This window comes from Mastigoproctus giganteus, chromosome 3, assembly GCF_048544385.1.
Source record: "Mastigoproctus giganteus isolate SK-2022 chromosome 3, ASM4854438v1, whole genome shotgun sequence".
Lineage (NCBI taxonomy): Eukaryota > Metazoa > Arthropoda > Arachnida > Uropygi > Thelyphonidae > Mastigoproctus > Mastigoproctus giganteus.
In genome coordinates, this window is record NC_143577.1 from 128,493,813 (window position 1) to 128,565,901 (window position 72,089).

The following is a 72,089-nucleotide window of genomic DNA, read 5'->3' on the forward strand; positions in this document are numbered from 1 at the left end:
CGATGTCGTGGCAATCTCCGTTCAAGAAGTATGTGAGAAAAAAATATATATATTTAAACATCTTAAATAAAAATCATTAATTTCAGCTTTCAGAATGACACGCTAGATGGCGACACAGTTTTCTAGGTCTTACTTTGTCGTGGTAATCTCAGTGCACAAACTGTTGTGGTCCCCAAGTATGTGGGGAAAAAATATATATTTATTTAAACATCTTAAATAAAATCATTAATTTCAGCTTTCAGAATGACACGCTAGATGGCGACACAGTTTCCTGGTAGTTACGATGTCGTGGCAATCTCCGTGTGTGTGTGTGTGTGTGTGTGTGCGCTAGCGGGAGAGCTCGGGCTTGTGTGTGTGTGTGTGTGCGCGAACCCACAATTCATTGCGAACACGGTAGCTTGAAAACCAACGCGGTAAAACAGACGACTTCTACGGCATCAAGCGGCCAGAAATCACAGGCAAAGTCACAGACGTAGTCGGTTTATACCCCCCAGACCAATCAGAACATCGGTTCGTATCCCCCTCCAATCAGAACAAGGCGAAATACAACTTCCTACGTCACACTCACACCACTCTTAACTATAACAGCTACATTTACACATATTCTTATAACTGAAAGGGTAGCCGTGGGGATAAGCACCGGACCATCAGGAGCAATGACTTGGGTTCGAGCCTGGGTAAAGTAAAAAAATAATTTTAATTTAATGTCGAAAATAAGTGGCGCCATCTAGCGGGCGAAATAAGAACTAAAATATATTTTTCCTCCGAATCGGCAACTAAGCCTCGGCGCAACAGCTAAACCTAAACCTCGGCTCGCCTCACCGGAGCACGCTCAAAACCGAAACGGCAAAACAAACGACCGAGGCGGCACCACGCACGAAAATTGACGCCAAAATTCATAGAGCCGTACTCGGTTAGAACCCCAACCTCCTCTACTCCGCTCCACCAGTGTGCGCAAACTGCAAAGCCCTAAAGTTACCAGCAGACCACTCTGTCAGAGACAGTAACTGTCCCGTGTACTTAAAAGCCAAAAGCACTCAACAACAAAGAACAAATTATGGGAACTCTTTGTAAATATAAAGATTCTAACACAGTGAAATTTGCACAGCATAATTTCACTGTGTTAGAATCTTTATATTTACAGTCGGTGCACAATGGGCAATTGCAGTCACTGCACAACTAAAGAAAAAGGTAGACGAGGACAACCTTGACATCCTCTCCTCCAGGAACCCTACACACACAAGAAAGAGGTGAGAGGATACCCATACAGGTAAAAAATTGTAGAACATAACGGCAACACCCCCTGGGCTACCCTGGTCGTCTGCAACCCTGACCTCATGGTTACTAAAATAACCCACTTTTGCAACGAATGGGCTGCCTGTGCCCAGATCATCTCTCCATTGGGAGAATTTTATGCCATATCGCTATACTGCTGACCCGGCGAAGATATTCTCCCTGCAACCCAATACCTGCAAAATATCCTCCACGAGCTCCCTAATACTAAAATAATCGTCTGTGCAGATGCAAACTGCAGGTCACCAGCCTGGCACAGTACAACTCCCGATCGACGAGGAACTGCCAATGGACAGCGCCTGGAAGAATTCCTGACCAACAGCAGCTTCATAGTATTGAATCAGCCAAATAATCTACCGACCTTCTCAAGTACTCTTTGGGAGTCGACAATAGACATAAGCCTAGCCACTCGCTCCACAGCAGGATACATATCCTCATGGAAGGTCAGAGAGGGCTGGACAACCTCTAACCATAGAGTAATAACTTTCCAGATGCACCGTGCCCTCAATAGACCACCCACACCCAGAACAATCCTCAACAGATTTGCTATAGACAAGGCAAACTGGGAACAATTTCGGGAAGCACTGACATACTCTGTTGAAGCATTTGACAGCACAAACCTCACCCCAGACCAGCACCAGCGTGCTATAGTAAGTCTAATCACAGAGGCTTCAAACATAGCTATAAAAAGAAAGAAACCATCCGCAGGTTCAGTCCCATGGTGGTGCCCTGAGCTTCAGAGACTGCGGAATGAAGTAAATACACGCCGTAAAAGCTTCCAGCGAGCGAGAAAATCCTGGCCGGCAGCAGAGGTAGAAGTCCTCAGACAACAATACCGTGAGGTCAGAAACAAATACACAGCCCTGATAAGAACCCGGAAAAAATGTTCATGGGAGACACTAGTCTCAACAACAGGAAATAAGGACCCCTGGGGGGTTGTATACAAAGTGGCAACTAATAAATTACCAAAAGGAGAAGTAATATCTTCGACAAAGACACCCGATGGCCACTATACCACATCCTGGCACCAATCTATAGACAATATCCTGAATACCACCTTCCAGAAACTCCCCTCAGACCACACTCCTGAGCAACTTCTGCTCTGTGAGGAAAATACTAATTACTGCCCAGCACATCGGGAGGACCCGTTCACACTTGAGGACCTCCATCTGGCGACAGCAAAAATAAGAAATAAGCGAACACCCAAAGAAGACTACCTGGAGCCAGAAATTGTAAAAAAGGCTATGGAATATATCCCAACAACTATATTAAACTTATATAACCACTGCCTATCTGCAGGATATTTTCCCCATGATTGGAAAGCAGCACGAATTAGACTAATACTGAAGAACTCGAAGAAACCACAGGAACTCCCGGAGTCATACAGACCCATAGCCCTACTGCCAGTACTAAGTAAATTGTATGAACACCTACTACACAGCAGGATACAAGCTCACTACCAAGAAGCAGGCCTCCCCTCTCCCAAGCAATTTGGCTTTCGACGAGGATGTTCCACCGTGGATGCCCTGGAACGTATAATAAATGCAGCTACACACAGCAATAGTAAATACTTCCTTATTATCTCCATCGACTTTGCTGGGGCATTTGACTCACTTTGGTGGCCAAGTGTCCTTGGCAGACTTCGGGAGGCAAACATTCCCAGCAACTTATACCAATGCATCAAAACTTATCTTTCGGACAGAAGGATCTCAGTATCTACACCCTATAGCCAACTCACCCAGCCAGTGTTCCGGGGATGCCCACAGGGATCAGTTCTGGGGCCTCTCCTCTGGAACTTGGTTTTGGACGGCTTCCTCAACCAGGATCTAAACGGAACAGATGCTCAAGCCTTCGCAGATGACCTGGTTCTGATGCTGGAGGCGGACAATCGTGCACAGCTTGAGGCTATTGCAAACAGGGCCATAGTTACCCTCCAAGAATGGTCAAAAAATTATCACTTAAGAATATCACCTTATAAGACATCCTCAATACTTTTAAAAGGCTCCCTTGATATCAGGAGACCACCTCAGATAAAAATAGAAGGAAAAACCATAAAACTGACCACGGAATTAAAATACCTAGGAATCATCCTTGACAAAAATCTTTCATTCACCCCACACCTCGTATATCTACAAAAAAAGATCAAAATCTACTCAGCCCTCATAGCAAGAGTCTCGCGAACGGATTGGGGCTTAAGGAAAAGAGCCCTGATCCTCTTTTACAAGGCTTTCTTCATTCCAGCCATCAGCTATGCAGCAGGGATCTGGTTTAAAAAAGCAACCACCGCAGACAATAAAAGAAAGCTAGAAACGATACACCACAGCATCTTACTCACCGTCTCCAGAGCATGCTGCACGGTCAGCTCACATGCACTGCAGGCCCTTGTGAGGCTCCTACCCTTGGACCTGGAGATTGTCCGCTGTGGCATGCCATATCAACTATCAAGAGGGAACAGTGTAACTTGCATTGGCTTCACCACAGACCCGACCAACAACAGCAACGCAGAAAAGAAACGACTAACCAAATATCTTCAACAAACCTGGCAGTCCCGATGGGCGGACTCAACTAAAGGTGAGATAACCCGGAAGTTCATCCCGGACATTACCCAAGTGTATCCCGAACAGCCAAACTGGTTCTCACCGTGGCTCTACACCACCTTTCTTCTAACAGGGCATGGCTCTTTTAATGCCAAGCTGTCAACTTTCGGCATCAGGGATTCCCCATTATGCCACTGCGGAGAAAACCAAACATGGTCACACCTAATGCACGATTGTCCCCTCTTTGAGGATATCAGATGTCATTTCATCACAAAGATACACTTTAATCCAAAGGAACAGGAGCACCTTATATTACATGAGGAGGAGCACTACAAGGCCATCTCGTGCTTTGCACATGAGCTGTTTACCTGGCTAAGGGCAATGACCCAACCTCCCGAGGCTTGATGCAGGACCTGACTACAACTACAACTCATCGGACGGGACTCTGCTCTCATGAGTGCCATTATTTCTGGTACAGTGTCAACTGTACCAGAAAGATCAAAGTACCACGATATCGGATGGGACTTTGCTCCCACGAACTTCACAATCAAACACGGACACCCTGTCAACTGGACCGACAGCGCATGTAATTAACCCAGCGAACTACCCTAGAATGTGACAATCACCATATGCAGGAGTGAGAACACTGCATCGACGCTCAGATAACAGAACAAACAGTAAAAGTGACCACATACCAACAATGACCATCCAAAATGGAAATAGAAGGACCATGACCACAACCAAACTGGATGAGACCTTGATCCCATGACCAACGCTGGCATTCAACTGATCTGTGAACAAGTCGGTAGAGACCTTGTCCCTGGATGAACCTCCTGGTGGGGCCAGTGACGTGATGCTGTCCTGAACCTGCCGGCCTAGCCACCACTCTGCAGCCAGGCTGCACACAAGACATATTGGCGACCTGTGTCAGCTCCCTTGTCCGGCCCTTTCTATCCCACCCCGGCAGGGGGGAGGAGACGGTCATACTGTTTCCTCCCCTCAATGCCACCCCCATTCTTCCTTCTGGCAGGGCATGGGCATGTCCTGCTGACACCAAATTGAGGCCTCGTACTCTATTGGCCTTATCCTTCCTCCTTTAACCCCCCAGTCTTCATTCTCCCCCCCCCTCTATCTTTACACAAGCGAATTCCCACCACACATAAATTCAATGAATCCAAATTAACTTACGCCCATATTTCGGTTTATCCTTATTCAAGCGACATCACCCTACGCAATCGAGAGATATCACACATATATCTATACATATATGTGTAAAAAAAAATTTTTTTTTTTTTTTTTTACGGTCCTAACCACTGAAATCTCAGGAAATTAGGTGGCAGGACCTGCCAGAGTGAACTAAAGACTATCGGGTACCTGGTCTGCCTCCACGGGGCGTAAGTGGGGCAACGTTGGGCCTCAGAAGAGGTCCAGCGGCTAAATGGCCAAAGGAACAACGGTACAAAACACCACACTTCCATAATCCATACACCTTTTTAATCTCTGGCCTTCCCAGTGAACTGGTACACCCACAATGAAAGCAACGCGGAGATGGGGGAAACCCCTGGTGCCGTTAGACACTAAAAACACTTACACTTACACTTACTTCACTACACTGCGATGATCAGGCAGCGGAAGAAACTGCCCTGGGAGCATCTGGTTTCCACAGTCGGCAATACAGACCCATGGAGCATCATATATAGAATAACCACAAACAAGTTACCAAGGGGAGAGGTCACGCCCTCCACCATCACCCCACAAGGCACCATGACCAACAACTGGCACGACACCGTCAACAATATTCTCAATGCCACCTTCAAACCCATCGAAGAGGACAACACACCTCAAAAGCAACAGCTGTGCCACGCCAACAAAACCTACCAATCGGCCCGAGTGGAACAACCATTCACTCTGCAAGATTTACAAACTGCAGTACAAAAAATAAAAAACAAAAGAACCCCGGGACTGGATATGCCTGAACCAGAACTGGTAAAAAAGATGGCCGAGTATGCTCCGAACTTGCTGTTAGACTGATATAACCACTGTCTTCGTCAGGGCTAGTTCCCCTCGGATTGGAAGGTAGCCAGCATAAAATTAATCATAAAAAAACCTGTCAAAGCAGCCACATATACCGGAGTCCTGTCGACCTATAGCCCTCCTGTCTGTACTCAGCAAAGTCCTGGAACAACTTCTTAGACAGAGGCTTGAAGTACATTACACTGCAGCAAATTTAACAACAGACAAACAATTCGGATTCAAAACGGGGAAATCCACTCTGGATGCACTAGAATATATCATGAATGCCGCCTCAAACTGCCAACGAAAGTACCTTCTCATCTCTGTGGACTTTGCAGAGGCGTTTGACGCCCTCTGGTGGCAGAGCATCCTCGCAAGACTAAGAGCTGCCAACCTACCAACAAACCTATAAGGATGCATTCAGAGCTACCTGAACAATAGGGGCGTCCTAGTGCAGGCTTCCTACTGCAAGGTTGAAGGCCAGGTACACAGGGCTGCCCTCAGGGCTCTGTACTTGGTCCCCTCCTATGGAACTACGTGGGCTGCCGTTACGAGTAGACACGTTTTACGAGCTCCTGATTTTTGTGTTAAAATATGAGTTTTAAGTGTTTTAGTTCGCCAAGAAAAGTGTTCCCGTCGAAAGACATTCATCTGAGGATTCCCTAGGTGAGACAATTTTGCAAACTTTTGGGAATTTAGCAAATTACCAGCGTTTTTATCTGTGTCCTTTGTTTGCCAGACTGCAATGGTCATCATGTGGCTGGCAGCAGGGCCATAGAGAGGCACCGATTATAAAGCGGAGGCCATGTTGGTAGTGTGCACTTGACTGGGGAGAATGCCCCAACAGTGTTTTTATCGGGCTGAAAGAGAGCTCCAACACATTTTAATTTTAAGCATTCATATTTCAGTTAATTAAGAGTCGAAACCAATAGCGGGCTTAATGTTCATTCAACGCAGCCGAACTCAGTGATATTCTGCTTAAGGCAACACGTCACTTAAGCTCCTGGCAAGGTCAAGTGGCGACAGGGTTAGTGATTGTTTCTCCCCCACTCCCACCCACTGCTGCATACTGTACTTTCTCTTCTAGTCATCGAACGGAAGAAGTTCACTACCACTACAGCTACGCGAGCGCTACTTAGGCGCACTCTACGCCTCTGGCAGTAATTGCCTTGCAGCGACCACCTGCTTTTCACAGCTTTCACTTTCCCACTATACTTGGGTGTAATCCCCCCCCAATCATTGGTGGGGCAAGGTCAAGTGGCGACAGGGTTAGTGATTGTTTCTCCCCCACTCCCACCCACTGCTGCATACTGTACTTTCTCTTCTAGTCATCGAACGGAAGAAGTTCACTACCACTACAGCTACGCGAGCGCTACTTAGGCGCACTCTACGCCTCTGGCAGTAATTGCCTTGCAGCGACCACCTGCTTTTCACAGCTTTCACTTTCCCACTATACTTGGGTGTAATCCCCCCCCCAATCATTGGTGGGGAATCAAAAAATTTAGATTGACCACTGCTAGGCCCAAAATTGTGCCACGGACTTACGATCGTCAACATTTGTAAACATTCCTAGCCGGTTCTTGAGTGTGTGGTACCTATCTGGTTAAACCGGAGTAGTCTCGATAAACCGTACCTAAGACAAAATGATTACCCATAGCCAGAAGATGAACACCAACGAAGAAGGCAACAACCTATCCTAGAGCAAAATGATGATTTGCAAATTATAGAGAAGAATGATCACGACGATGGAGCACAGCCACAACAAACTTCAAAAAAGAAATATAAGAAATATGTCGCCCTGAGTACGGGAATGGAGACAAGATCGCAAAGCGAATCGAAAGACCAGCAAAACAATGAGGACCCCCAACCAGAGAACAGCGAAGAATTAAGTAAGCAGCCCCAGCCTACCATACACCCCAGATTGCCGGATGGAACAGTACTGGACCAGGTTTTGGCCCTCCGGGTGGAGCTTGAAAACAAACTGAAAGACTCCGCAAGTAGAATCTCAGCCGCCCTTAGGGTTGATATTGTAGGAATATGGACCAAGCTGGAGACGGTCTTCCACAAGGCTCGCAGTGAGGCAGAAAGAAATGCAGCCAAACTGGAGGCCTACCAGGAATGTAGGGTCACACAACAAATGCAACAGCGTATCCCTACCTATGCAAGTGTACTGAGTAATCCACCAATTGTGACACAGATGCCAAGAAATGAACAGCCAAAGAAAAAGACACTCCTCCCAACGCCAAACCTGGTAATACTAAGGCCCAAAAATGCCGAGGAAATAAGAACAAGTGAAGAAATTAAGGCAAAACTAATAAGCACCATGAAGGAAGACCTCGAACAAACCCAAATCAGAGGAATACGCAGATGAGGAGCATAGGACTGGTAATAGAAACCGAGACAAAGAAAGAGATACTGTATAAAAACAAAAAAAAAAAAAAAAAAAAAAATACAATTTTTATTATAAAATTGGGATTTATCAATGTTTTCGCCAAATTTAAGAACAGGGTGCCGCTCCAGTGAAAAACAAACAAAAAAAAAATGTTAGGTTAGTTACACTACCAATTCGGGATAGATTCAACCAATTAATGATTAGTATGATTATTAATTAGTAATGATAAGCACCACAGTGAAAAAAAAAAAGGCTAGGTTATTATACGCTACTAATTCGGGACGGATTCAAGCATTCTGGAATGGCATCCTGTTCTACAATTTTGCCAATTTTTTTTTTAAATTTGCATTTTCCGCGGCACATAGGTTGAGAAACAGTATGCTAGACAGTCTGCGCGGTAGCACAGTGGTAAAATCACCGTCCTCCGCATACCAAGTGGGAAAGGCCCGGGTTCGAATCTTGTCGATGACGAGAGGAACTTTAATGGGCTTTTTCATTTCGTGGCTGAGTTAGTTGGTCTCAGGCCTAGATGGCACATCTGGGCGATGTCTGCCAAAACTTCTCTCAGGCTCTAGATTCCATTCAGAAGAGGGCAGTTAGGTTAATTAATGACTCATCTCTGACTGAGTCTCTCCACTCCTTGTCCCATTGATATCTATAGAAATAGATACTTCCATGTTGTTGTTGTTGTTATTTGGTTTTTAGGAGCATTAGCAACTAAGGCCATATTGCTCCGGGAATATGCGGTGGTCATTCCCTCACCTTTCCGCATTCTCCGTATTTGGTGGTGACGGGCTCGAACCCCGGTCTAATCAAGAAGCGTGTGCTATGCACTACTGCTCCTTCCCACCTGGCTACGGAGGCGCCGCATAATTCCATGTGCACTGTTCTTCTGAACAGGCTTCTATAATTCCCACCCTCCCTCTTCCAAACCAGTCCGAACACATGCCAAAAACCAGTCAGTATCCTATTACTGTTCAACTTAACCCCAGGGGCTCACATTTAGTGAGTATGGGCTTGGCACACCCAGGGTCCTCAGCTGGATATCATCATCTCTCTCTCTCTCTCTCTCTCTCTCTCTCTCTCTCTCTCTCTCTCTTCGTAGCCAAGTGGGCAGGAGCGGCAGTGCGTAGCACACGCTTCTTGATTAGACCGGCGTTCGAGCCTGTGACCACCAAATACGGAGTATGCAGATAGGTCAGGGAATGACCACTGCATATCCTCGGAGCAATATGGCCTTAGTTGCTAATGCTCCTAAAAACTAAACAACAACAAAAATCTCTCTCCGGTTAATTGATTTTTTTTTTTTTTTTTTTTTTTTTTGGCTCGTACAGTATAAGCCTCAGGCTTCATTGCACCATATGGCTAATAATAATAATAATAATAATAATAATTCAATACAATACAATTTTATTTATAATTTGAATTTGTTTACAATACAAGAACTCGTTAAGAAAAGTAAATTTCTTGACAAGTTGCAATTCATCAGTTAAATCAGTTTTTTCATACAAAATTGTTAGCTAACAGAAAAGACAATGAAGTTATTATACATAGTACATTCCACTCTGTAAACAGAGGGAGTGATTGATCTGCATTGTAAATCTATTCTACTGTATCACTGAGTATCAAAAATGTTCTTACTAGGAATTTTAATTTGGAGATTGAATAACCTCTCCTGAGCCTGAAATCAACGCTTGCCAACAAGTTATTTAATATGTTCATTGTATGCCTATCTCCAAATCTATTTAATACTCTAGGGTGAGGCAAAACAACTGCTTTTGGATTCCTTAAGTTGCGTGAAACATTCCTTTGAAGATTCAACTTTTCATAAATAGTGTTAAGATTTCAAGAATAAATTTAACTTCAGATTTTGAATTAGATATAGTATTTTAACAAAAATTGCCTTCTCTTATTCAGATCATTCCAAGAGTTTGTCCCCATTAACAGTTTCAGAATCCTGTTTAGTAAATTGTTTATAACCCTTATTTCAGTTATATTTGCTCTTGCCCATACATTTACTAAATAATTCAGTTGGGAGTCCACTAATGCATAATATAAGGTGGCTTTTGTTCTTTGATTTAATTTATTTCTAATATAATAAAAGAAGTACACATAAAATCTCATTTTTTGTACAAATTTGTTATTTGCATTGCCCAACTAAGACTGTAGTCAATCCATAACCCAAGGTAACAATGATTTGAAACTTCTTCAACTGTTAGACAATTGCAATTCTGGAAGTTCTGTTCATTTAGGCATGCATGTTTATGTAATTTAATAGAGGGATGAATGCCCAGGGTTTGGTGAGGGTGTCTAATTACCAAGAATTTGGTTTTTTCAAAACTGAGTGCTAATTTATTGTCATTAGCATTAGCTTTAGCATTAGTAGAGGCATTTGATGCAAGAAAGCAAGCTTATGCAGCATCAGCCAAAAAAAAAAAAAAAAAAAAACCACTTCCACTTCACGCCTCTGTCCGTTAGAAATACCTGTCCAGCTGAGCCTTAAACTTATTTAGGCTATCAACTTCCACGACAATGGATGGAAGTGTGTTCCACCAACCAACCAACCACCCGCTGGCTAAAGGCAAATTTCCGCACGTCTATCCTACATCTGTCTTTCCTCAATTTGAATTTATGCCCTCTCAGGTGATTATTCTGAGCGAGACGAAGAATCCCATCAGCATTGCGCATGCTCAAACCATTCAAGGCTTTATACACCTCTATCAGATCACCTCGCTGGTGCCTAGTCTCCAGACACTGTAATTTGCAAAACTTAAGCCTTTCTTCGTAAGAGCACACCTTTGTTCCATTCACTAATCTTGTTGCCCTTCTCTGTACTCGTTCCAGCAGCTCTACATCCTTCTTGAAATGAGGCCTCCAGACCTGTATACAGTACTCTAGGTGTGGCCTGACCATTGCCTTATACAAGGGAATAATCACCTCCTTATCCCTGCTAGAAAAATTCCTATATATCATTGACAATACACCATGAGCTACTCTTGCAGCCCGTCTGCACTGCTCAGAGAACTTCATATCTGCCTGCACAACCACCCCCAGGTCCCATTCATTCTCTACCACTGTCAGTGTAGTACCACAGAGTTGATACGTTGCTCCTGTTTCCCATGTGTAGTACTTTACATTTGTCAATGTTAAACTTCATTTGCCACCTCTCAGCCCTTCTGCTCAAGCTTTCCAGATCCTGTTGGTTGCAGCAGCATAGTGTCAGTAGTGTCCTTGACAACCCTGCCTACCTTTGTATCGTCTGCAAACTTCGACATTAAGCTTGATATACCATCATCAATATCATTTATAAATACAGAAAACAATAATGGACCCAGCACTGAGCCCTGAGGGACTCCACTAATAACATTAGTCCACGACGAGCAGTGTCCATTGATTACCACTCTCTGTCTTCTCCCCCTCAGCCACCCCTTTATCCACAGCAGCAATTTGCCTCCAATATCACACTGCTCCAATTTGTGCAGCAGTCTTCCATGTGCAACAGTATCAAAAGCCTTTTTAAGATCCAAGTATATAATATCAAAGTTATTCCCTGCATCCAGTTCCTTTGTGACTGCATCATAGTATCCAATCAAATTGGTCAGGCAAGACTTCCCCTTAACAAAACCATGCTGTGTCCGAGCTATAACTGAAGTCTTGTCTAAATGATCCTGCAGTGCTTCTTTAACTAGTGCCTCCATTAATTTTGCTGGAACAGAAGTTAAACTCACAGGTCTATAATTACTTGTGTCAGCCTTTGATCCTCCTTTGTGAATTGGGGTCACATTTGCACATCTCCAGTCTGTGGGTACCTCCCCTGAGTCTAAGGAAGCTCTCATAATTATGGCTAAGGGTTTGCTTACTTCCTCTGCTGCCTCCTTTAATATAACTGGATAGATCCCATCCACCCCGGGTGCCTTTCTTGTGTTTATCTTTAACAATTTCTCCTCCACTTTACTCTCAGTTATTACAAGATTATCTAGCTTACTGCCAGGGTTGAATACACCTCTGGCATTCCCCCCGCTAAATAACTCCTCATGTGTGAATGTCGATGCAAAATATTCATTTAGTTTGTTAGCTACCTGAGCAGGATCATCAACAGTTGACCCATCGATATCAGGTGGACCAATCTGATTCATCCCCTATCTTCTAGAGTTTACATAAGTAAACAACTCTTTGCTGTTTTTCTTTGCATCCCTTGCCAAACATTTCTCGTAATCTGCCTTCGCCTGCCTAACCTCCTTTGTAACTTGGTTACAGATCAACTTGTATCTATCATAGGCTTCTGTGTCATGTGTTAATTTGTCTGTATCCCATGCATATTTCTTCTATGCCGTATGCCTCATTAGTTCATCTGACATCCATTTAGGCCTAAACCTTGAACAATATTTCTTAGTTGGTATGTAAAGCCAAGATAAGTTCTTTGAATGCTCCCCATTTTGCGTGTGCTGTTGGTAACATCATCAGTTGGTCCCACTGTATAGAATTTGAATACTGTTTCAGTCCATCGTAGTCGCCTTTACGAAAGCAATAACCCTTCCCTTTACCCATAATGGTAGTTACCCCTTTGAGTAAATCCCACTTCAGCACACTGTGATCACTGCCACCTAGTGGTTCATTTATCTGCAGATTCTTAATGCATGAAGAATCACTGCTGATAATCAAATCAAGGGTATTCCTCCCTCTAGTTGCCTCCCAAACATGCTGATGTAGAAAACAATCATCCAATAAATCCACAAAAGCCTTGCTAGTGTGTGAGTGACCAGCCCCCAAATTCCAGTCAATATCTGGGAAATTAAAATCTCCCATTATAAGACTCTCTGATTTACTGGCCCCCTCTATTTCCCTGTACAGTTTCTTATTATACTCATGAGAGTCATTAGGCCTATAGCACACTCCTACTCTCAATTTTGATCTCCCAATGCTTATGTCACACCAAACTGACTCGACACTGCACTGTCCAGCGATGTTCACTGGGTTCACTTCCTTGGATTTTATGTTTCTTCACTAATAGCATAACCCCTCCTCCCTTCCTATCCTGTCTATCCTTTCTGTAGACGTTGTACTCCCCAAATTCCAGTTCTGCATTACTTATATCTGTGTGATATGAGTAATGACACCACGTCTCTTATATCCCAACAATATCCGCCTTTGATATTTTGAGCAATACCTCAAATTCATCAAATTTATTTACTAAACTCCTAGCATTGGTGTACACGCAAGTATACATGCACCTATTTCTATTCTTAGCTACCCTAACAAAACCCATGTGTTTACTTGTACCGCAATGACTCCCAGCAGTCTCTGAAATATCCTGCATCTTGTTTTTCAGGCTTCTGCTCATTCCAATAGAAGCAGTGCAAGAATCTCTTTCACCTCTGCCAATGGCTACTGGTAATCTATTCGTCTTTGTCTGCCCCCAAGCTAGCAGTTTTCCGACCCATCTAACACTGCCTCGATAGCATCAGCAAATATTCTTGCACCCTTTCTATTTAAGTGTATCCCATCCCTGTAGAAGCAATCTCTCCTGTTGACAAGTACAGTCCAGGCTGAAAAAAATTCTACCCCTTGAGCCTTGCGCAATCCCTCCAGGGCCGAATTGATCGACAAGGCTCTCATCATATCCTCCCTCCTATCGTGTCTGGGCAGAATTGCAGACACTTTCAAATTCAACCCTATTTCACGGCTTTTTTTCAACAGTGACCTGTACTTGTTAAGCAATTCTGCCGGTCTCCTACTACCGGTCATGCAACCAGTTTTGTAAATGAATTACATCCTGCTGTAAATCTAATGCCATTTTTGGAAGGTTCTTTCCAATTGTATATAAGATTAAATCATCTGCATAAATTCTTAAAAAGGAGTTCTTAATTACTTCGAATATGTCATTTATGTAGATGTTGAACATGATTGGCCCTGCATGGGTGCCCTGTGGTACTCCTCTCTTTATATTGTATGATTCTCCTTTTGTATTCTCTACTTCAACTGTGTTTTTTCTTTTGGTTAAATAAGAAGTTAAGAGTTGATTGACTGTTCCCCTTATACCATATTTCAGTAATTTCTGTTTCAAGATTGAGAATCAATTAAGTCATATGCTTTGGTGAAATCTATAAATAAGATCATTATGAAGTTATTGTTGTTCAAATGTAAGTTAAAAGAGTCTACTAAATTCTCTAATAATGTCTGTGTGCTCTTACCCTTCTGATATGAGAATAGAGGGTTATTTAACAGTCCATATTGACGTAGATATTTACTTATACGGGTAAATATATACTTTTCTATTATCTTATTTATAACTGACTGTATTGTTATTGGTCTAAAATTACAAAAGTCATCAGGTGGTCCCTTTTTATATACTGTATAGGGATTATTTTAAAAGAAAGTAAGTTTGTAGGATAGACTCCTGACGCCATCATCCGTGCTATAAGCCCCACAAAAAGAACCGTGAACTGTTCTTTATTTCTCTTTACTTCGGTTACTGTAATACAGTCAAGTCCGTAAGATTTCTTGTTCTTTAACTGTTCTATGATCTTGAGAATTTCCGTGTACTGTGGAGCAATGGTTACATAGGAGTTCACTACCTGAGGAAGATTATCTTTTTGAGCAAGGGAGTCTTGGCAATAGTGTATATTGTATCTGCTGAGCTCTAATACAACTTTGGCAAATCTGTTTGCAGCCTCATATTGTTTATTTGTACCAGATACCTGTTCTAATAGTGTTTTGATTTGATTTGATTTCCCGTTGACTTTTTCTTCCTTGTCCTTAGCAGGTTATTTATAATGCTCCATTTATTCTTTTGAGTTATCTGTTTATCCATAAAAAGTTAATTGTAGTAAGTGTTTTTTTGCTTTCTAATCAAACCTGTCAATTTATTTCTAATTGTTTTATAATTGTGATAATGTTCTATCTTTGATGGACAATTTCTATACTGCCGAAGTATTTATCTCTTTGTACCATTAATTCTTCTATTTCTCTTGTCATCCAAGATTTCTTATGTTTAATCCTGCTACTCCTAGAATTTGTGTTGCAAGCTGAGAGATTTATTTTTCTCTCCGTATTAATCCCCGAATTGTTTATCATTTGTATTATTTTATTTGAAAAGACATTTACATTAGTTGTGTAAGATGCTTGCCCTTGTCTTAACATGTTTTCAGCTTGCCTGTTGATAAATATTTGTTGATTTTTTATGTTCACATGGGTGTTGTTTTGAGTAACTATCTATTATTAGTATGCATGTTCTATGATCTGAAAGTTGATTTAGTAGTATGTAGGAATTTGCATACTTCAACTTTATATTTGTTATAAGATGATCTAAGCAGGAGCTTACTGTTCTATCTCCCTCCATCCGTTGTTGCCTTGTTGTTCCAAATAAGGTATGTTCAATCCATAATTATTTAAGATTGCAGAGTGTCTTAGTATTACATTTTCTGTTTCATCGTTTAGTAAATTGATATTGAACTCTCCCACTAGTTTGGTCTTATTAGCTTGTATGTCTTTCCATTGCAGAATTATGTTATCTAATTCTATTAGAAAAGTGTTTATAGAATCTGATGGTGGCCTATAAAAAGCACAAATCATGAATGTGTTCTGTGGATCCTCTCCTAATAATTTGAGACAGCAGGTTTCGCAAGACTGAGTCTCGTGGTAAACTGTATTGCCTTATAGCATGTTATACAGTATATTATTATTCCACCACCCCTTCTCAACTCTCTCAACTTATAGATCTTGTCACATCCTAGTATGTTATAGTTGGCAATTTCATCACTTTTTATGTTAACCTCTGTTAAAACTATATAAGAAATATCTTTTTTCATTGCATTTATATATTGCAAAAAGTTAAACCAATTTTTTCTTAATGACCTGATGTTTAGAGCTACCAGAAAAATTTGTTTTTTTATCAATTAAAAGAGCTTGGATATTTGGATTTTTTAAAAAATGTAAAGGTGAATTGAAAGTTTGTGATTCCTCAAAAAGCATACCTGATGTCTTAATATTACCTTAGCCTAGATTTCAAGAAATTACAATTATTCACAATGAAGGAGTCTATTTTATATACTGCAGGTCCTTTGAACTCAAGATTCTTATGGCTCTTGAGGAGTCATTCTTCTTCACGTAAATCCTTCCATGTTTTAACCATAAGAATTTGAAACTGTGAGTTTTTACTAATTGTTTTATTTCCCAAAATAATTGCTTGAGGTGTGTTATTAAGTTATTAACATTGCTTGAGGTCTGTTGTTAATAATAATAATAATAATAATAATAATAATAATAATAATAATAATAATAATATCAATGCCCCAGGAATCGATAACAGATAACATCCCCAACTACTGGTACAAGAAGGTCACCTGCCCACACAAGCACTTGGCAGAGCAGTTCACTAGAATGATAAGGCACCCGGAGACAATCCCGAAGTTTCTCACTGAAGGAGTCACATATCTGCAGCCTAAAGACGAAGATACAAGAAACCCGGCGAAATACAGGCCAATCACATACCTCCCAACGATGTACAAGATCCTGACCAGCTGCATAACCAAGAAGATATCAGACCACTTAGAGAGTTAGAACATAATGGCCGAACAACAGAAAGGATGCAAGCGAAGAAGCAAAGGATGCAAGGAGCAATTGACCATAGACGCCACAGTTATGGAGCAAGCCTTCAAGAAGCACCGCAACCTATACACGGCCTACATCGATTGCCGCAAGGCCTTCGACTCTGTACCTCATAGCTGGCTAATAGAGACCGTGAACATCTACAAGGTCAATCCGATAGTGACAAACTTCCTAGGAGCAACAAAGGCGAAATGGAGTACCACCATTAAGGTCGAGAACATCACAACCTGGCCAATCCCCATTAGAAGAGGAATCTTTCAAGGAGATGCTCTGAGCCCACTATGGTTCTGTCTACCACTCAACCCGCTATCCACCATAGTGGATAGCGGGAAGTATGGATATAATCTCATAGAAGGAAGGAAGAAAGAACCTGTACACCCTCACCCACCTGATGTGAATGGATGACATCAAGCTCTACGCGGCAACCGAGAAGCAACTCCAGCAACTACTCCGGATCACCGAAGAATTCAGCAAGGACATAAGGATGGAATTTGGTGTAGACAAATGCAAGACCCACAAAATGCACCAAGGAAAATTAGTTGGCCGAAACTACCAACTAATTACCACTAATTACCACTACCAACCACTAGCTGCTGACAGGTAAAGAGATCGAAGCTATGACAGAAGGAGAGACCTACAAATACCTAGGGATGATGCAGGCTGAGCAGTTAGAACACAAGGAAATCAAGAAGTGCCTGACCGAAAAATATCATCAGAGACTAAGAAGCCTACTGAAATCAAAATTGAATGGAGGGAACACAGTTAAAGCCATAAACACCTATGCAGCTCCCGGACTAACATTCACAATCGAGGTCATAGATTGGACTAACACCGAGCTAGAAAATGTCATGCGAAAGACAAGGAAAATGCTGACCAAAAGTCGCGAACACCACCCGAAGTCAGCAGTGGAGAGACTAACAATACCTCGGAAAGAGGGAGGAAGAGGCCTGATAGAGCAACAGAAGACAGCGACAGTTAACCTGAAGGATTACTTCGTGAACAACACAGCACCACTCCACCAGGCCATAAGGAAGATAGATAAGTGGTATACCCCACTCAACCTAAGCGAGGAACCTCCTCCCGCCCAGGCGGTACAAGAAACAAAGTTAGAAAGATGGGCAAAGAAGACACTCCATGACAGACACTACATTGACCTCCATCAAGATCACATCGATAACGTTGCTTCCAATGCATGGCTCACAAGTGGGACGCTCTTCCCCGAGACTGAAGGATTCATGCTGGCCATCCAAGACCAGGTAATCAACATCAGAAACTATAGAAAATACATCGGGAAGGAGCCCAGAATATCAGATGACACATGTCGACGATGCCATCTGGCCTCAGAAACGATCCAACACATCACTGCGGGTTGCAAGGTGATCACCCAGATTGCGTACATTCAAAGACACGATCAGGTAGCCAGCATAATACATCAGAAGTTAGCGAGGAAATACCAGTTGACCAAAGAAAGTGTATCATACTACAAGTAAGAAACCCCAGGCAGTACTAGAGATTCCAACCCACAAGCCCTACTGGGACCATAATAACGGATAAGACCATCTCGCACAACAGACCGGACATAACCCTTGTGGACAAGATGGAAAGGGCTACCTACCTGATTGATATAGCGGTGCCCAACACTAGCAATGTCCAGAAAACCCATGAGGAAAAAAATTAGGAAGTTATTATGAAGTCAAGGAGATGTGGCATATGCAAGAATTATCGACCATCCCGATCATTGTGTCAACCACCGGTATGGTGCCAAAGACTCTACATAGCAGCCTAGCAGCAATAGGTCTCCCAGAGAACATTTAAAAGGAACTCCAGAAAGTCGCAATCCTCAACACCTGTAGGATAGTCAGAGAATTCCTTGACCAACAGTAACCGTCACGGAGTGGAATCCCCCAATCATGGAGAAATAATATAAGAACAATAACAATAATAATAATAAGTTATTAAAAAGAACCTGTACACCCTCACCCACCTGTTGTATATGGATGACATCAAGCTCTATGCGGCAACCGAGAAGCAACTCCAGCAACTACTCCGGATCACCGAAGAATTCAGCAAGGACATCAGGATGGAATTTGGACTTGAGAAATGCAAGACCCATACACTTCACCAGGCAAAATTAGTTTGCAGAAACTACCAGCTGCTGACTGGTAAAGAGATCGAATCTATGACAGAAGGAGAGATATACAAATACCTAGGGATGATGCAGGCTCAGCAGTTAGAGCACAAGGAAATCAAGAAGTGCCTGACCGAAAAATATCATCGGACACTCAGAAGCCTGCTGAAAGCAAAATTGAATGGAGGGAACACAATCAAAGCCATAAACACCTATGCAGCTCCAGTATTAACATACACCTTCAGGGCCACAGATTGGACTAACACCGAGCTAGAAGATATCATGCGAAAGAAGAGGACAATGATGACCAAGAGTCGCCAACACCACCCAAAGTCAGCAGTGGAGAGACTAACAATCCCTCCGAAAGAGGCAGGAAGGGGCCTGATAGCCATGACAGAGCAACAGAAAACAACGGCAGTTAACCTGAAGGATTACTTCGAGAACAACACAGCACCACTCCACCGGGCCATAAGGAAGATAGATAAGTGGTATTCGCCACTCAACCTAACGAGGAATCCCCACCCACCCAGACAGCCCCACAAACTAAATCAGAAAGATGGGCAAAGAAGATACTACAATGACCTCCATCAAGATCACATCGATAACATTGCTTCCAATGCATGGCTCACAAGTGGGATGCTCTTCCCCGAGACTGAAGGATTCATGCTGGCCATCCAAGACGAGATAATCAATACCAGAAACAATAGAAAATACATCTCAAAGGAACCTGGAATGTCAGATGACACATGTTGACGATGCCACCTGGCCTCAGAAACGATCCAACACATCACCGCAGGTTGCAAGGTGATCACCCAGACTGAGTACACTCATAGACACGACCAGGTAGCTAGGATAATACATCAGTAGCTAGCGAGGAAATAACAGTTGACCAAAGAAAGTGTACCATACTACAAGTACGAAGCACAGGCAGCATTAGAGACCCGAACCTACAAGTTGTACTGGGGCTGCGCCATAATAACGGAGAAGACTATCCGCACAACAGACCGGACATAACCCTTGTGGACAAGATGGAAAAGGCTATCTACCTGATTGACATAGCGGTACCCAACACTAGGAATGTTCAGAAAACCCATGAGGAAAAAATTAGGAAGTACACGAAACAGACATGAAGTCAAGGAGATGTGGCATATGCAAGAAGTATCGACCATCCCGATCATCGTGTCAACCACCGGTATGGTGCCAAAGACTCTACATAGCAGCCTAGCAGCAATAGGTCTCCCAGAGAACACCTACAAGGAACTCCAGAAAGTTGCAATCCTGAACACCTGTAGGATATCAGAGATTTCCTCGACCAAGAGTAATACCAGACATTACAACCACCCTGTGTACTTGGTAGCAGTCCCCGTCATGGAGTGGAATCCACCAATCAGGGAGAAATAATATAACAGCAATAATAATAATAACAAGGTGCGATGGGGACACGATGGCCCAGTGGTTAAGACACTGGACTACTAGGCTGATGGAGCCAGCTTCGAATCCTGCCTTCGTGGAAGCGATTTATTTTACTATAAAAATTAATAAAATAAATAAACATTGTGAAAGTTGCTCCAAGAGACCTACCTACCCCAAGATCAGAGTGGCAGCTAAGGCAGATTGTGGTGCTATCTGGCGTCACTCCCGAGCACTGCCACTGGACATAAACCGAAGCTAATAGGCCCCCTCCATAGATGTATGATGCCACAGAGAAATATTAATCATACGGCATCGAGTGTGGCATAGGATAAAGTCACTCGCGTTCAGTCTTAGCCATAGGGGTCGGTTCGAAAAATCAGAGACAGTACCCGAGAAAGACAGTGGAGCGAGTGGCGCTGTACCTTGTATGGCTACCACAAGAGAAGGGCAAGAACATCCAGCCCCACCAACTGGAAGTGCTTCCTGTGCAACTGTTCTAGTGATCACCCAGGATGCAAGAAAACGCCAACGCATGAAGTGGAGCATCGAAATGAATACTTACATCATGCAAACATACTACGAAATAATGAAGCTGGAAACAGATATGACAACTTACAGGGCGAGACTACATACCAAGTGGCTGGAACGATTCCCTGATATTCAGGTCACCAAACAGTGAATAGCGGACCAGAGAAGGTCCATCGTCACAAAGAACCTGATAGCTCCTGCAATCTTGAAAAAAATCAAGCAGGACGTTAGTGATCAGCTACAAAGGTTAAAGAATACAGAACCACAGGAGGAAGAACATACCACCACCGAACGAGAGGAGGGAGAGCAAGAAGAAATACAAACCACAGCAGCTGAAGTGGAAAGAGACGAGGCCATGATAACCAGAATAGAAGACGAGTGGAAGAAGGCCCTAACATAATTTGAAGGAATGGACCTCACAAAGGATCACTTGATATCGAAGCAGAGGCTAAATAGAACCTTGTGGAAGAGTCACAGACCAATTGAATTGGCACATAATACCGCATTACCTCGACAGCAATTGTGTAACACTGGAAGTCATCCACACAACCCTGTATTGTGCTGCGGTAGCACCAACGATGATTAACGGGAGAGAAGCGAGAGACCAGCAGCAGAAGAACCGAAAACAGAAGGAATCACCAGCTTCGGAGGGAAGACTTAAGCAGAAGATAGAAGAATTAAGAGTCAAGATAGGCTAATTGACCCAGTACCAGTGGGGCAATAGGAGTAAGAAATTAATTGGAAAAGTGAAGAGCATCCACATAGTGTGCATAGTATTAGGGTCAGGCACCCCCTTGTGGTTTCCCACATCTGCCCTATATGTACGCTGTGAAGAAATACAGAACTACTGTAAATGCCAGAAAAGTGTTCTGTGTTGAATACGTAGTTTTGTGTTGGGTTCTGTTGGGTGTCCTGGCATTTGGCCGCAAGGCCCCTGATGGAACCCCACGTTGCCCGCACACACTGCTAGGAGGTAGCCAGGCTGCCCATTATTCTCTGGCTAGTCTCTGCAGGGTCGCCTAAGCTTCCTGAGAGAGATCAATGTAAAAAAAAAAAAAAAAAAAAGAGTTAGAGCGGGTGGGTTTTAGAGTCAACAAAAGGGGGGAACAGGTAGAAATATGGGGGGTGAAGAAGGCACCCCCTCAGGTACAATGGAATACATCCATCAGGCGAAACTAAAGGATGGAAGTGAGACAAGAGTTGCCATGCAAGAGAGCACAAGCGTGATCGCCAGTTGGCACAATCTTCTTGCTCTTCTCATTCAGGTCCGGTCGTGATGTCAATTTCAGTGGTGATGTCATCCGGTGATCTGTGTCTGAGTCAGTAGGGATATAAATAGGAATGCAGCTGTGGTTGTCCTATGCTAGATCTTCTCAGATTTCGTGGTGGTGTAGTCTCATTTGCTGGTAGGCCTCTGCATTGATTCCCAAAATATAGGTCTTCTCTTGGTTTTTATGATGATCGGGATAGTGACTATATCCATGGTAGGGTCTTCCGTCGTGCGAATAAGTCTTGTGCGTAGCGCATAAAGGCGACATAGTCTTCTTCTCTTTCGAGGATGTGCTGTTCTTGGTTTTTAGAAAGGTAAAGTATCCTAGTCAGGAGGCGGCATCTGAAATCTTCATGTATTTCGCACTCGTACACCAGGTGGTCCCAACTTTCGAGGGAACCACAGAGGCATTCGGTTTTCGGTGATCTCGAGTGCAGTGAGCTTTCCTCTGACAGATCCATGGCCAGTTAACAAAAAAGTGACGTATAGGCCAGGGGAGAACTGGGATATTTTTGGTATACTGTTGGTGACTTCTCCTTTCGTAGGCTGTGTCCACCTAGACTGCCAGACCTTCTGCAAGTATGCAGTGAAGCGCTTCTTCTCGGCCTTCATGTTATTTGAGGGGTCGGTGGTAAAATCCAGACAGGAGATGGCTTTACCTTTAGAAAGCATGTAAAGCAAACCACATTTGATTATTTATAGATCTAGAGGTAGCACGCCGGCCAACACTTGCAAGGCATGTGTGCTGACCGTGCAGCAGGCCCGGGTGATGGTGAGCAGGATGACGCGCTGAATCGAGTCAAGCTTCCTCTTGTTAACTGCTGTGGTGGCCTTTGAAAACCAGATACCAGATGCATAAGTGACTATGGGGGTGAACATAGCCTTATAGAAGAGGGTGAGCATGCGTCGCTTCAATCCCCAGTCCGGACGTGCGATTCTTGCCACTAGCGCAGTATATTTTCGAACCTTGGTATGTAGATATTTCAGGTGTGGTGTGAAAGATAGGTTCTATCCAAGATCACTCCAAGATATCTCATCTCAGTTGTTAACCAGATAGTTCTCCCTTGAATTTTGATTTGCGGTGGCCTCGCTACATTCAGAGAGCCTTTAAGCAGGATGGAGTTTGTCTTTACTGGTGAGATTTCCAGATGGTTGTGCCAGGCCCAGTCCTGTAAAGTTTCGAGTGCTCTATTTGCTGCGGCTTCCAGTTGGGATCTAGTATCAGCGGCAAGGGTAAGTACTAAGTCGTCTGCATATGCTTGAGATTGGACATTCTGCAGGTTCAGGAACAGCATCCACAGCAAACATGAGAAAAAAAAATCAGCGAATAGGAGAGTACTTGTACACATTGAAGCAAACCTCCTTGCACTCAGCAAGAGACTACGCCGAAACAAAGAGAGCTCCCAGAGGAAAATAACCAACCAAATCTTTGATGAGGACCAAAGAGGCTTTATACAGGAATCTCGGACCAGAAGAAGACGATTGAGGAGTTCTGAGGAAACATATGGAGCAGGGAAGTAAGACATAACAGCCAAGCGCCCTGGATAGAATTAGAACGCAAGAAAATCAAGGACGTACAAGAGACGAGAGGGAGGAAGATTCGGGAAGAAGAAGTAAAACAGACGATCAAGAACTCTCACAACTGGTGAACTCCAGGAATAAACGTCCACAGCTACTGGTACAAGAAGCTCACTTGCACACACAAGCACCTGGCAGAGCGGTTCAACCGAATGATAAGGCACCCAAAGACAATCCCGAAGTTTCTCACTCAAGGAATCACATATATATGAAGCTTAAAGACAAAGATACAAGAAACCCGGCGAAATATAGGCCAATCACCTGCTTACCAACAATGTACACGATCCTGATCAGCTGCATAACCAGGAAGATATCAGACCACTTGGAGAGCCAGAACATAATGGCCAAACAGCAGAAACGATGCAAGCGGCTGAGCAAAGCATGCAATTAACCATAGATGCCGCTGTTATGGGGCAAGCCTACAAGAGCGCCGCAACATGTACACAGCCTACATCGATTACCGCAAGACCTTCGACTCCGTGCCTCATAGCTAGCTAATAGAGGCGCTGAAGATCTAAAAAGTCAATCCGATAGTGACAAACTTCCTAGTTGAAACGATGGCGAAATGGAGTCCCACCATTAAGGTCGAAAACATCACAATCACTCCAATCTCCATCAGGAGAGAGCAATTTTTCAGGGAGATGCCCTGAGCCCTAGCACTAGCAATGTCCAGAAAACCCATGAGGAAAAAATTAGGAAGTACACGAACCTGAGACACGAGATCAAGGAGATGTGGCATATGCAAGAAGTATCGACCATCCCGATCATCGTGTCAACCACTGGTATGGTGCCAAAGACTGATACATAGCAGCCTAGCACTAGCAGCAATAGGTCTCCCAGAGAACACCTACAAGGAACTCCAGAGTGTCGCAATCCTGAACACCTGTAGGATATCAGAGATTTCCTCAACCAACAGTAATACCAGACATTACAACCACCCTGTGTACTTGGTAGCAGTCCCCGTCATGGAGTGGAATCCACCAATCAGGGAGAAATAATATAACAGCAATAATAATAATAACAAGGTGCGATGGGGACACGATGGCCCAGTGGTTAAGACACTGGACTACTAGGCTGATGGGGCCAGGTTCGAATCCTGCCTTCGTGGAAGCGAGCGCGGCTCAATTATGCTGGGATATCGATATAATAATAATATTAAATGAAGATAATAATAATAAAAAAACATCGCGAAAGTTACTCCATTGGACTTATCTTCCCCGAGGTAGGAGTGACGACTGAGGCAGGTAGTGGCGCCATCTGGTATTACGTGCGAGAACTAAAACACTGGAAATAAGCCGGAGATAAACAAGTCCATAGATGGATTATGCCGCAGAGAAATATTATTCATACACTGCATCGAGTGTGGCGCAGGATAAAGTCACTTGCGTTCAGGCCTTAGGCAGAGGGGTCTGTTCAAAAAGTTGGAGACAGTCTCCCAAGCAAGACAGTGGAGCAAGTGGCGCTGTTCGCCATAAGGCTTCCACAAAAGAAGGGTAAGACCATCCAGCCCCACCAACTGAAAGTGCCTCCTGCACAACTGCGCCAGTGACCACCCAAGATGGAAGAAAAGGCCAACGCATGAAGTGGAGCATTGAAATGAGTATGTACATCATGCGAGCATACTATGAAATGACCAGGCTAGAGACCGATATGGCAATGTACAGGTCGAGACTACATACCAAGTGGTTGGAAAGATACTTGGATATTCAGGTCACCGAACAACGAATAGCGGCCCAAAGAAGGACATCGTCATGAAGAACCATTTTGGAAAAAAACAAGCAGGATATGAGGGACCCACTACAAAGCACAAAGAATACTGACAATATGGAACTAGAGGAGGAAGAGCAAGAAGAAATGCAACCCATCGTAGCTGAAGTGGAAAGAGACGAAGTCATGATATCCAGAATAGAAGACGAGTGGAAGAAGACCCTAATATAATTGGAAGAAATGCAACCCACAAGAATCCACGTGATACATAAGGAGAGGCAAAATAAAATCCTGTGGACTTCCTCGATCGGCAAATAATGCCACATTACCTTGACAACAATGGTGCAACGCTGGAGGCTATCCACATAGCCATATACTGTGCTGCTCTAGTAGCTACTAGGATTAATGGAAAAGAAACGAGAGACCAGCAACAGAAGAACCGAAGACAGAAGTAACCGCCAGCTTGGGAAAGAAGACTTCAGCAGAAGATAGAAGAATTAAGAGTCAAGATAGGTCATCTGACCCAGTACCAACAGGGTCAATAGAAATAAGAAATTTATTGGAGAGGTGAAGAGCATCCTCAAGAGAGACAGCTTCCACAGCAAACATGAGACCCGAAATCAGAGAATAGGAGAATACTTGGACACATTGAAGCAGAACCTCCTCGCACTCAGCAAGAGACTACACTGATACAAAGAGAGCTCCCAGAGGAAAATAGACAACCGAATCTTCGATGAAGACCAAAGAGGCTTCTACAGGAAACTGGGTAAAGATCGGAATGCAGGAAATGGACCACCCGAGAAGAAGACGATCGAGCAGTTCTGGGGAAATATCTGGAGCAGTGAAGTAAGACATAACAGCAGAGCACCCTGGATAGAAATAGAATGGAAGAAAACCAAGGACATACAAGAGATTAGAGAGGGAGAATCGAGAAGAAGTAAAACAGTCGATCAGAAACACCCACAACTGGCGAACCCCAGGAATTGATAACATCCACAACTACTGGTACAAGAAGGTCACCCTGCACAATAAGGCACCCGGAGACAATCCCGAAGTTTCTCACATATCTGAAGCCTAAAGACGAAGATACAAGAAACCTGGCGAAATACAGGCCAGTCACCAACGATGTACAAGATCCTGACCAGCTGTATAACCACGAAGATATCAGACCACTTAGAGAGTCAGAAGATAATTACCGAACAGCAGAAAGGATGCAAGCGGAGGAGCAAAGGATGCAAGGAGCAATAAACCACCGCAGTTATGGAGCAAGCCTACAAGAAGCATCGCAACCTATACACGGCCTACATCGATTACCGCAAGGCCTTCGACTCTGTATCTCATCGCTGGCTAATAGAGACCCCGAAGACGGGCTCACATCTGGTGAGTATGGCACACCCAGGGTCCTGAGCTGGATATCATCATTCTTCTTCTCTTTCTTGGTGAGTTTCCTCCCTCCCTCCCTCTCTCAGGGTAACTCGGAAATTTTTTTTTTTTTTAGCTGGTGCAGCATAAGCCTCAGCTTCCTTGCACTGTATGGCTAGTAATAAGAATAATAATAATAACTTCCTAGGAGCAACAATGGCGAAATGGAGTACCACTATTAAGGTTAGAGAACATCACAACCAGGCTAATAATTAGAAGAGGAATCTTTCAGCGAGATGCTCTGAGCCCACTCTGGTTCTGTCTAGCACTCAACCCGGTATCCACCATGCTTAACGGCAGCAAGTATGGATATAATATCAAAGAAGGAAGAAAGAACCTTTACACCCTCACCCACCTGATGTACATGGATGACATCAAGCTGTACGCGGCAACCGATAAGCAATTCCAGCAACTATTCCGGATTACCGAAGAATTCAGCAATGACATCAGGATGGAATTTGGTCTAGACAAATGCAACACCCACACACTGCGCCAGGGAAAATTAGTTGGCCGAAACTACCAACTGCTGACTGGTATATAAATAAATAAACTTTATTGTGAAGTAAAAGTTACAGCACAATATCCCATCACGGCGACGAACGCCAGGGGTTCACATATAGCAATTAGAGAAAAGCAGAATAAGTACAGCGTACAAATACAAAAAGCTACAAAATACAGTGAACACATAAAATGGCTACAAAAATACAGCAAAATACAGCAAACAGATAAAAAAGGCTACAAAATACAGATTACAAATGCAAAAGAAATATAAATACAGCAGAAAAACACAGAGCTGAACAAAAATACAGAAAAATAAATACAACTTGGCAATGATTCAGGGTTCAAGGGCTTTGATAAAGTTTTGTCTGTCCTGCTTATTGCTTATTATCCTGTCGATGTCGGCGTCCACACCGTTCAGGGCGGCGAGCATCTGCTTGGGGAGAAATCTCTCAGAGAGTACAAGGCTGTTGTGGTGAGCCACAAGTGCTGGTACAAGTGTTGGTTCATCCCACAGCGCCAGTTCTGCTTACCAAAAGTGGCCCACTGGGCACTCACATCCTTTCTTCCGGGCTTCGAGTCAAGCAAGCTGGACTTCTCACCCATTTAAAGTTTGAGAATAGGTTGAGGTCGTTTCGGCCCCAAGGCCTCTAATCATTCGCTTTACCGGATGAGACTGATTCCCTCGAGCGCCAGCTATCCTGAGGGAAACTTCGGAGGCTTGGCTGTGGGATCCTTGGTATTTCGCGCTCCTAATTAAAGGTGATTTATTTGAATTACAGTAAATGCTCGACCGATCAAGTGACACAGAGGTCATCAGTGAGTGCCCGTCTACTGGTTGATGAAATTTCAGCTGCGTTGCTCCAGCCAAAGATAAGTATTTTATAATTTTCCCTTTTTAGCCTGCGACAATGAATTTTTCCAAGATGACGATATCTTGTAGTCATTTCTCATACAGGTAGTTCTCGACTTTACGAGTTAATTCGTTCCTAGCGCGCGCTCGTAAAGCGAAAACTAGTAAAGCGGGAATTGATTTCGCCTAGGCATAAGGTTAAAAATAGGGGTTACTTTCTCAACAATGAAATTAGTTAGCTAATTAGTTTATGTTTTTTGCCGACCGGGCTAGCCAGTTGGGTAAAGTCCCTGCTTGGCAACCCAAAAGTCGCGGGTTCGAATCCCGCCTCGGGCTTGGATCAGAGTAAAATGCAAAAACTTTTGGAGGTTCATTATGGCCACAGAAACCAACAACTAACAAAAAAAAAGTTTATGTTTAAACAATGATTGATTTATCGAAAGAAATGAAAACGTAGCCTGTAAAATCAAGCAAATTATAATAATAGAGAAATTATTTACGACTTACAAATGTTAAAGAATGTTTATTCTTCATCATCATCGACTAAATGCACACTCGTTGATCACTAATTGTTGGTTTGATGCACAAGGAGTCGCCTTCTTCGGAAATGCTTCAAGAGGCGTTTGTTTCCAAGATAATCTTCTCTTTTAATTATAAATTTCACGATTGCATGCATAAGCATTTTTTAATGGCACACACTAATTGCAACTAACATGATTCGCATGGAGTAACAAGTTTACGAGGCCTTAAAAGGAATTAAGAGAAGATTCTGAAAATTTATTTATGTTTTTTTGATATGATTGAAGATTGTGGTGAAGGGGAAACACATTTCACACAATTCCAGGTATCGGTATTTTCGCAAATGCAAGAAGATTGAGTTTACTACCCGTTTATAATTGCATGCAGTAACAGAAAAGCTCAATAAACCGAAAAGTGCAAATTTGTTTTTATTGTTTTATGGTAGTACCTCGAGAAATGTGCTTTAGAAAAATATCACAAAGGCGTTTAAAATTGATTCTTATAACGGAACATATGATAAAGATGAAAGCATAGTGCATTTTAATGATTTGAATTAGTAACTAATACAATTTACAAACCATGCTCCCTACCTTTTATATGGCCTTAAGGTTACGCTTGTGACCTTAAAAACGACATTTTAGAGAGATAAATATCTGAATTATACAGCGAAAATTTCAACTTCCTTCCGAGATCTTGAAACGAATTACCAAAAAACAATGTGTTATTGGGTTCACATTACGATATTTTAACGATACGATGGTGTCTATGGAACTGATTAATATCGTGAAGCAGGGTACACTGTATTCTATAGCTACGCACATGGTTTGAAATGCGGTATTTATTAATGTTTAACATTCATTTTTTGCAATTAATGTTCATATTTTCGATTTTGTTGATACTTGGGGAAAAAAACTCGGAAACCCGGGAACTCGTAAAGCGAGCGAGAACTGCCTGTATAGCACAATGGCAGTTAGTGGACGCTAGCACAACTGACGAACAGTGTTTTCCCTCTCTCTCTCTCTCTCTCTCTCTCTCTCTCTCTCTCTCTCTCTCTCTCTCTTTCCGTGTCACCTCCCTGCCTGCGGCAGTCACTCTAAATCAGGAGGTCCCTTTCTCATTTGGGGAGAGCCTTGTTCTGCAGCAGTGACTAACGGGTTTATGTTGAGTGCTGGCGCCATAAACTGCACGTAGTTTCCACTCTCATTGATACCGTTTTCTATGGAAGGGGAGACTCGATCGACAAATGCAGACAATTGCAAATTATGCAAAAAAGAGGTTAATAAAGACTGCAAAAGAGTTTACATCAAATGTTCGAAGTGCAAATGCCAAATTTGCCAGAGCTTCTCAGGGCTGTCCCAGATAAGCCTCAAAAAATTATCAAGCGCAGCCCGCGCGAAATTCATTGCTTACTGCTGTCGGAAAAAGCCGACGAATGGACAAGGGAGCCCTTCCCACTCAGTACCGGATCCCCCCCCCCAAATTGCTGAACCAACAAATCCAGAAAATACTGAAAACATTAGCCCCTCCCAGACAACAGGGATTCAAAGCAAGTCCGATACCTTGGATCTTGCAGCTTCTTTGGATTCAACTATTGTACACGCCACAGTTATAAAAATAAAGAAAGCGCTAGGTGATTTTATGTCAGCAGATACCAATATGGTTACGAAAACTGCATCAAACTTCATTCACAGCCTCTGGGCTGACATGGAGGCACTAACAATGTCTCTAATAATAGATAATGAAAGGCTGAAGGCCAAGACGACCAGCATGGAAAGTCGGGCAGATCTTTTTGATCAACGTATACCCAGTTAATAATTTTGATATCATATATTTGGATTTCAGGAAAGCTTTTGACACTGTTGTGCATGGAAGACTATTGTACAAATTGGAGCAGAATGGTATTAAGGGTAAGTTGCTACAATGGATAAAAGGATGGTTAAGTGGGAGAAGACAGAGGGTGGTAATCAATGAGTGCTGCTCTTCGTGGACTAATGTTATTAGTGGAGGGTCCCACAGGGTTCGGTGTTGGGTCCCCTGTTGTTTTGTATATTTATAAATGATGAAGGTATATCAGGCTTAATGTCGAAGTTTGCAGATGATACAAAGGTTGGCAGGGTTGTTAACGACAGCAATGGCAGTGTGCTACTGCAACAGGATCTAGATAATTTGGGCAGATGGGCTAAGAAGTGGCAACTGAAGTTTAACCTTGACAAATGCAAAGTACTGCATAGAAGTAACCCCAGAGAAATGTACCAACTGCGTAGTACTACACTTAAGGTGGTAGAAAATGAAAAAGACCTGGGAGTAATTGTGCAGTCAGATATGAAGTTTTCTGAGCAATGCAGACAGGCTGCCAGGGCAGGTCATGGGGTTTTGTCAATGATTTATAGGAATTTTGCTAGCAGGGAAAAGGAGGTGATTGTCCCTCTGTATAAGGCAATGGTCAGGCCACGCCTTGAGTACTGCGTACAGGTCTGGGGGCCTCATTTTAGGAAGGATGTAGATTTGCTTTAGCGTGTACAGAGAAGGGCAACAAGATTGGTGAGAGGAATGAAGGGATCCTCTTACCAAGAGAGGCTTAAGTTTTGCAAATTGCAGTGGCTGGAGACTAGGCACCTGCGCGGTGATCTGATTGAGATGTATAAGGCCTTGAATGGATTGAGCACGCTGAATTCTGATGGGATCCTTCCACTTGTTCAGATCACGAACCTAAGGGGGCATAAATTCAAATTAAGAAAGGACAGATGTAGAATAGATGTGCGGAAATTTGCCTTTAGCCAGCGGGTGGTTAATTGCTGGAAGAAACTTCCATCTGTCGTTGTGGAAGTTGATAGGTTGAATAAATTTAAGGAGGAACTGGACAGGGAATGGTGTGATTTTTTTTTTTTTTTTTTTGGCTGATGCTGCATAAGCTCATACACTTCCTTTCTTGCATCACATGCCACTACTACTACAGTCTCTTCCCAGGAGGTGCCCATGGAGGAGATCAATCGTTGATGAAAAAGACTTTTGCAGAGGCTGCAAAATCAAATTGGGGCCGAATTGATCCTGAGCGATCTCATCCATTGGAGAAAGGTAATTCCGGAAGACGTGGCGAAAAGCTGAGAGAACTATCAACAGAAATGTCAAATTCACCACGGATGGTGGCCCTTCCAGAGCCTGCCAAAACCCCCTGGATTTCTCGACCTGGTCATCCACGCAATATACTAATCGTAAGACCCACTGCTGACTCAGTGATACAGTCCAGTCAAGACATTAAAAATGCGGTGACAAACACACTCAAAACCGAGTATAAAGAAATGAAAGTTAAGAATATCAGACTCCTCCGGAACAAGGGTTTGTTAGTAGAAACTACAAACTCATCTGATGCCACCAAAATCTGTACCTTGCCTGCACTCAAGAATGCAGTACTTTCAATAGAAAAGCCCAAAATGTCAAACCCAACAATTTTGGTCTGAGTACCAAAAGATTATAGTAAGGCAGATATCTTGGACGACCTGTGTCATAAAAATTTAAAAGATTCCTTCTAACAACAGGAGGTAAACGAGGGTACAACGTTCAACTCTGGTTCCGGCAACAGTATTACTAACTGGGTGATTGGATTTAATCCTCAACTTCTCCACTGTCAAAATGATCAAATATACTTATGCTTTACATCGCATAAGTTCAGAAAATCCACCATAGTTAAGAAGTGTTTATGGAAATTTTGGAATTGGTGAAAGAAATGAAAGAGGTGAAAGACTTGTGGATATTGCAGAATCTCAAGGATTATCAGTAATAAACACTTTTTTCAAGAAAAGGGTGAACAGAAAGTGGACATGGAAGAGTCCAAATCGATTAACAACTAATGAAATCGACTTAATCTTCACTAACAGAAGATACATCTTGAATGATGTTACCGTCCTGAATAAGGTAAATGTTGGAAGTGATCACAGAATGGTAAGATGTACACGATATAGATGTAGGAAAGGAAAGATAAAAACTGACTCGAGTAAATAATACCAATGTCTTTGAGATAACAGAAGAGGAAAAAAAGTAATATGTATTAGAATTTAAGAACAAGTTTGAGCTTCTGCAGACTGCTCAGGACCAAGATATCGACGAGGAATATGACAACTTTCTGAAAATGATAAAGCCCAAGAAACCTATAGGGAAAAAGAAATCCAAAGAAGAAAAAATTAGTCAAGAAACACTTGTTATGATGAACTGAAGGCAACAAATGAAGAGCAAGATACACGCCGACAAAGAGAAAATTGAGTATACTGAGTTATGCAAAGCCATTAGAAAGAGACTCAGAGAGGACATAAGAAGATTTAACACAGAAAATTTGAACAAGCATTAAGGGAAAACAGAGGACTTAAATCAGCAGCCATGAGCAGTAATACAGAAAGACAAATGATATTGAAACTGAAGAATAGCGATGGTGTGCTTATAAATAGCAGAGAAGGCATAATTCAAATAGCAGAAGACTACTATAGAGATAGAGAATTATACAATGAGCGAGGGAATGATGCCAGCAGTGGGGAAGATGGATCGCAAACGAGCAACATATACGACATACCCGATATTCTTCCTGATGAGGTAGAACATGCATTGAAGAAAATGAAGAATCAGAAAGCCCCGGGGAAGATGAAGTTACTGTAGAGTTGTTAAAATTGGGAGGAAGAGATATGAAACAAAAACGGGCAAGACTCTTCACAAAATGCATTAGAAAAGGTGTGACGCCTAAAGAGTGGAATAATGCAATCATAGTTTTGCTGCATAAGAAAGGAGATAAATCAGTAATTGGAAATTAAAGACCAATTAGCTTGTTATCCCATATCTACAAGTTTTTCACAATTGTCATTATTAACAGATTAGAAAGAATACTTGATGAGAATCAACTGAAAGAGCAAGCTGGCTTTAGGACAGTATTCTCAACTATGGATCACCTTCACGTAATATCACAGCTAATGGAGAAAGCAAATGAATATAAAACACCATTATGCCTGGCATTTGTGGATTATGAAAAGGCATTTGACTCCATACAGCATAAGGCAATGTTTCGGGCACTGCAAAGACAAGGCATAGATACTCCATATATTATGATTTTGAAGAAAATATATGAGAGTGCTACATCCTTTATTAGACTAGACAAAGACAGTAGCAAATTTAAAATCGAGAAATGAGTTTGACAATGACACACAATATCTCCGATGCTGTTTACTGCTGCCCTTGAGGAAGCTTTCAGAAGATTAGACTGGTCGCAGAAAGGAGTCAATGTGAACGGAGAGTACCTAAACCATTTACGATTTGCAGATGACATTGTTGTCATAAGCCACGATCGCAAAGAATTAGAGGAAAATCTTAATCAGTTATGCACAGTTAGTAAGGATTTTGGACTAAAGATGAATATGGCTAAAAAAAAGTAATGATGAACAAATATGCCACAGAAAGGGACATAATGATTGAAGGAGCAGTAATTGAAAAGGTGGAGTCATATACTTATCTGAGACAAGTCATTAGCTGTAATAATGATAAATGGATGGAAGTCAAGAGAAGAATAAATTTTGGATGGATAGCATTCAGGGAATATAGTCACATACTGAAGAGCAATATCCCAGTTTGTCTGAAACGTAAAATAAGGAACCAATGTATACTCCCACCATGACTTATGGAAGTGATCTTGGGCACTCACCAAAAGAATGGAAGAAAAGCTGAGAATGGAACGAATTATATTGGGAATCAGACTGTTAGATAAGAAGAGAAACATGCATTAGATAGCAAACTCAAGTAAAGAACATTCTTATCAAAACTAAAGAATTAAAATGGTCTTGGGCAGGACACATAGCTCGTAGAAACGATGACAGATGGACTAAGAAAATAACAGAATGGTACCCAAGAGGAGCTAGAAGAAAACCTGAAAGACAACGGCGGATATGTATAGATGAAATTCATGAATTTGTGGGTAGTAAATGGATGGCCATTGCACAAAACAGAAGGAACTGGAAAGTTGCAGGAGAGGCCTTCATCCTGCACTGGATTGAAAATGGCTGATGATGATGATGAACAAATGTTTCAGGTGCCTGGCCTACGGGCACTCTGCACAAAATTGTTCTCATAAAGCTGTGTCATGTAGTCACTGTGCCAATGGGGGTCACATCTTCGCAGAGTACTCCAACAGAGAAGAATCACCAAAATGCATAAACTGTAAACGCAGGGATGGGAAGTGTCCCGAGTTTTTAAAAGCGATGGAATTAGCAAATAAGCGCATCGTTGATGGATAATACAACTACAAGTACAAATAACACATACTCTCAAAACACAGACAGAATTAGAATGTTACAGATAAACGCACAGCGCTCTCGTGCCGCAGCTGACGAGATCAGAAACGTAGTCATAGAACATAATTATGACATTGTCTCTCTTCAGGAACCATATTATTCATCCCAAGTAGGGTCTGCGCGAGTAGCACAGTGGTATCGTCACCGTTCTCCCCACACCGGGTCGAAAAGGCCTGGGTTCAAATCCCGTCGATGACGCGAGGAACTTTAATGGGCTTTTTTCACTCCGTGGCTGAGTTAGTTGGTCTCAGGCGTAGATAGCAAGGTTTTTCTCCCCAGTAACTGGGGTTTTTTTCGTCCAGCAAAACAGGCAAATCAACCATAGAACATACGCAATTTACAGACACAAATACGGGTTAATATATTTTAATTACGGGCAACCCTAATATAATAATAATAATAATAATAATAATAATCCGAAGTAGGTGGAACAGCGCATAAAATCATGAGCTACCCCAATTCCACTAGAATCATAGCAACTTATGATCCTCCACCCAAAACTGCAATTGTTGTGTTTAATAACGAACTTCTTATTACTGTGATTACACGAGAATGCTCAGCGAATGCTACCTGTATCCTTGTATCCTCTTATTCCATCTCTTTTTACCTAACTTCACTATACTGTCCCACCTCAGAAGATGTGCATATAGCATTGCACCTACTGGACACGATCTGTGATAAATTTGCAAATAATAACTTGGTGGCGGCGGCGGACCTGAACGCCAAATCGACGTTCTGGAACAGTGGTTTCACTGATCCTCGGAGAGCTTAATTTGAATATTTAATTATGGCTTACAGCCTTTGTATATTACTACTGTGGTGGACTGCTTCAGATTGTTAAAGTGCTGTGAAAATGTGCTCCTGCGTTTTGGATTTAAATTTGTGTTTTTAGCAACCCCTAATATAAGAAAATATGCGTCAGTGAAAGTATAAGTTGTGATGAGTCTAGGTGTTAAGTTTTAGTAGCTGGGTTGTGAATTTAACAAGTAATACTTGATTCAATTTTCTAAGTTATACAGATATATATCAAATATAGGGAAACATTGCTCCACAGAGTTAACATTGTATAAATTCAGTTGTGAATTTTCACATAGGAATGGAAATCCGAGATTCCAATTCCTATGGGAATTCAATCCTAGAGGGTCAAATCCGGGTAGTGGGACAAAGTCATGGGACAAAGAAGTCCCATCCAGATAGTGGATTCATTTCAGTGGTAAGTCAACTTGGTGGAGGCGAAGCCGGAGCGGCAGTCATGGTAGATCGAGGTTATATTGAGGCTGCATTGTAAAGGCACAATTATTGTGCAGGCTGAAAGTCTTCACAGAGATTGCAGTATGCTGAGGCAAGTAGTGGTCTTGACACATGGCCGATATGGCCGTTTCATTGTCTGGTTGGGTCTGATTCTGAGGTTGTGGTAGGATTTTCCGCCTCGTGAAGAGGCCCTGTGCAAAGTTAGAAAAGGCTGTATAGGTATGGTGGTCTTCCAGGAGATGTTGCTCCTGGTCTCTCGGGATGAAATGAATTTGTGTGGTCATCATATAGTAGGCAGTCATGCATCAAGTGGTCCCAGGTCTCCTGGGCACCACAGGTGCAAAGGGAGCTGTCGGAAAGTCCAAGAAGATTCATTTTGCTGCGAAAGGCACCATGCCCTGTTAAGAGGCACGTGGTTAGAAAACCTGGGGAGAACCAGGATGGTGATTTGGGATATACTTTGCACATGTCCGGTATAAATTTGCGAGTGATGGCTTCTTTGGTGAATTCAGACCATCTATCTTGCCAGGTCTGTTGTAAGTAGGTTAGGAGTCTGCTTTTTTCACTGCAATAGGTGTTAGCAGGATCCGTGGTAAAATCAATAAAGGTGGTAGACTTTCCTCTGCTGAGCTGATACAGCATCCCCACATGGGCCACCACAAGGTCTAGGGGCAGTACACCGGCGAGGAGCTGTAGAGCGTGCGTGCTGGAGGTGCAACATGCTCTGGTTATCGTAAGGAGAATTGGCCGATGAATGATGTTCAGCTTTCTTCGTCCTACCGCAGTGGAGGCTTTGGTGAACCCCATGCCAGAACCGTAGGTGATAGCAGGTATGAATATGGCTTTATAGAGTAATGCTAGAGTGCGTTTTTTGAGCCCCCAATCTCGGTGGGTCATCCTGGCAACCAGTGCAATGTAATTTCTTATTTTCTTCTGTAGATAGTTGAGGTGTGGGAGAAATGTTAGTTTGCTGTCGATGATAATGCCAAGGAGTTTCAACTGAGTAACAAGCTTGATGGTTGTGCCTTGTATCTTGATTTGAGGCAGCCTCCGCGGATAAAGATAGCCCTTCAGGAGAATGGATGGGGTTTTAGTGGATGAGATGCTCAGATAGTTTTTCCGGACCCACTCTTGCAGGGAAGTAAGAGCTCTGTTGGCAGATACTTCAAGTTGAGACCTGGAGTCCCCTGACAGGATCAGGGAGAGATCATCAGCGTATGCCAAGGTCTGGACATCGCCTAAGTCGGTACTGAGAAGCTCGTCGAGTACAGAGTTCCAGAAAAGGGGGCCCAGGACAGGGCCCTGAGGGCAACCTCGGTGGACATGATGTTCCACACTGGAGAAGGGAGTCTGAACTGCAATGCTCCTGTCACTGAGATAGCTGGCAATGCAGTTGTAGAGATTTCTTGGGAGCTCAGCGCGTCTTAGCCGTCCGAGGACGTTAGGCCACTACAAGGTGTCGAACGCCCCAGCAAAGTCGATCGAGATGACGAGGAGGTACTTCTGGGTGTAGTTTCTGGCAGCATTGGTAATGGACTCCAGCGCATCGAACGTAGACGTGCCCGGCTTGAATCCAAATTGATTTCGTGCTGGTAGCTGTGCAGTATTGTAGTGGTTTTCCAGTCTCCCTCTAAGGAGCTGCTCAAAGACATTACTCAGCACAGAAAGGAGAGCAATAGGTCTGTACGAGTCAGGTGCCCCGGTACCATTTTGGGGGTCTGGGTGCACAGTGTTCTTATTGCTTTGATCTAGCGTTTATTATAGTGATTGTAGAGCTTTCCACAAGAGACTTCTTGTTATACTGTGCAGTAACTACTGCTAACTGGTAGGCCTTACTTCCACGCAGTCCGGGGTGGGCGGCCAGGCGAGTCCTGGTCGGCTAAATAGGCGGAAACAGGCAAACGTACCACGACAGACTGGGGAGGGACGGAAAAAAGAACTGACTGGTATTGCTGGACCGTGATGGATTGATGTTTAGGTGGAGAAATGATGAACTCGCGCCTCTTGGCTCACCTAATATCCGCGCTTTTAGCTTTTTTTTATTTATTTTCTTTTATTTTTTTTTTTGTTCCAGTTGCCTAAGTGTGTTCCGCTTCGTTTTGCCAACTGATCGCACACCGCACTTCTGACTTTTATCATTGTGTGATAGATGTGTGTTTACCGTGTACACGGAAAACATTTAATGTAGATTAAGAAACTGCTTGTTTGCTAAAATGAAAGTTCTCAGAAATTGCTGTCGCGGGCTGTCATTCGCTATTATTGAAAAATCCACACTACACAATCTATTTAGACTTTGTTAGTCTAAATAGATTGTGTAGTGAAGGACTCTTTGGAAACGAACATTGTGTTACCATAAACTGTTATTTATTGTTGTGTTGCATCATGTCAAAAGAACTGACTATAGCTCAGCCTGACTAGATTGACCAATGAGGAGATGGACGTTCCTGTGTGCGACGATCCAGTTGACCGTGCATGCTTAATGGAAGAAGACTCTTCTAATGACTCGTCAGTTAACGAGTCAGTACAGAGAACTCCCGCGAAGCGGCTCAGAGAGGACTCCTCCAATGAGGACGGAGACTCACAGGAAAACTTCAAGGAATTGAAGATAGTGCGTAGGCAGATCCATGATTATATGTTCAACAACATGACTGTTATGTTAACTCGAACAAAGTTAACAGAACGGCGATGTACAAAATCTTCAGTATGTGGGACCAACTGGAAGCCAAGGCAATAGAAGTTTTTGCCGAGAACCAGTCGCTCAAGGCGATGTTGAAGATGAGTCAGTCCTCAGTCAACGTTGCACCTACTTCGTACGCGGATGTCGTGCGTAGCCAGACGAGCTTACCACCAAAAAAGAAGGAAGTGCACGCCGTATTAATAAAGGCTGATACAGATTCTCTTAAGACCAGTGAAGAGGTAAAACAAGTTGTTTTACAGACTGTAAAGCCTGTTCTAAAGAGTGTCAATGTTCGTCGTCTGAGAACTATTAAGGACACAGGAGTTGTGCTGGAAGTAGCCAGTAAAGAAGATGCACAAAAGATTTTAAACTGTGAAACAATTAAGGCGAAGGGAATGAAAACTGAAGTCCCTAAGAAGTTAGGCAAGCGCCTAATTATTTATGACGTCGACCCAGATGTCAAAAAAGCCGATTTCCTGTCTGAGATGTTCGAGCGGAACTTCAGTTCTCGAGGGATAGATAGAGCTCAATTCCAAGCAAGTGTTGTTATCCGGTCTATTGAAAAAGTTACAAATAAAGATATCAAAAACTGGATCATTGATGTTCCCACAGAGTTGTGGAACATTCTGATCGAGAACGGCAGAGTGTTTCTACATTGGTCGTCATACAAAGTGCGTGACATCTTTCTTACGGTTAAGTGTTTTAAGCGCTTTGCCTTTGGGCATCAAGCAAGAAGCTGTAAAGCCAAAGCTGTTTGGGGCCACTGTGCTGGTGAAGGACACTTTCAGAAGGACTGCCCTAAAAAGGCCGAGAAGCCTACCTGTGAAGGTAGGCTTCTCGGCCTTTTTAGCGAGAAGCCTACCTGTGAAGGTAGGCTTCTCGCTTGAACTGCTTGAAGCGCGGAGGTACTACTGACCACTCAGTGCGTAGTAGGGAATGCCCTATCTAAAAAAGTTATGTTGAGGTGATTAAAAGCAAAGTTGCTTATGGAACAGCTCCAGCTCCATAGGCACTTACTCTGGTATAGTTCTCTCTTGGTCAGTTCTCCTGCTGCTCAGCAGACAGTGTTGGGTTCCTTTTGATTGTCGGTCTCCCCCGATGTGTGCTGCTTTTTGCAGTTCTCAGTCTCAGTTTAAGCTTGTATAAATTGTACAGTTGTATGTAAGTAAGTAGTGCTTGGGCACTACTTTAAATAAGAGTTTTCCCGCATGTTAGCGGAAGTTAGTTTTGTGTAGCAACTGCTTGTCGTTGCAAATGTACAGTTTTGTGTATATAATAATTGGCGTAAATATGGTGCATATAGTGTATATATAATGTAAATATGGTGCATATAGTTGTATATAATGTAAATATGGTGCATTTAGTTGTGTATATAAATATACATAAGTTGTATATATAAATATATATAGATGTATTTATGGTGCAAATTTTTAGATGACTTCTAAATTGATTTGAGTTTTGATTTGGTTCTGATCAGAGCAATCAGATCTTAATAAAAATTGTGTAAATAGCTAAAAAGTTAAAGGGTAGTAGCGACCTGCCTCCACGGGGCTAGGGATGGTAAACTTTCCTGCTGAATCTCAGCAGGGAAGGCTAAATTTAGAACTGTGACCACAGTCAAAATGCTGGTTGGGAAAATCAACTCCCCTGACTTCTGGGATATATGCCAGTGGCATGTTCCACTTCCTTCCTTACGAGCCACCTCTCTTCTTCAGCTACAACGGAACATTATGAAGATCAGTGACAGATTCCTACCTGGACAAGTACTTCCTACAGTACAAGCCCTGCTAATGATCGGAGTTGACCTCCAGAAATTCGCTTCTGATCGCAATTACAGGCGCTCGTTGGCCGAACTTGTTCCCCTTTTGTTTGGCCCCTGATGTCGACTTATACCGATATCTCCATCTGCTATCTCCTATGAGGCGCATAACGGCACGTCGCAGGCAAATCGACGAACTGTCTCACAAGAAAATGCAATACCGAACATCAATTTGGCACTGTGAAATATTCTGACTTGTGTGAATATGCTTAAATATGTGCTTTGTACATATGAACCTTGGTGTACTGTCTGCCTCACAACCATGTACATACTCATATCTATTGAATGGCTAATGCTACGTTTTTAATTGTTATGTTATCTTTTATACTGTACAAATTTTTATAGTGTACATATTTTTATATTACCCCATATCATTGTCAAGCCCCTGGCCTCCTGGACGTGGCGGGCATATTATTGTATCTGTATCTTTACTGTACAATAAAGATTTCTTCTAAATAGGTCGAAAATAGCTAAATTGCGTTGTTGCGCCTCTTGCGCCAGGAAACGCACCAGATGAGTATACATATGATGATGTACGAGTCAGGTCGATCGTGCGGTTTAGTTGGATTTTTGAGTATGAGCCGAATGGACGCAGTTTTCCAATCAGTTGGGAACCATCCCTTTAGCAGGCAATGGTTGAAGAGGTTTAGCAGCGTTTCAGGAGTGAATTCAGTGTTTCAGTGTTTCAGGAGCAACTTTTTTAATTATTTCGGGCTCGAGCATGTCCAGGCCTAGTGACCTTTTTTTTCTCAGTCTCCCAACGGCCATAGAGAGATCCTCCACGGTGAAAGGCTCTTCCACGAGTGTACGAGTTATAGTTGTTATTGTCGAGGCAAAGCTGCTGTTGTTCTGGAGAGTTGTCATCTGGTAGCTGTTTGAAAGAGTGATCGAGTATGTTTGAAATTGAATGCTGCCAGGTGATGGTCACGTGGCCTTGTGGGGTGATTGTGGAGCGAATAACTTCACCTCTTGGCAGTTTATTTGTTGTTACCTTGAACACGGTAACCTTGATACCGTGTTGTTACCTTGATATCCCAGGGGTCAGAGTTACCAACTGTTGATACCAAGTGCTCCCAGGACAGTCTTTTACGCTGCCTGATCATCACGTTGTAGGCATTTCGAGTCTCCCTGTACTACTGCCGGAGGTATTCAATTTCTGCGGGGGGGTGCAGGATCGCCTGGCCCGTTGGTATGCACGCCTCTTTTGGTTTACTTCGCGTCTGAGGGCCTGAAGCTTCCCTGACCACCAAGGGCCCGCCCCAGGGATGGGATTTTTCCGTTTTATTGCTGTATTTGCAACGTTCGTAATTATGTCCGTGACCTTGCGCTGATGGGAGTCTGGATGCTGAACTTGCACTTTCTCGGTTTGTAGGCGCAATATCCCATTGATGAGTGTTTCTTTAAACGGGCTCCAGTCAGCTTTCTTCAAAGCGTATCTGTATTGCTTCTGTCTGAAAATTGTGGACTGAGTGATCGATCTGTACATATTGAAAGTTATGGCTCGATGGTCTGAGGTGGACCAGCCCTCCCGCACGGTCCACTCCGACAGAAATCTAGCAAAGAACCTGGTGGAGAGAGTCACGTCAACCGTAACTTCTCAAAGTGAGCAAGAAAACGTCGACAGGCTGTTGGGCCTATTAATGACTTTCAGACCACTATTGGCCAGGAACTCCTCCAACCCCTGTCCATTTGCAGCACCTCTATGCCCTGGGGTCTCACCATGCAAAAACTTTGGGAGGTGCATTATGACCACAGAAGCCGATGCGCGAACAACTAACAAAAAAAAAAAAATATATATATATAATTAAAAAGGCTGCATGTGAATTTATTAGACTCTTCGAGGATCTCCTTGGATTGGTGACGTGCTAATGTCTTCCCAGTCTACTAAGGGGATGGGGGCTAAGGAGGGAGTTGGATGACTGTGGGATAGGGACTTTTACTTCTGTGATAGGGAAAATCGTGGAGGGAGTTAAAGATGCGATTCAGAACCATCTCAACAAGAATAGAACCTTGAATAGATCTCAGTATGGGTTCGTTAAGAGGAATCATGCCTGATCAACCAGGTATGGTGCAGTCTTTAAACAGTTGGATGTTGGTAACAATTTTGACATTATACCTCTGTCTTGATTTTAGTAAAGCTTTTGATACTGTCTACCATGAATGGCCGCTATACGCACTGGAAGAAGATAGAGTTACTGGTAAGATATTAAGCTGGATTGTGGGCTCAGTAAAAGATAGGCGACACAGAGGGTTGTCATAAATGATCAGCCTTCAGAGTTTAACAAGTGGAGTCCCTCAGGGATCAGAGTTGGGCCACGTTTATTTCTAATTTTCATAAATTATATTAACGAAGATATCTAAGGCAAGCTGGAAAATTTGCTGATAATTTGAGGAAGAGGGGTTGTTAACAATCCGAGCCAGATAATGTTATTTAAAAAAGATTATATATTGAATCAGTTGCCTATATGATCCGAATGATTGCATCTAAAGTTTAATGCCTCAAAATGGAAGGTTATGCTGATGGGGAACAGAAATCCTGGTTAAGTGTGATGACTGTAAACAAATTATTAAATTATTATTATATTAGGGTCACCCATAATTGATAACATATAGCCATATATGTATTTTGTATGTAAATTGCGTGTGTTTGGTCGATTTGTCTGTTTTTCTGAACGAAAAAAAAAACCCCCTTTCTGGGAGAAAACTTGCTATCTACGCCTGAGATCGACTAACTCAGCCATGGAGTGAAAAAAGCCCATTAAAGGTCCTCGCATAATCGACGGAATTCCATCCACTGTAAATCCACTCTTCTTGTAGTAGGGTTATAGGCGAATCAGCGACTTAGACCATATTACGCCGTATTTATTGTCTCTAAATTGCGTGTGCTTTGTGGTAGATTTGACTGTTTGCTGGGGGAAAAAACCCAGTTTGCGGAGAAAAATCCATGACTAACTCAGCCACACTGTGTAAAAAGCCCATAAAAATCCCTCTCCTCATTGACGGGATTCGAACGCCGGCATTTTTTCGCCTGGTGTGTGTGGGGGGGGGGGACGTTCTCCATACACAGTAAATAAATTTTCTATTTATACTCCGGGACGACCACACGGTCAGAGGAGTTTACAAGATACACAGAATACAAGAAACAGCACCGTGTTCAGCAGTCAGGGGCTTGAACCCTGGTCATTCAAGGCACGTGCCAAAGTCCTAGCATTGGTGTACACGCTAGTATACATGCACCTGTCCTATTCTTAGCTACCCTAGCACAGCCCATGTGTTTACTTGTACCGCAATGACTCCCAGCAGTCTCTGGAATCCCCTGCTTCTTGTTTTCCAGGCACGTGTACTTATGCACCCGCGCGCCTGACCACTAGGCTATACCTTTGCAAGTAGGAAGAACATTGTCTATAATAATCGAAATAGTAATTGAACGGTGTGTATATGGTAATATTCTGCATTTGGAATACCATATTTAGGTCTGGAGAACGCATCAAAAGATAACAGAATTTCTGAGAGAGTTAAAAAAAAAAAAAGAAAGAAAAAAAGACCGCATTACTGATGTATGTGAATCGATCACTTATGAAATAATAGAAAAAAATCGCAGAGGAGAAGTCTGGCTTACAATATTTGTGAAGGAGTCTATTTCTTGAGTTGACTTAAAATTACATTGTAGTCTTTCAGTTAATGTATTAATTAGTTATTAGGTTTAGTTATTTAGTATTTTACTATTAGTTACTAAAGTTGTCTACATGTCATTGTATTTATTGTCAGGGAAACGGGGAACATATTGTACAAAAAGAATAGGTGAAACAGAACCAGGGTATGGCTGCAAGTGGCAAAGGTTGATGACGTTGTAGAGCAGATATCATCTTTTAAGGGCACAAATGGTGATATTGTTGTACACGTTGGCGCTAATGATTAAGAGTAGGAGACCGGTGGAATTACTTAACAAGTACAGGTCACTGTTGAAAAAAAAAAAAAAAAGTGAATTAGGGTTGAAATTGAAAATGTCTGCAATTCTGCCTAGACACGATAGGAGGGAGTATATGATGAAAGCTTTGTCGATCAATTCGGCACTGGAGAGATTGTGCAAGGCTCAAGGGGTAGAATTTTTCCAAGCCTGGTCTGTGCTTGTTAACAAGAGAAACTGCTTCTACCGGGATGGGATACGCTTAAATAGAAAGGGTGCAAGAATATTTGCTGATGCTATAGAGGCAGAGTAAGGTGGATCGGAAAACTGCTAGCTTGGAGGAGATACACGGACTAATAGATTAACAGTAGCCGCTGGCAGAGGTAATGATTCTTGCACTGCTTCTATTGGAATGAGCAGAACCCTGGAAAACAAGATGCAGGGTATTTCAGAGACTGCTGGGAGTCATTGTGGTACAAGTAAACTCATGGGCTGTGCTAGAGTATCTAAGAATAAGACAGGTGCAGGTATACTAGCGTGTACACCAATGCTAGGACTTTGGTAAATAAATTTGATGAATTTGAAGTGATGATCAAGACATCAAAGGCAGATATTGTTGGGATATAAGAGACATGGTGTCACACAGATATAAGGAATGCAGAACTCGAATTTGGGGAGTACAATGTGTATAGGAAGGATAGACAGGATAGGAAAGGTGGAAGAGTTATGCTAAAATCCAAGGAAGTACAGCCAGTCGACATGGCTGGACAGTGCAGTGTCGAGTCAGTTTGGTGTGACATAAGCACTGGGAAATCAAAATTGAGAGTAGTAGTGTATAATAGGACTAATGACTCTGATGAGTATAATAAACAGCTGCACAGGGGATTAGAGTGGGCCAGCAAATCAGAGAGTCTCAATATGGGGGATTTTAATTTCCCAGATATTGACTGGAATTTGTGGGTTGGTCACTTTTGTGGATTTATTGGATGGTTGTTTCCATAAGGCTTTGTGGATTTATTGGATGATCGTTTTCTACATCAGCATGTTCGGGAGGCAACTAGAGGGAGTAATACTCTTGATCTGATTATCAGTAGTGATTCTTCATGCATTAAGAATCTGCAGGTAAAGGAACCACTACGTGGCAGGGATCACAGTGTGCTGAAGTGGGATTTAGGGATAATTAGGGGTAAAGGGAAGGGTTTTTGCTTTCGTAAAGACGACTACAGAGGTCTGAGACAGTATTTAAATTCTATATTTGGGACCAACTGTTGATGTTACCAACAGAAAATTCAAAATGGGAAGCATTCAAAGAATTAATCTTGGAAGCTACTAGGATTTTCATACCAACTAAAAAATATTGTTCAAGGTTTAGGCCTAAATGGATGTCATATGAACTTATGAGACATGTAGCAGAGAAGAAAAATGCATGGGATACATATAAATTAATGGGTGACACAGAAGCTTATGATAGATATAAGCTGGTCTGTACCCAAGTCTCAAAGGCGGTTAGGCAGGCAAAGGCAGATTACGAGAAATCTTTGGCAAAGGATGCAAAGAAAAACAGCAAAACGTTCTTTACTTATGTAAACTCTAGAAGATCGGGAATGAATCAGATTGGTCCACTGGATATCGATGGTTCAACTGTTGATGATCCTGCTCAGGTAGATAACAAACTAAATGAATATTTTGCATCGACATTCACACGTGAGGAGTTATTCAGCGAGGGGAATGCAAGAGGTGTATTCAACTCTAGCAGTGAGCTAGATGATTTTTTAATAACTGAGAGCAAAGTGGAGGAGAAATTGTTGAAGGTAAACATAAGAAAGGCTCCTGGGGTGGATGGGATCCATCCAGTTATATTAAAGGAGGCAGCAAAGGAAGTAAGCAAACGCTTAGCCATAATTATGAGAGCTTTCTTGGACTCAGGGGAGTTACCCATGGACTGTAGAAGTGCAAATGTGACCGCAATTCACAAATGAGAATCAAAGGGCAACACAAGTAATTACAGACTTGTTAGTTTAACTTCTGTTCCAGGGAAATTAATGGAGGCACTGATTAAAGAACCACTGCAGGATCATCTAGACAAGACTTCAGATATAGCTCAGACACAGAATGGTTTTGTTAAGGGGAAGTCTTGTCTGACCAGTTTGATTGGATACTACGACGTGGTCACAAAGGAACTGGATGCAGGGAATAACTTTGATATCATATACAGTATTTGGATCTTAGAAAGGCTTTTGATACTGTTGTACATAGAAGACTGCTGCAAAAATTGGAGCAGGGTAGCATTGGAGGCAAATAGCTGATATGAATAAATGGGAGAAGGCAGAGAGTGGTAATCAACAGACACTGCTCTTCGTGGACTGATGCTATTAGTGGAATCTCTCAGGGTTGTTGTGTCCATTGTTATTTTCTGTATTTATTAATGATATTGATGATGGTATATCAAGCTCAATGTCCAAGTTTGCAGACAATACGAAGGTTGGCAGTGTTGTTAATGACGCTAATGACAGTACGCTGCTGCAACAGGATCTAGAAAAGTTGAGCAGATGAGCTGAGAGGTGGCAAATGAAGTTTAACATTGACAAATGTAAAGTACTGCATATGGGAAGCAGTAACCCCAGAGTAACGTATCAGCTGTGTGGTACTACACTGACAGTGGTAGAGAATGAAAAGGACCTGGGGGTAATTGTGCAGTCAGATATGAAGTTTTCTGAGTAGTGCAGACAGTATGCAAGAGTAGCTCATGGTGTCTTGGCAATGAGATACAGGAATTTTTCTAGCAGGGACAAGGAGGTGATTATCCACTTGTATAAGGCAATGGTTAGGCCACACCTTGAGTACTGTATACAGGTCTGAAGGACTCATTTTAGGAAGGACGTAGAGCTGCCGGAGCGAGTGCAGAGAATACAACAGATTAGTGAATGGAACAAGGGGTTGCTCTTATGAAGAAAGGCGATTGAGGTGTATAAAGCTTTGAATGGTTTGAGCATGCTCAATGCTGATTAGAATCTTACTCTTGCTCAGAATAATCGCCTGAGAGGGCATAAATTCAAATTGAGGAAAGACAGTTATAGGGTAGATGTGCGGAAGTTTGCCTTTAGCTAGAGTGTGGTTGATTGTCGGAACAAACTTCCATCAGTCGTTGTAGAAGTTGATAACTTAAATAGATTCAAGGCAGAACTAGACAAACATTTGGAGTGAGTGGATGGGTGAAATGAGAAGTTTTTTTTTTTTTTTTTGTCTGATGCTATATAAGCTTGCTTTCTTGCAACATGTACCTTTAAACTAATGCTGATTATGTATTACACTCCGCCAGGATCACATAAATCAGAGGAGTTAATTATTTTGACATTGAATACCACCATTACTGGATTTAGCAGTCACGTGATCTCGAACCATAATCCCTGCAAACATCATTACTACTGCATTCACGTGCTAACAATTAGTTATTGTATTAATCAGCTGTTAGTTTTGTATTTGGTGATTAATTTTATTGATTATCTAATTTTATTAATTAGTTAATTGACTTTGTATAAAAATATTTAATTGTGGTGTAGACGTCTATTTGTTAAGCGTATTTGAAGAAAGCTTATTCCATAAATGAACGAGGTAAGTTAAATGAAGTGAATGAATCTGAGGAAACGTGCAAAGAAAATACTTCAGACAGTTAAAATAAGGTATGCTGGGATAAGTACAGCGCTCCTGAGATTTCCCGCCTGCAGTCCAGGTGTGGAAGGAATCTCAAGAGGGTAAGTAAAGATAGAACGAGGTTATGTTGGGGATAATAAATTTTAGACAGCGAGATCTTTGCCCCGCGTAGTAGCAACGAGCTTCAGATAGTACAAAGTCTCAAGACTCTGAGCTTGAGAAAACAAGCATGATTCAGTGCTGTCCAGATAGACTAGGCAAACAAACTGGTTTCTTGATTTCGATTGCGGTAGCTTATGTTAGTAGTGCTGACTGATAGGATAGGAAGCGATGAAAGATAACATTCAGAATCTGTATTCCATGAACTTTGTTCTTCTTGTACATGCGCTTCAGAAAGTTCAGTGTTTGCCTCTCTTATTTTAATTTCCCGTCTCTTCTAAACTTTCGTTGAATTAATGTAGTAATGAAGAAACACTTGTAGCACTAATTTAGTGCATTTAAGTGCAGCGTTTATATCAATTCAAGAGACACAACCATCCTTCCCAACAGTCCACACTTTAGAATGATATCCTTTTCTAGGACGGTATTAAACATACTATAAAATTAGAAGGTTAAGTAAATCGCTACCACAAACATCGAGGATTTTGTTCCTTTTCCTACAGTTCTAAGAGCTGGTGTTTATCTACGGTAGCGGCACGGACTACACGAAAACAAGTAATATAAAAATTTTTTTTTTTAAAGTCAATTCCTACTTAGTTCAACAACGAACTTTCGACTTCAAAAATTTATCAATTTTCGCAAGAATTGAACTCGCATTCTTCACCTTCACGTGAAAAATACTGAAATCCTTGCATTTTACCGATTGAGCTACTGCCTGTTGATTTCAATTTTATTCCTAAATTTATATCCTGCTAAATATCTCATATAAGAGAATTTTTTTTCTCCCATATAAAACTAAAATTAATTAATTAAATTTAATTAAAGAATTAATATTTGAAAAAACTGTATTAACATCAAGTGTCATCCACTACAAGTTTAAAAAAATGTATTTGAACTTGAGTGGATGAATAAAAAGTATTTTATTAACGATTGAAAATTTGAACAAGATATATAAATATATATAAGGAGAGTGTGAACTAATAGTAGGAATTGAAAAAAAAGATATTTTAACGTTAAAACTTTGATTTTTTTAAATCTCCCGTTAATTAATAAAATAATATAGTGGTATTCAAAATTCGCGCAACATAAACTGAAAGAGCTAATTTCTCTCATTTTGATAAAAATACTCAATTCTTACAAAATGGCGACTGTGGAAACCCTGTATAAACGCTCATGCAGAACATGGGTTGTTAGTTACACTAACATAAACTCATCCAAACTAGTTTGTTAGTGACGAAGCTATTATGATATTCCGGTCTGCACGTGTGTATACAGTCGAACAATACTTTTCTTCAAAATCGTATTTAAACATCAAATCTGAATTTCGAGAAAAATATCTTGATTCATCAATAATATTTCATATACAGTAATAATAATAATATTTCATAATTGGGTTACCAAAGGGAACAACCTCCTCTATCCATATTAAATTTTCTGTTAATTGCGTTTGTTTCTCTAATCGGTTTGCCTGTTTCTCTAGACGAAAAAAACTTGGAATTCCGGGAAGGAAAACCTTACTACCCGTGCCTGAGACGGACTAACTGAGCCACAGTGAATAAAGGTCCATAAAAATTCCTTGCACCATTGACGAAGTTTGGATTTGAACGATCTTTTACAGTCGATGTGGGAAGAACGGTTTTTATAACTACTATTGTGGTTGTAATCACATATGCGAAGACATCCCCCGATTCACCAGTACTAAATAAATCAATGATTTCACGATTAAAACCTATTTTAGTATTAGTATTAGTAACGGCCGTATGGTGCAAGAAAGCCTATGGCTTATGCTGCACTAGCCAAAAAAAAAAAAAAAAAAAAAAAAAATCCGAACAAAACAATGATAAAAACAAAAATTAAATAAATAAATAAATAATAATAATTAATAAATAAATAAAAATAATAAAATGAAATTAAAAATTAAATAAAAAGGAAATTAATCCTATCATCCTATGCGCTTCCCTTACCCGAAAGTACTATCCAGATGACCTTTGAATTTCCCCAAACTGTTGGCCTCTACCACCCATGAAGGCAACTTATTCCAGTAATTTATAACTCGCTGGCTAAAATAAAACTTCCTGCAGTCCAATCTAAACATTTCCCCGCGTAACTTGAATTTATGTCCCCTAGTTCTAGCATCATTTATAATCTTGAAAATTTTGTCCTCATTCATTTTACTGATGCCTCTCAGAGCCTTAAACACCTCAATCAAATCTCCCCTAAGGTGTCTAGTTTCCAAACTCTGCAACCCACATATTCGAAGTCTTTCTTCATACGGACGCCCTTTTGCCGATCTCACCAGGCGAATTACCCTTCTTTGCACCCTTTCAAGAAGCTCGATGTCTTTCTTTAGGTGCGGTCTCCATACTTGAACACAGTATTCCAAGTGTGGTCTAACATAGGCCTTATATAATGGGATTATCACGTCCCTATCTCTACTTGCAAAAGTTCGATAGATCATCGATAGGACACCATGGGCCTTCCTTGCAACCTGTTTACAATGCTCAGAGAATTTCATGTCTGACCGTATCGTAACACCCAAGTCCCTTTCCTCCAGTACTGGGTTTAGTTGAACTCCACCAAGTGAATAAGTTATTTTGGGATTACTGTTTCCCAGGTGTAATACCTTACACTTTGTTGGATTAAAGCACAGCTGCCATTTTTCTGACCATTCTTGAAGTCTATCTAGGTCTCTCCGAAGAAGCTCAGCTTGATAGTGATCATTAACTACTCTACCAATTTTAACATCATCTGCAAATTTAGACATCACGCCCTCTATCCCTTCATCAATGTCGTTTATGAAAATTAAAAACAACAGTGGTCCTAATACTGATCCTTGGGGAACCCCACTTCTTACATCAACCCAATCTGAGGAATAGCCATTTATCACAACCCTCTGCCTCCTGCCCTGAAGCCATCCTTCTATCCATCTAAGGATTTTTCCAGTGATTCCAACCTGTTCCAGCTTATAAAGCAACCGCTCATGTGGGACTGAGTCAAAAGCTTTGCTGAAATCTAAATAAACAATGTCGAAATTATTCCCTAAATCCAGCTCGTGAGTGACCCTTTCGAAATAGCGAACCAGATTTGTTAAACATGATTTTCCCTTTACAAAACCATGCTGAGTATCCTTGAGAATTTCAATTCGATCCAAATGATCCTGAATTCCACCCTTGATCAATGCCTCCATGATTTTCCCTACTACTGAAGTCAGACTGACAGGTCGATAATTTCCCACTTCACTTTTAGAGCCACCCTTATGTATGGGAGATACATTTGCACTTTTCCAATCCAAGGGAATCTCCCCAGAGTCTAGTGATGCTCGCATAACCAGCCTCAGTGGTTCAATGCACTCGCTTGCCGCCTCTCTCAAGATTATAGGGTATATTCCATCAACTCCAGGAGCCTTACTAGTCTGTAGGCTTGAAAGTTTTTTCATTAAATAATCTTGCGAAATTTCAATATCATTAATTACATATTTTTTAACTTCGCTCCCACAATTTCCCATTGCCACAAAAGGCTTTTCATTTGTAAATATCGATGCAAAATAACTGTTGAGTTCATCTGCAACGGCAGCTGGTGTATTTATTACTATCCCCTTTCCCTTACGTAAAGGTCCGATCTGGTTTGTCCTGCTCTTCTTGGCATTTATATATGTGAAGAATTCTTTATCCCCCCTCTTTGCTCTGTTTGCTAGTGATTTCTCATAAACTGCCTTTGCCTGTCGAACCTTTTCTGTGGCTCTATTACACATCACCTTGTAGCTGTTATAGGCTTCAGTACTTTTTATTGCTCTGTAACGTTTCCATGCCACCTTTTTCTGCTCAAGTAACGTGGCAACTTCACTATTCATCCAACTTGGAACCCTTCTCGTGGAGTATTTTTTTAATGGTATATACGCATTCAAGGCATCGGTGATTAATGTTTTAAAAGCGTACCACAGTTCAAATGTATTCATTCTCTGCGCGATATCTACCCAGTTAATAGAGGCCATGTAGTACCTTAAGGCATCGTAATTTCCTTTTCTGAAATTAAAACCCATTCCTTTGCCTTTTACTTCTGCTACCTCTCTCGTCATCATCCACCGTAGAACTCCGTGATCACTTCCTGCTACTGGTTCCTCTACTGTCAGCCCTGTTATGTCATCTGATTCATGTGTGATGATGAGGTCTAGGATATTCTTTTCTCTAGTACTTTCCCTGACATGTTGATACAAATAACAGTCATCTAGTTGATTTAAAAATTTTGTTCCCCATGTCGAGTTTCCTTCCCATTTACTCCAATCAATTAGAGGCAAATTGAAATCACCCATAATAAGGCATTGACGCTTACTTGCCCATTCCATTTGCATGTAGAGGCTTTTGTCATAGTCTTCACAATCACCTGGTCTGTAGATTTTCGCAAAACAGGTAGCATTCGTGACAAAAAAAAAAAAAAAAAAAAAGGAAAAGAAAAGAAATAATTGGGCTCAATATCTACTACGAGTGGAAAATTTTGAAGTTCAGCATTTATTTATGTCGCCCAGAAAGTCAAAGAGAAGACTTGCATCTTTTGAAATACGCAAAGAACTGTGAGAAAGTTGAGTCTCTTTCTCCAATTCCTTTAATGCATGAGCTTGGTTTCACTTCCTCTGTTACTTCAGTAACATAAAGTAGCGGACAAAAGAATTGCATCACTTGTGAATTTTGCAAATAATGTATTTTGCGCTGCATTATGGGCTGCAGAAATGTTCGAAATGCATTTGTTAGATGGGATATATATCTACGTAAATGAAATACAATATCAGCAAAATAAGTCTTCAATATTTTGTTCTTCCTTCTCCAGCTGCAATTACAGCCTTGCAACGATCTGGCATAGAGTTAATCAACTTCTGGATATACTCTTGGCCAATTAAAATGCTCTGCTGCAGCTGAATCTTACTTGTTGGCTTCTTCTGAGCAATTTTAGACATTATGTACAAGCAATTTTCAATAGGGTTCAAATCTGTACTGTTGTCGGGCCGGTCCAACATTGTAATGCCAGCATTTCTGAAGAATGACTGCACCTTAAGGGAGAAAAACGAGGGAAAATATTGGTGTAAGTATGTTTTAAGCCTTGTGAGACAAGAAAACAAACTCATCATTAAATTTAAATAGCATAAAACTTACCAATTTTGCTGTGTGGCAAGGTACTGAGTCCTGTTGAAAAATGCAGTTTTGGACGTCTGTGATCCCTAATAACGTCTGTGTGGACGTCTGTGATCCCTAATAACGGGTTTCAAGCCCTCCTCCAAGATAGCAGTGTACGTTTCTGCCTTCGCCGTTCTATTAAAAAACTTAATTCGCCCCACCCCCTTGCTTGTTATGCATCCCCAGGCCATCTGACCGGCGGGAGACCTTATAGTTATTGTTATGCAGTTAGAATGGTATGCCTCCGATTTTCGTCTTCTGACATAGCATTTCCCATGCGAGCCATGCATGTTGAATTTGTAGTGCTGCCATAATCCCAATTACAACCTATGGTGGCAGCCTTTGGTTTAGACGTACTGCTTAGAGGTACTGTTTAGACGTTAGGTCCGTTATTAGGGATCACAGACGTCCACACAGACGTCCAACTGTACAAACCAAGTTATCCACTATTCAACGTTGTTTTCTCCTTAGTCTACTTCACGTTTGCCGAACATTATCAACTCCAGCTCTACAGTCTCATGCAGGCACCATACCACTTGACCTGCATGTTGTGCTTAGAAGGCTTTGCTTTTACATCCGCAAAGGCATTTCTACGGAATTTCAGGGAATCACTGTTAACCCTCAGGCTGATCCCAAAAGTGAACGAACGCGATGCTGGAATTTGTTAGTGAACACCTGGAAGAATAGATGGAATTCTACCGAAAAAAAAGGAGCAATTACCAAAAAATTCGTTCCCGACGTAACTGCATTACTTTCATCATCCACCAAAAAATGGTTTTCACCCCTCACTGTTTACCTCCTACATACTAACTAGGCATGGTTCACTTAGCGCAAAATTCTACCAATTCAGACTTTCTAATTCAGTCTCCTGTCAACGTGGGCTACCGGAAGACTCTCCTCAAGTATTTTTTGAATGCTCCATTTACGAGAACCTAAGATTGCCTCTTAAGGCAACAGTACCAAACTTGTGTCCCGGAGGTGAGAAGTTACTCATTTCTGTCAACAATTTCCGGGCCCTTCAAACCTTCTGCAATGCTGCTTTTAATCGCAGGAATGCTTTCAACCTCAAGAAATCAAGAAATTAAGTTTCTTAATTAACTGAAATCAAATTTCAGTTAATTCAAGAAATCAAACTGAAAACACATCATAAATCATAATACAGCCTGTTGCCTCGTCTGTCGTCCTGATGACGTCATATACAAAATTGTTGTGGTTTTCAAGAACACGCAAAGGTTTTAACAGATACTGCACGTTTCTGACTTATCCTTTATCAAGACTCCAACTAATTCCTTCCTCTGCTCATTGATACCGTCATCGACCAGAGACTTCTGATACCACTCCAGATTAACAGAATTCAGAATTATTACTAGAACTTGTTCCTGCTGATCTTGTTTGAATGACGTTACTACTTCTGTTTGACAGTACACCTTTTCTCTTTGTCGACTACTTTGGGCAGCACTGCATAAGGCAAAGACATGGGTAAAGATTTTATTTATTTTTGCTTTGTTTTATTTTATTCTTTTTATTTTTGTTTTATTTTATTCTTTTTATTTTTGTTTTATTTTATTTATTTTTTATTTTTGTTTTATTTTTTATTTATTTATTCCTTTTTTTCTTATTTTTTATTTATTCTTTTTTTTTACTTTATGCTATTCTCTTATTTCTTCGTCTTCTACTGGCCTGCCTCCTGGGAATTACTGTGTGTGTGTGTGTGTGTGTGTGTGTGTGTGTGAGCGCGCTATTGCCGGCTTGCTGGCACGGGGTTCTTTTGAATGGCTTCAAATGCTCTTTGGACATTCAGTGCGTGACTGTTGAGGTTGGCCATGGTTCATGCGTAGTTGTGGCCTATCTCCCCGTGGTGTATACGAACACTGGGCAGGCTTTCCAGGTGATCGCCAGTCAGGTGACAAAACGGCCAGAAACAACTAAACAACACAACAGCACACACACTGCACGAACATAACATTACACACATTTCTGGCCTGTTACAATGCTCTGTGACCATCACAGTGTACAAAGACGGACTTGAACTTTCGTTCAGGTGCCGTCCTACATAAGGTACTATACATGTCTACATGCAGGTTGAATTTCGATTCGTCAGAAAAAGATGACGGTGTCCCATTGCTCTTTTGTCCATGAAACATGCGTTTTAACCCAAGCAATTCGCTTCTTCCTCATTTGTTGGGTCAATAAAGGCTTCTTCTTGGGCCGATAGGCATGTAGACCACATTCCGAAAACCGTCTTTGGATAGTTCTTGAACTTGTTTCACCACCAGAGGCCATCTCAAAGTTCAGTTTAGATCAGAAGAACTAGCATGGCGATTACGAAGGAATGGCCGTTTCAAATATCGATCTTGAAAAGTGTAGTTACTCTCTTACTGCCTGATCCAGGTCTTCTCTTCACATCACCGGTTTCATGCTTTAATTTCAGCACCCAGGATACTGTTGACTGGTGGCAGCCTACTTTATTAGCACGCGTAGAAAGCCCTACCCGGGACAGAGCAACAGCTACACTTTTTTTCTTGGTGTCAACTGAACATATGGAGCCTCCTCAAAACAGGATAATGAGCGTGTATACTCTTCCAACGCCGTTTTTCTAGAAACGGCTGATGCAATACATTCCAATTACTGTCTGCTGCAATAGAAGCGTTATCTGATGCAAGACCTTGCAATTACTGTCTGATGCAATTATAAATAAATTTTCTGTTTATACTCCGGCACGACAACCAAGTCAGTAGAGTTTACAATAAATCGTCGATACAAATATTTATCGTATTTAGTAGTCACGGGCTTGAACCCCGGTCCACTCAAGGAACGCGTGCTATGCACCCTCGCTCCTGACCACTGGGCTACGTCAAGCCTTGCCACAATACGTGTTTCAGGCTTTGCCGGCTTTGCGACATGTGTGGACATGTGGGCATGTGTATATGTACAAAGTATGTTGAGGGTCAAACGGCACCAGGAATTTCTCCCATCTCCGCGAGTGTTCGCTGTATCGAGGGACAGTACTCTGTCAAGACCAGAGATTTAAAAGTGTGTGGATCATGTGTTGTGTAGTATGTTGTGCCCATTGTTCTTCTGGCCTATTGGCCGTCGAGCCCCTGATGGGACCCGGCGTTGTCCGTACTATGCCAACGAGGAGGCTGGCCAGGTGTACCTTGAAATTTATTATACTCTGGCAGGTCCCGCCGCCTAATTTCCTGGGATTTCAGCGACTGGGTCCTATTAAAAAAAAAAGAAAAAAAAAGATAATCGCGGTGGTATAGTTGCAACTAACTACCGAATTAAAGCACCTTGGAGTCGTACTAGACAAGAACCTGAGCTTTACACCACATATAGTGCACTTACGGAAGAAAATTAGAGGATACTCCGCACTTTTTGCGCGAATCACACGCAAGGAATGGGGTTTGAGGAGGAAAACCCTCAGCCTCTATTATAAAGCTATTTTCCTGCCAGCGATTACATATGCTGCTGGAATATGGTATAGCAAGGCTATCACTGCAGTGAACCGGAAAAAATTGGAGATTACGCAGCGACACATACTCATAACCATCTCGAGAGCATGTAACACTGTAAGTACCCACGCACTCCAGGCCCTAACGGGATCTCTCCCTCTGGACCTGGAGATTGTTAAGCATGGGCTACTCTATCAACTGACCAAAGGCAGAACTGCAACGTGCCTTGACTACACCATAGATCTGTCAAATGATCCCAAAGTAGAAAGGAACCGTCTCTCCGCTTACCTCCAACAAACTTGGCAGGCCCGCTGGGAGACATTTTCTAGTTATTGCACCTCCAGCAAAGGTGCAATAACTAGAAAATTTCTACCCAACATACAGCTGGTATACCCGGATTATCCAGCGTGGCTCTCACCAGGACTCTACACAACCTATCTGCTGACGGGACACGGGGCCATTAGAAACAAACTACAAGGATTTGGACTGAGTGATACACCATTTTGCCTCTGTGGTGAACGTGAAACGTGGGAGCACCTAATGTCGGGGAGCACCGGATTGTCGTTATTTGTTGCATAAGCTGCAAATATTTGATCTATTGTCTTAGGTCTGTGTACTTCCTGATATTTGCACTGGCAACCTCCAAGAAACCTCATCGGTTTCTTGGAGGTTGAGGTTCTCTAAGAAACCGATGAGGTTTCTTGGAGGTTGCCAGTGTTTGATGCAACTATGTCGATAAAATAGGTAGCCTTTTCCTTCATGTCGACAAGGGGTATGTCCAGCCCGTTGTGTGGGATTGTCTTGTCCGTTATTATGACGCAGTCTGTGGGTTGGCGTTTCTACACTGAGTGGACAGAAATCATGGGATACCTACCTAGTACCGAGTAGGCCCACCTTTCGCCCGGATAACGGCAGTCACACGACGATGCATTGAGTATACTAGTGGCTCACGGAGTATTCACGAAAGCATTCCACAGGTATTTCCATCCATGCTTGCTGCACCGCTGTCCATAATTCCGTCGCAATCCTGGGTGGAGGATTCCATAGCTCGAACGGACGTTTCCACAGCATCCCAAAGATGCTTCACAGGATTCATATCCGGTGAACGGGGAGCCCATTCCATGGTGGTAAAATCTGCGGAATGCTCTTCGAACCATGTTCTAGTCACTACGGCTCTGTGGGGAGGCGCATTTCCCTGCTGAAAGAGTCCATTGCCCTGTGAAGGGCAAGGATGGACATGTAACCTGGACCGTTCAGAGATGCGTCTAGACGTACAAGAGGTTTCAACGTGTGCCAGTTGAACACGCCCCAGACTATTACCGACCGTCCACCTGCCTGAACAATTCTTTGTTGACATGACGGGTGCATAGCCTCGTGCGGATTCCGATAGATATGCACCCTAACATCCGCTCGAAATAACTGGAAATAGGACTCATCAGACAAGCAGACCAGTCGCCAATCATTCAAGGTCCAGTGCCGATGTTCATTCATCCAGTTGAGGCGTCAGTCCTGTGTCGTGGTGTTAGCAATGGGACTCTGTTGGGTCGGCGGCTCCCATAACCTGTTGCGGCTAATGATCGCCTGATGGCCTTGATGGAAACGTTTCTGGCACCTCCCTCGTTGAAGTCGGCGATGGTTTGTGCCACTGTCGCTCTCCGGTTGACTGAAACAGACGTCGACGGCCACGTGCATCCAACGCCTTTCTCAACCCACAGCGTTGTCCACGATGAGATGTTATTCCGAAAATGGAGTATTCCCGAAACATTCTTGATACTATCGAACAGGGATAGTGCATTTTCTGTACCACGGCCGCGATAGAGCGACCCATGCGTCGGACACCCACTATCATCCCTCTTTCAAAGTCAGTTAACTCACGACGTTTATCCATATTGACATTGAATTACCGTCTACATGAATGCAGTGATGCAGTGTACCTATATACCAGCCAAGCGGTGGGGTCCTCCACTAGAGACAGGGATGATAGCGTCGCGTTGCCCAGGAACCAGGTATTAGCGATGCAAGAAAGCAAGCTTATGCAGCATCATAAAAAAAAAACTTCAATTTCACGCCGCCATTCGTTCCAAATGCCTATCCAGCTGAGCCTTAAATTTCTTTAGGCTATCAACTTCCACAACAAAAGATGGAAACCTGTTCCACCAACCAACTACCCGCTGGCTAAAGGCAAATTTCCGCACATCTATTCTACAACTGTCTTTCCTCAATTTGAACCTGTGTCTTTCCTTAATCTGAACAAGAGGAAGAATTCCATCAGCATTCAGCTTGCTCAACCCGTTCAAGGCCTTATATACATCAATCAGATCACCACGCAGGTGCCTACTCTCCAGGCGCTGCAATTTGCAGAATTTAAGCCTTTCTTGGTAAGAGCACCCCTTTGTTCCCATCACCAATCTTGTTGCCCTTCTTTGTGCTCGTTCCAGCAACTCTACATCCTTCCTAAAATAAGGCCTCCAGACTTGTACTCTAGGGACTGAACATTGCCTTGTATAACAGGATAATCACCACCCTGTCCCTGCCAGCAAAATTCCTATATATCATTGACAAGACTCCATGACCTGCCCTGCCAGCCCGTCTGCACTGCTCAGTGAACTTCACATTTGACTCCACAATTACCCCCAGGTCTTTTTCACTTTGCACTTCCCTGAGTGTAGTACCACACAGTTGGAAAGTTTCGCTTCGATTATTGCTACCCATATGCAGTACTTTGTAAATGTGAAACTTCAGTTTCCGCTTTTCAGCCCATTTGCCAAACTTATCTACATCCAGTTAGAGTAGTATACTGTCTTTATTGTCGTTAACAACCCTGCCAACCTTTGTATCATCTGCAAATTTGGAAATTAAACTTGACATACCTTCATCAATATCATTTATAAATATACAAAACAACAATGGGGCAAACACCGAACCCTGGGGAACTCCACTAATAACATTTGTTCACGAAGAGCATTGTCCGTTGATTACCACTCTCTGTCGTCTCCCACTCAACCATCCCTTTATTCATCGTAGCGACTTACCCTTAATGCCATATCTCTCCAATTTGTACAGCAGTCTGCCATGTGCAAATGCAACACTATCAAAAACTTTCTTGAAATCCAAGTATATGATATCAACATTATTTTTGGCATTCAGTTCCTTTGTGACCATATCATAGAATCCAATCATATTGGTCAGACCGAGACCTCGCTTTAACAAACCCATGCTGTGTCTTAACTATTGCTGCAATCTTGACAAGATGATCCTGAAATGCTTCTTTAACCAGTGATTCCATTATTTTCCCAGGAACACAAATTAAACTAACAGGTCTATTGTTACTTGTGTCACCTTTTGAACCCCTTTTTGTGAATTGGTGATACATTTGCCCACCTCCAGTCCATCCTTTGCCCCTGAGTCCAAGGAAGCTCTCATACTTATGGCTAAGGGTTTGCTTACTTCCTTCTTCGCTGCCTCCTTTAATATAATTGGATAGATCCCGTCCACCCCAGGTGCCTTTTTTATGTTTAGCTTCAACAGTTTCTCCTCCACTTTGCTCTCAGTTATTACAAAATCACTTAGCTCCCTGTTCGAGTTTGATAAACCTCTGGCACTTCCCTCATTGAATAACTCCTATGTGAATGTAGATGCATAATACTCATTCAATTTATCAGCTTTTTGAGCATTATTATCAATAATCAGCTCCTCTATGATAAGTGGTCCAATCTCATTCATCCCTTTCCTTCTAGAGTAAAGAACTCTTTGCTGTTTTACTTTGCATCCTTTGCCAAGGTTTTCTCGTAATCTGCTTTCGCATGCCTAACCTCCTTTGTTACATGATTACAGGCTAGTTTACATCTGCCATAGGTTTCTGTGTCACCTGATACATTATACATGCATCCAATACATTTTTCTTCTCTGCCGCGAGCCTCATTAGTTCATCTGACATCCATTTAGGTCTATACCTTGAACAGTATTTCTTAGTTAGAATGAAAAGTCTAGTAGCCTCCAAAATTAAGTCCCATTTAGAATTCAACATTGGTAATATCGTCAGTTGATCCCACTTTACAGAACTTAAAAACTGTCTGAGACCCATATAATCACCTTTAGCATTAGCATTAGCATTAGCATTAGTAGAGGCATTTGATGCAAGAAAGCAAGCTTATGCAGCATTAGCCAAAAAAAATAAATAAAATAAAATAAAAATAAATAAATAAATAAATAAAAAAATAATAATAATAAAAAAATAAAAAAAAATAACCACTTCCACTTCACCCCTCTGTTCGTTCAAAATACCTGTCCAGCTGAGCTTTAAACTTATTTAGGCTATCAACTTCCACGACAAGGGATGGAAGTCTGTTCGACCAATCAACCACCCGCTGGCTAAAGGAAAATTTCCGCACGTCTATCCTACATCTGTCTTTCCTTAATTTGAATTTATGCCCTCTCAGGTGATTATTCTGAGCAAGAGGGAAAATCCAATCAGCATTGAGCATGCTCAAACCATTCAAGGCTTTATACACCTCTATCAGATCACCTCGCTGGTGCCTATTCTCCAGGCACTGTAATTTGCAAAACTTAAGCCTTTCTTCGTAAGAGGAACCCTTTGTTCCATTCACTACTCTTGTTGCCCTTCTCTGTACTCGTTCCAGCAGCTCTACATCCTTCTTGAAATGAGGCCTCCAGGCCTGTATACAGGACTCTAGGTGTAGTCGGACCATTGCCTTATACAAGGGAATAATCATCTCCTTATCAATGCTAGAAAAATTCCTATATATCATTGACAATACACCATGAGCTACTCTTGCAGCCCGTCTGCACTGCTCAGAAAACTTCATATCTGCCTGCACAACCACCCCCACGTCCTTTTCATTCTCTACCACTGTCGGTGTAGTACCACCGAGTTGATACGTTGCTCTGGGGTTGCTGTTTCCCATATGTAGTACTTTACATTTGTCAATGTTAAACTTCATTTGCCACCTCTCAGCCCATCTGCTCAACCATTTCAGATCCTGTTGCAGCAGCATAGTGTCAGTAGTGTCCTAGACAACCCTGCCAACCTTCGTATCGTCTGGAAACTTGGACATTAAGTTTGATATACCATCATCAATATCATTTATAAATACAGAAAACAATAATGGACACAATGCAGAACCCTGAGGGACTCCACTAATAACATTAATTCACGATGAGCAGTGTCCATTGATTACCACTCTCTGTCTTCTCCCCCCCCCCAACCAGCCCTTTATCCATAGCAGCAATTTGCCCCCAATGCCACACTGCTCCAATTTGTGCAGCAGTCTTCCATGTGCAACACTATCAAAAGCCTTTCTAAGATCCAAGTATATAATATCAAAGTTATTCCCTGCATCCAGTTCTTTTGTGACTGCATCATCGTATCCAATCAAACTGGTCAGGGAAGACTTCCCCTTAACAAAACTATGCTGTGTCCGAGCTATAACTGAAGTTTTGTCTAGATGATCCTGCAGTGCTTCTTTAACCAGTGCCTCCATTAATTTTCCAGGAACAGAAGTTAATCTCACAGGTCTATAATTACTTGTGTCAGCCTTTGATCCTCCTTTGTGAATTGGGGTCACATTCGCACATCTCCAGTCCATGGGTAGTTCCCCTGAGTCCAAGTAAGCTCTCATAATTATGATTAAGGGTTTGCTTACTTCCTTTGCTACCTCCTTTAATATAACTGGATAGATCCCATCCACCTCAGGTGCCTTTCTTGTGTTTATCTTCAACAATTTCTCCTCCACTTTACTCTCAGAGATTAGAAGATTCTCTAGCTTACAGCCAGAGTTGAATACACCTCTGGCATTCCCCTTGCTGAATAACTCCTCATGTGTGAATGTCGATGCAAAATATTCATTTAGTTTGTTAGCTACCTGAGCAGGATCATCAACAGTTGACCCATCGATATCAAGTGGACCAATCTGAATAATCCCCTTCCTTCTAGAGTTTACATAAGTAAAGACCTCTTTGCTGTTTTTCTTTGCATCCCTTGCCAAAGATATCTCGTAATCTGCCTTCGCCTGTCTAACCTCCTCTGTAACTTGGTTACAGATCAACTTGTATCTATCATAGGCTTCTGTGTCACGTGTTAATTTATGTGTATCCCATGTATTTTTCTTCTCTGCCATATGTCTCATTAGTTCATCTGACATCCATTTAGGAGTAAACCTTGACCATTATTTTTTTAGTTGGTATGTAAAGCCTACTAGCTTCCAAGATAAGTTCTTTGAATGCTTCCCATTTTGAATTTGCTGTTGGTAACATCATCAGTTAGTCCCACTGTATAGAATTTAAATACTGTCTCAGTCCATCGTAGTCGCCTTTACGAAAGCAATAACCCTTCCCTTTACCCCTAATTGTAGTTACTTCTTTGAGTAAATCCCACTTCAGCACACTGTGATCACTGCCACCTAGTAGTTCATTTATCTGCACATTCTTAATGCATGAAGAATCACTACTGATAATCAAATCAAGAGTATTACTCCCTCTATTTACCTCCCGAACATGCTGATGTAGAAAACAATCATCCAATAAATCCACAAAAGGCTTGCTAGTGTGTGAGTGACCAGCCCCCAAATTCCAGTCAATATCTGGGGAAATTAAAAACCACCCATTATAAGACTCTCTGATTTACTGGCCCACTCTATTTCCCTGTACAGTTTCTTATTATACTCATCAGAGTCATTAGGCCTATAGCATACTCCTACTCTCAATTTTGATCTCCCCAATGCTTATGTCACACCACCAAACTGACTCGACACTGCACTATCCAGCGATGTCGACTGGCTTCACTTCCTTGGATTTTATGTATTTCTTAACTAATAGCATAACCCCTGCTCCCTTCCTATCCTGTCTATCCTTTCTGTAGACATTGTTCTCCCCAAATTCCAGTTCTGCGTTCCTTATATCTGTGTTGACTCCACGTCTCTGAAATATCCAACAATATCTGCCTTTGATGTTTTGAGCAATACCTCAAATTCATCAAATTTATTTACTAAACTCCTAGCATTGGTGTACACGCAAGTATACATGCACCTGTTCTTTTTCTTAGCACACTTACACAACCCATGTGTTTACTTGTACCCCAATGATTCCAAGCAGTCTCTGAAATATCCTGCATCTTATTTTCCAGGCTGCTGCTCATTCCAATTGAAGCAGTGCAAGAATCACTTTCACCTCTGCCAGTGGCTACTGTTAAGCTATTAGTCCTTGTATCCCCCAAATCTAGCAGTTTTCCGACACATCTAACACTGCCCCGATAGCATCAGCAAACATTCTTGCACCATTTCTATTTAAGTGTATCCCATCCCTGTAGAAGCAGTCTCTCCTGTTAACAAGTACAGACCAGGCTGAAAAATATTCTACCCCTTGAGCCTTGCACAATCTTTCCAGGGCCGAAATGATCGACAAGGCTCTCATCATATACTCCCTCCTATCGTGTCTGGGCAGAATTGCAGACACTTTCAAATTCAACCCTAATTCTCGGCTTTTGTTCAGCAGTGACCTGTACTTGTTAAGTAATTCTGCCGGTCTCCTACTCTTAATATTATTAGTGCCAACGTGTACAACTATATCACCTTTTGTGCCCTTAAAAGATGATATTCGCTCTACAACGTCATCAACCTTTGCCCCTGGCAGACATACCCTGGTCCTGTTCCACCTATCCTTTTTATAAAGCATGTTTCCCGTTTTCCTGACAATACAGTCACCAACAACTACTAGTTCCTTTGGGACCAGCGCATTCTGCCTTGGGGGCTGCCGCTGTATTGGGCGATGACCAAGTGCAAGCTCTGGCATTGGTGTGGGCAGTTGAGCTTGATCGGCCCCTCACTTTTAATCCTTCGTGGACATCCACCCTGTCCTCAAGCTCTCATATAGGCCCATAACAACGCTGAGTTTTCGCCTGATTTCCTTACACTCCTTGCATCGCGCACAAACATAGACATACCCCATGGCAGTATAACGTCCCCTACCCGACTGTTCAACAAACATCAAGCGAGTAGTGCATTTTAAAAGGCTGTGATTCAGAGGCCAACTGCCCCCCTCAGTTCTCCCCTGAGCCACAGCACTCCCATTAGCTTGAGCCTTTTGGTTTGCTGCTCTGGTTTGAGTCATGATTTCGATTTAATTTTTAATTTGCTTTACGAAAGGAAAAGCCTTTCCCTTTAGCCTTGATGGTAGTTACATCATTAAGCAATTCCCACATCAATACACTGTGATCACTGTCACCCAGTGGTTCCTTTATCTGCAAATTCATAATGCATGAATAATTACTGCTGATAATCAGATCAAAAGTATTACTCCCTCTGGTTGCCTCTCGATCATGTTGCTGTAGAAAACAGTCATCCAATAAATCCACAAAAGCCTTGCTAGTATGCGAGTGACCAATACACAAGTTCCAGTCAATATCTGGAAAGTTAAAATTCCCCCATTATAACACAGAATTCTGATTTACTGGCCCACTCTATTTCTCTGCACAATTGCTCATTATACTCATCAGGTTCATTAGGCCTATAATACACACCTACTCTCATTTTTCCTTTGCCAGTGCTTATGTCACACAAAACAGACTCAACATTACAGTGTCCACCAACATCAATTGGAAGCACTTCCTTAGATTTTATATGTTTCTTCACTAACAGCATAACCCTTCCTCCATTTCTGTCCTGTCTATCCTTTCTGTACACATTTTACTCCCCAAATTCCAATTCTGCACTGCTTATGTCTGTGTGACACTACGTCTCTGATATCTCAACAATATCTGCCTTTGATATCTTGACTAGCACTTCAAGCTCATCATATTTATTAACTATACTCTTAGCATTGGTGACATGCAAGTATACATGCACCTTTTTCTACTCTTAGTTACACAGCCTACACTAACATAGCCGATGTATTTATTTGTTCCACTATGACTCCCAGCAGGCCTGGATTTCTCCGTTGCCTTGCTTTCCAGGCTGCTGCTCATTCTAACAGCAGCGCAAGAATCACTTTTGTCTATGCCTGTGGCCATCTTTAACCTTTTAGTCTGTATGTCCCTCCCAAGCTAGCAGTTTTCTGACCCACCTAACGCTGCCTCGATAGCATCAGCAAATATTCTTGCACCCTTTCTATATAAGTGTACCCCATCCCATGAGTCCCATCTATCCCATGAATTCTGTCCTTTCAGTGTAGTATGGCGTTGGAGTTCGTACTTGTAACAAGGAACACTTTTTTTGATCAACTGGTATTTCCTTGCTAGGACGTGGTCGTGTCTACGAGTGTACTCCATCTGGGTGATCACCATGCATCCTGCATAGCATCGTTGACACGTGCCATCTGTCACTGTGGGCTCCTCGGCAATGAATTTTCTATAGTTTCTGGTTTAAATTACTTGGTCGTAGTTGGCGTGCATCAATCCTTCAGTCTCTGGGAAAAGCAACCAGCCCATGAGCCATGAAGTGGAGGCCATTTTGTCTATGCAGTCTTGATGGAGGTCATTGTAGTGTCTGCGCGGGTAGCACAGTGGTATCGTCACCGTCCTCCCCATGCCGGGTGGAAAAGGCCCAGGTTTGAATCCCGTTGATGACGCAAGGAATTTTAATGGGCTTTTTTCACTCCGTGGCTGAGTTAATCGGTCTCAGGAGTAGATAGCAAGGTTTTCCCCCAGAAACTGGTGTTTTTCGTCCAGCAAACAGACAAATCGACCATAGAATACACGCAGTTAACAGACATAAGACACAGCACGGCAGATGAATTTATTATTCGAGTGGCCTAAATATAATAGTAGTAGTAGTAGGTCATTGTAGTGTCTACCGTGGAATGTCTTCTTTGCCCATTTTTCTAGTTTCATTTGTGCAGGAGAGGCCTCATCGTTTAGGTTGAGTAGGATGTGGCACTTGTGTATCTTCCTTGTGGCCTGGTAGAGTGGCATTGTGTTTTACCTCGTACTTATAAAGCCTCTTCTTCCTTTCCGTGCTACGGTAAATCTCTCCACGGCCGACTTCATAGTATTGGCGGATCTAGGTCATCATTATCTTTGACTTTTTCCTGATATATTCCAGCTCGATATTAGTCCAATCTATGATCCCGAAGGAGTATATTACTCCTTCGGGATCATAGATTACTCCTAGTAAAATATCCCTTTCTCCATTATGGGATTTTTTCTTCTCCATAACGGGTACTTGTACCAAGTGTATGTGGTTGTTGGTTGTTTCAGGTTACTACTGTTATTGTTTCTGTTGGTCAAGAAACTGTTTTACTATCCTGTAGGTGTTCAGGATTACATTTTTTTTTTGCAGTTCCTTGTAAGTGTTCTCTGGGAGAACTATTGCTGCCATGCTCTTGTGTAGAGTCTTTGGCAAAATACCAGTGGTTGACGCGATGACGGGATGGTGTTTACTTGATGTATATGACAAATTTCTTTGATCTCCTATCTTTTCTGAGGCCAGGTCTGTTTTTCATGTTTTCCTTGTCGGTTTTTTGGGAGTTGTCAGTTTTGAGCACCGCTATTTCGATCAGATATGTAGCATTTTCCTTGTTGTGAACAAGGGTTATGTTCGGTCTGTTATTATGACGCGTTCCCAGTACACCACGGGGTTCATAATTGTAATGGGATACACTTCCTTTCATCAACTGCTATTTCCTTGATAGCTTCTGATGAATAATCTTGGCTAACTGCTCATGTCTATGAGTGTATTCCTCCCGAGTCCCTTGCATCCTGCAGTGATGTGTTAGATCTTTTTCTGAGGCCAGGTGTCATTATTGACTGTTATCTGTCACTCCAAGCTCCTTAGCGATGTATTTTCTATAGTTTTTGTTGTTGATTGCCTGGTCTTGGATGGCCAGCATGAATCCTTCAGTCTCGGAGAAGAGCATCCTGCTCGTGAGCCATGAATTGGTAGCCATTCTATCTCTCTGGTCTTGATGGAGGTCATTGTATCTGCCATGGAGTGTCTTTTTGTCCATCTTTCTGGCTTCGTTTGTTATGTCTGGGCAGGAGAGGTGTCCTCATTCAGGCTGAGTTGGGTATGGCACTTGTCTATCTTCCTTACGGCCTCCTCGATTGGCGCTGTTTTTCTGGAAATCCTTGAGGTTCGCAATCGCTTTCTTGTTTTTGCTCGAAAAGGTCTCTCAAGCCTCTTTCTCCTTTTTTCCGGGCTATGGTCAGAGTCTTCACTGCTGCCTTCGAGTGGTGTTGGTGGCTCTTGGTCATCATTGTCCTTGTCTTTCTCATGTTATACTCCACCTCGGTGTCAGCCCAATCTATGATCCTGAAGGAATATATTAACATTGGAACTGTCTTCGCGGTAGCACAGTGGTATCGTCACCGTCCTCCCCACATCGGGTGAAAAAGGCCCGGGTTCGAATCCCGTCGATGACGCGAGGAACTTTAATGGGCGTTTTTCACTCCGTGGGTGAGTTAGTCGGTCTCAGGCCTAGATAGCAAGGTTTTTTCTTCCATAAACTGGAATTTTTCGTCCAGCAGAACAGGCTAATCGACCAGAGAACACAAGCAATTTATGGACAAAATATGGGTATATACAGGGTGATTCACTACCAGTGCGACAAACTAGCAGGAGGTGTAGGGTGCACAAAGACGAATCGGAATCACTTAGCATTGCAGGGTCCGAAATGCCTTCATCATGCGGTAGAGGACGTTGAACAGGAGGTCGCGTGAACAGCGATCCCGCTGGAAGTCAGCATTTGCGAACCGGTTCCCGAGGCAGTAGGATGGACGAGTATTCAAACGTTGAACTGGCCAACATGCACCTCGCGTATGGAGTTGCAGACTATAACGGGCGCGCCGCTCTGCGCTTGTACCAGGAACGTTTCCCGCACAGGCGTGCTCCTCATCATACGATTTTCGCACGTGTGCACAGAAGGTTACGTGAGACTGGTTGTTTCACGAGAGGTACCATGAATCGAGAGCGAACGACGAGGACACCAGACAATGAGGAGAATGTCCTACGTCTTGCAGAAGGCAATCCGAGTACGAGTACTCGAGCGATAGACCAACGATTGGGTATTTCCCAATCCACTGTATGGAGGATACTGTCAACAAACCAAATGAGTTCATATCATCCGCAACGCGTCCAATCATTGGAGCCTGCGGATTATCCACTCCGGAGGACTTTTGCTACTTGGTTTCTTCAATAGAAACGGTTCGCAAATGTTGACTTCCAGCGGGATCGCTGTTCACGCAACCTCCCGTTCAACGTCCTCTACCGCATGACGAAGGCATTTTGGACCCTGCAATGCTACGTGATTCCGATTCGTCTTTGTGCCCCCTACACCTCCTGAAAGTTTGTCGCACTGGTAGTGAATCACCCTGTGTATATATATATATATATATACACAGTATATAATTTTATTCTTTATATAGAGGTACTAAGTAAACATCAATTATAGATCACCGCAAAATTAAAAAGATACTGTACACCTTTTTATAATGAAAAAAACATATAAATTAAAAAATAATAAGTTTAAGTAACTTAAACCCAAATTACGTGGCACCCCTGGAATGTTGTTACGGCACCCCGGTTGAAAACCACTGGTCTATTGTTTGCTGTGGGCGCTGTCTGTCTGCGTGGGTATCACAGCGGAATTGGTACCGTCTTTCCCACACCGAGTGGAAAAGGTATCTTGACTCTTAATTCTTCTATTTTTTACTGAAGCCTTCTTTCCCTTCTCAAGCAGTCTGTTTCTTGTTTAGTTTTCGTTTCTTTTGGCATCTCATTTCTCTCTTGTTGATCCTAGTGGCTGTTACACCAGCATAGTATACGACAGGATAGATGGCCTACAGTGTTTCACCATTGTTTAAAGGGAATGTGGTATTATTTACCGATTGAGGTGGTCTGTGACTTGCCACAGGATTCTATTCGTAGTGAAGAACAGGCATGGAGCATTAGATTAAACATAGTAAAACAATAACTTCCTCCATGATAACTAATAAAATTTAAAAAAAAACACAAAAGTTTATCAAAACTAAAATATATAATTAAAAATTAAAAACAGATAATTAAAAATTGGCCTGTTTAAAAAATAAAAATAAAACAAATTAAAAACATTAAAATACAATATTGAATTAAAACTAAAATCAAGCAAATGGGGCGAGTAGCTTTTAAGTGAATAGTGTCTTTGTCAACTTATTGAAGTATACGACAGCAGATCAACAATAAAACAAAAAAAAAGGTAGCCTTGCACATGCATACAGTTACCCAGCTGCAGCCCACACTTAGTGAAAAAAAACAAATGAAAGAAGGCAGGGCCTGATTAACAGTTTTCAATGACTTTAATTGCCAGACAGTATTGTTGTGCCACACATTCGTCAAGTTGTTAGGTTGCCACCTCTCATCACATTGTAAAACGAAAGCTTCCATAACAGGATGTATGCAGTTTCCAGCATTACGACTGATTATGCAACCAGCCACAGGTGAGCCTCTAACCACAAGAGATGGTAGGGATTATTAGCCCAATCTCTTATTTCAACTATAATCCCCGTTCCTGAAGCGGAGATGCTTCGGTATGGGTGTAGGAACTTCGGTATGGTGTAGGAACTGGGTCATTCTCTTATTTAATTTCATTGTTTCTTACCCCAGCTTACCTCGGCACCACAATTGGGTAGTTGTTGTTAAGCTTGGATACAATGGGGGGTCCTCACTTCCTCCAAGGCCCACAAGCGACGTAACTGCGCTACTATCCTTTTACAGAAAACTTCGGTTCACGAGGATTTCTTTATTCCCCTTTTATTCCTCTTGTTCACGATACTAAAGTGGTTTACTGTACAGCTGTATGTATTTCTCTGTATTGATCAGACATTTTCATTTTTATTAACGTTAACAAGTTTCTTATTCAGTATTGATCATATGGAATTTACAAACACATTTTATTATTATCATAATCATATAATGATGCATTTCTTCCTGCCAACTATAAGGGCAATACAAATCCAAAGTTGGTTGGTATATACTCTCCTCTACAGTTATACACAATTCTACAGATAGTTTGTTACTCTTTTAGCTAATTCCATGGAAGTGTTTCTTAGTCTAATCTTACAAATATACCAATTATATATATATATATATATATAATTACTATTGTAAGAGGATAATTCGTAATATATAGGTATTCAAAGTGTATTAAAACATTGGCATAAAAGAACTCAGTGGGCCATAAGGCCAAAAGAACCTATAAAGAATAAGATAGCTCGTAGTGGTTTACTTTGCTATACCCTAGAAATAAACATATAATTAGTAATAAAATAAAAAAATATAAAATAGAATAAAATAAAATAATGATTATGCAGCTAATTATTGATAATCGGATACACTGAATGGCCCTTTTCGAGGACTAACACCATTCAATATACCCCACCAATAATTAGCAAGGTTATCTATGTCTAATATTATCTGCCTGTTTAACAAGGTCAAAATAATTAAACAAATGCAAACTATGCTAAACTTTAAATTTAACAGCAAACTGGCAAGATAACACATAGCCCGATAGCTTTGAAACGAATATACGGAATATAATACGGAAAAAGAATGCCAACCATAATTTTCACTTCAGATGTGGTGTTTTATATTTATTTTAAACATGTGCAAAAGAAAGCTTATGCTGACATTAGCATTAGCATTAGCATTAGCATTAGTAGAGGCATTTGATGCAAGAAAGCAAGCTTATGCTGCATCAGCCAAAAAAAAAAAAAAACCCACTTCCACTTCACCCCTCTGTTCGTTCAAAATACCTGTCCAGCTGAGCCTTAAACTTATTTAGGCTATCAACCTCCACCACAAGGGATGGAAGTCTGTTCCCCCAACCAACCACCCGCTGGCTAAAGGCAAATTTCCGCACGTCTATCCTACATCTGTCTTTCCTCAATTTGAATTTATGGCCTCTCAGGTGATTTTTCTGAGCTAGAGGAAGAATCCCAT